The sequence below is a fragment of the Pezoporus occidentalis genome, unplaced genomic scaffold (assembly GCF_034315485.1).
Source record: "Pezoporus occidentalis ecotype Australia unplaced genomic scaffold, CSIRO_AGI_Poc_V1 ctg144, whole genome shotgun sequence".
Classification (NCBI taxonomy): Eukaryota; Metazoa; Chordata; class Aves; order Psittaciformes; family Psittacidae; genus Pezoporus; species Pezoporus occidentalis.
This window is the reverse complement of record NW_026913252.1, coordinates 1,378,493-1,450,581: the sequence shown is the minus strand read 5'-3', so window position 1 is coordinate 1,450,581 and position 72,089 is coordinate 1,378,493. Positions and strand designations below refer to the sequence as shown.

General features: G+C 43.5%; 1 long non-coding RNA gene across 2 annotated transcripts; it reads left to right on the top strand.

Moving 5' to 3' along the window:
* Positions 1–22,941: 22,941 nt before the first annotated feature.
* Positions 22,942–36,975, top strand: LOC134159289 (uncharacterized). Of its 2 annotated transcripts, XR_009963103.1 has the most exons (4): positions 22,942–23,046; positions 31,552–31,716; positions 32,212–32,270; positions 36,676–36,975. It is a non-coding gene; the product is annotated as an uncharacterized LOC134159289 (long non-coding RNA). The 2 variants fall into 2 exon arrangements; XR_009963102.1 differs by lacking the exon at positions 31,552–31,716.
* The last annotated feature ends 35,114 nt before the right edge of the window (positions 36,976–72,089 follow it).

Here is a 72,089-nt window from a genome sequence, read left to right as displayed (position 1 = left end):
GTTGAGATTCATAACGATCACCTAGTGGCCAAGGCCAAGGCTGTAATGAAAGCATCAGTCATCTTGAGACCTGTGATATATATTCACTAGAATTAATAAAATGGTTAGAATTGGCTATGAAGGAGAGGTTGGTTACCTTGTGATCAAGTTGTTCTGGCTGTATGTGATTTTATTGTAATGCTGTTGTTGGCTTCCCAAAGTCTTTAAAGACTGGTACCCAATTCTGATAGGCTTTATATAGTTTTCCTTTTAAAATGTGCTTTCTATAATATATTTGTGTGGTTATTTGCAGACAGATAGCCCAACCATGCCCAAACATGCTCAAGCCCAGTGTTGTTACAGGCTTTTGACAACAACTTCCTCCTGGAGCTGGTTCCCCATAATTGCACTGTCCTGCACCCTGTGACATTTGAGTCCTACTCTTCAATGCAGACAGGGTTCAATCCTCAGTGCAGACAGATTGCCCCAGCTCTGTTGATGGCAAAAATGAGCTTCACTTGATTTCAGGTGTAGTTAGAGAGCTACACCTGAAATATGAAGATACTGATAATGAAGATAATGACGACTTAGCTGGTTTGGGGGCATATGAGCTTCCTGAAGTTCAGTGGAGTTCACAAGAGTTTGCCTGCTCCAAGGATCCATGGCAGTGTTTTTAGGAAGGCTTTTAAAAAGACGTGTATTCCAATTGTTACCCGTCATAGAGAGAATACTGCAAGTCTGTGTAGCTTATTGACCTGTCAGAGTCCAAACACCTTTTTTGGAAGACTCCTGATAGGAAATATTCCAGGTGTTGTATTGTTCTTGTACACAAAGTGCATGGAGAGAATAAGCAATAAAATACCAGATGGATTTCCTTTGAAACATCACTACTATCCAGGTGCAGACCCCTCTTTTCACAATCAAAGATTTCCATCATTTTAATGAGACTCTTTTAAGTTATAGTATCAGCGTCTCCTGACCTGAACTGTTGGTCAGTGTAGCACACGCATGGTACTGGTGGAAAGAGAGAGGGCTTGACCTCTCAGCCTGACTTTTTTTCCCTGATAATGGTAATTAAGGTGCCAGTTGGTGCCCACTCTGGCAGTAACCTACTGCAGGGACACACATGGCGTGAGGGAGCTGTGCTGAAACTCATTTGGTCTTTGCAGAGAGCCAAGCATGAACATTGCTTTCATTTTTTTCCCCTCCTCTTTTCCTTGCAAGGCAGCAGAGCAATAAAATAACAATAATAATAATAAAAAGGCATAATCAGTCTCCCCTCCCGTTCTGACATGTTGAGTTGCCAAAACTCAGATCAAGTCTTTAAGGTCAAGTGAGAACGCAGTGAAAACAGGGGCTTTATTATAAAGGCAGGGCTGTGAACTTTTTAACTCTCGCCATGCTCCCGGATGTGCCTCTTCACACTGTACACAGCTGCTGAAGGCTTCCAGGGCCTGTGGGTGGTGGGTGAGGAAAGGGGAAGAGGTGGTTTAGCTATGCACAATATTTCCCATAAGAAATAAAGCGATTGAGTCTCACCTCACTGCCTGTTTTTCCACATATATTGAGACGGGAATGTATTTATATAACCCTATTAAAAGGGAACACTCAGTAGCAAACTTGGTCTTTAAATAGCTACTGTTCTGCATACTCCAGTCTCCAAACTCCTCAATTTCAACTCACACCCACTTACATTCTTTTGACATATCCCTCAGGTTTTTTGTAACTTTGGGGTCAAATCCAAAACTTATTGAAAGCAGTGGAAAGACATTTAGTGCATTCAGTGGAATTTGGGTAATACTCTTAGAGCTCAGATACCATGGTGATAAATGCAATAAATTACATGGACAAAAGTTGCCCATTTTGGGTTAGCTCTGCCTCGACAGACACAAATTAAACCATTGCTATGGACTGCCACAGGAATCAGTCCTGTCCCTTCCATGGTGGCATTCAAGCAGCTCTCAAAATGTTTTAGGAATAAGGGGAATATGTTTATCTTCCATTTAAAGACAAATCAACTAGGGCACAAACCACAATGAAACCTACAAGTCAAGCCATGCAAAAGAGCTAGAATTAGACCCAGATACCAATCCCTGGACCACCCAGTGGAAAAAGAGAATCTATGAGCTGCTAGCAGCCTTGTAGGCTCTCCTAATGCTTCCCAGGTCCTACTGATGCCAGCAAGAGTGCAGGGCAACCAACATGCTCCCAAAAATCATGGAGTGTTAATAAACTGAGCAGCCCTTCAAGGTTTTGTTTTTACCACCAAGATGCATTATTTCATCCTTTCCACACCCCCACCCACCCCCCCAGTGTTCATATTTTCCCTTTGACTCCTGTTATTTTGGTTCCATTTAGCAAATATATTCTTGTTTTTTTTTCCCCCATGTCCCTGCATCCACCTTAGTTTGCCTTTTCTTTTTTTTTTTCCTTCTTTCCCTTAAAAACTTTTTTCCTCATTCAGTGCACTAAGTGGATTTACGACCCATTTAGGCAGCTTACAGTGGCATTGCTTCTACAGTTCAGAGGCAGAAGGGCCATAAAAAGATTTACAGTTACAGCAAGAGTCGGTTACATGGAAGTTCGAGATCCAAATTAGACAAAGGGAGTGGGACTGTGACAGTGGCCAGTAAAAGAAGCTTGGAAACAAAAACAAATGGAACTGCTGTTAGAGGGTGGGGGCAGAGAAGGAGGAGGAAAAGTTGCCTGTTAAATTCACGTTACTATTGCAACAGCTCTGTTAATTCTGTTATATAAAGCCCTTTTTCCTCCTTTTTTTTCCTCTCTCGATGTTGTTGTTGGACAGATTTCCTTTGCAAACACAAATCTCAAACCAGAGAGCAGCAGCTTCACACAGTAGTTGAGATTCCAAGGCAGATATTCCCAGGATGTTGGCAGCTGTTTTTGCTGCTGCTGCCGGGACTCCAGGATGCAAACCAGAGGCCAAGTGGCTGCACGAGTGGACCTGTCAGAGCTGAAGACTTCAGGTTGCATTGCATGAGGATAGTCTGGTTTTTAGAGGAAGGTAGAGACCAGAAAATAGATTATCTTCTCCCCCAGTTGATTTTTCCTGCTGACTTCAAAAGAAACAAGACTGAGCTTGAGCAAATCTGTAACAAGCTGAGGCAAAAGGGAGATTTGCACTGACATTAAAGGAACATGCCTGGGCACATAGACTGTGGCTGGAGTCTGCAGAAGGTTGCGGGATGCACATTTGTGGCACTCAGGCCACATACCGTTCTGTCAGAGCTGTGGATGTAAATCACTTTAGAAAGCAACGTGTCCTTTATGGACAGCCTGAAAAGACGGCACCTTTCAGTCTAAAAAGCAGGCATGGCTGTCCCCATCCAGGTGGGTACAGTCACCTCTGCTCTGTTGGTGGGCTGAGCGGGTTTGATGCAGGCCAGCTACAGCCTAGGTGCTGTGTAGTCCATAACGTGGCACCACAGCTGTGCTTACAGGCCTCTTTGAGGGATTTCAGCTTCATAGTTCAAGGAATGTTGCCATGCTAATACGGTGACAGGGCTGGAAACTGGTTGGGTCGCAGGTGGAGCAAGCACAAGATGGTCTGCACTTACCCACAGAGGTACACTCTGTCTAAGTGCAGCATGAGAACTGCTCTGATGAGCCTGTGCTTGACTGTTTACTCCACTTGGTTGGGCTTTTATTGTACCTGTTGTGTATATAGTGTGGAAGCAATCAAAATGAGCTGTATCCAGAGAAGAAAGCCAATGCTTCCCAGATTGTTCTAAATGCTCGGGTTTATAGTTAGTTGGAAAGTACACTATAGTTTTGTCTTTCTTCTCTTTCTGTTGCATTTATTGTGCTACTACCATTTCTAACCAACATCCTGTTGAAAATACCACCTTTAGTTTCACATAGATACAGCACGTCATTCCCTGAAGTCTGTCACAGTGATGCTGTCCGACTGCCTTCTGGGCACCACCCAGTCAATGCTTGCAGGTCAGAAGTGGTGATGTGTCTATTAATGACCTTATTCTATTTTCTCTAGGCTATTGTCACATTGCTCAGGGTGCAGCAGCATGGGATTTTCATTTCCTAATTTCTGAGCACGGGTGAAATTGATGAAGTTCTTGGCATTGCTGAGCCCCTTGCATCTTGTTTTCTTGATGTCTTGTCTATCCTTTACTCACCGTGTGTGAAATTAGTGTTATTGGGATCTCTGGATGAAAAAAACCCACCCTATAAACCTTCAATTCTTCTTTGCTCCGACATGTTTGCACATGGATGTCAACACTCAGGTTATCTGTAAGAGGAAAAAGCCAATCAATCACAGTGCTTTCCCCACATCTAGTTAGATGTAGCTGTTCCACCTTCAGAAGAAAAATCTCCTTGTAAGAAGAGTGCTTATTTTAAGAAAGGTGTGGCTGGTGTTTTGCTTTCTAGAGAAAGAAGCAGTCAGCCTCAGAGAGAGGAGCTCGAGTCTAAACCAGAAACAAAGCATAACTCAGACCCTTATTAAAATGTAAAAGCTAATTGACAATAGCCAGACAGACACTCTTACCCCTTTTCCTCCTCCTCCTTATGGCAAACCATATATGCAGTTGGCCTCTTGCAAGCCTGGGGCATGTGAAGTGCGTGGTGCTGTGTTTGCTTCAGTCACACTGATGTTTCATGAGGGGCTGTATAAAGCTCAAGTGACCAGTCACTGGGAGCACTGATGGATTTCTGTGGCTCCCACTGGAGATTTTCAACAGGACACCGAACTGCACCAAATCTGCTGTGTCAGGGATGTTCCCGTCTCCCTTTTTTCATGCTCTTCCCCTTCCCTGCTCTCACTTCAGTGAGTCTCATTCCCCTCTTTCAATAAGGGCCTTGAACTTCTGGTAGAGACTTGACATATGAGAGAAAGCATCGAAAAGGAGAACAGACTATATTTTATAAGAGATGGTTAAAATGTATTCTCAAAGTACTGTTTTGTAAAAAATGGAATGTGCTCATGTGGACAGTGGAGCAATTTCCATGAAAAATTCTTGGAGTAGTAAAAGGATTCAGTTTTTGTTAAGGGGGGGGAAAGATTGCAAATACATAGAGTCATTTTACAGACTCACCAGGTCTGTATTTCCAGCTGATTTTTCCTCTCGTTCCCTCCTTTTGTTCTTTTCTTTTTTCTTCTGGTTTATTCAAGAAACAAATTAAAACACCAAGTACAGTACACCAGTAGCTTTCAGACTTGATTATGATTGTATTAATTTGATAACCAAACCATGTATTTGTTTGGCAAAAAAAAAAAAAGAAAATTTTGAAATATTTCGAGTAAGTTTCTGCTGTTCTTTGCAGAAATTAGTGGGTTTTGTGGGGAAAAGGGAGAGACATATTCTTCTTTCTCTATAAAGAAAATGGGATTTTGAAAGCTAAATTTTAACGGCCATTTATGTCACTGGTCAGTACAGCCTAGCTCCAGCACTGGGTCTGAGATCATCAGAAAAGGTAAGTTAATTTTTCCATTGCTGGAATTGTTTTAACTCCTTCCCCCTTATGTTTTCCCTTTCATTTGTCATCTCCTTAAGAACTGAAAATGGACCATTCTTTGTTGGCAGGGGCTTGGTCACCCTCCCCACCACCCTTCTGCATCCCCACCGGTCCCCCTGTGCTGGAGGTGCTGCCATTCCCTCCAGCCCCATAGTCACACATGACTGCAGCACATCCCACATCTGCAGCAAGGCTCAGGCTGTCCAAGCGAGTTGCACATCAGAAATGACTTCTACTTAACCTAGGAGGCCCCCACATCCCCTTTAAGCTGTTTTTTACTGTGTCTTTGAGTGTGTAATGTGCTCCATAAACAAATAACCTGTGTTTTTTTAACTGGGTCATTATGACTTGAGCTGTACTTCAAGCACAGGACGCAGGGAGGAAGTGGTGAGACCAGGAGCAGAAGGGGAGACAGCAGCAGCCTCAGACCCAGAGGACTGTGAGGAAGCAAAATATGGATGGCTGCCAGAACAAATGAAGAGCCTTTGGGGAAACCATTTCAAGGCCTCATGGAACAGTCAGGGAACAGAGGTTAAGGAAGGCACAAATAATGTCGGACCTCCAGGAGAGCCGTTTGCCTTAGCAGGTAGGGCCAACAAGGCTTCACCCATGCTTCCAGGTGGCCCGTTGCCACCTTGCTTAGTTATCACACCTTTGATGAGGTTGTCTATGAACACCAAGGCCACAGCCTCTGGACTTTCCAGAATATGAAGTGTTGGAAAAATGGGGGAAGGGGAAAAAAGACCTTGGAAATAGCAGTGCCTTTGTAAACCTCCATATGTGGTCTAACTTTTGGGGCCGGAATGAGGATCCTCAAAGGCATTTATGTGTCTGCAAGTCTGTGAGGTCTCATCAAAGCACAATGTTGTGTTATAGAGACCAACATCTGGGAGAATTCCCGTGCCTGTTTCCTCCCAGGTTGATCTGTATGCGTTTATGGCCCTCTGGCTTGTGTATTGAATTTTAGGTCTTGGATTTAAATCATGACAGAAAACTCATTGTGAGAAAAAAATGTGTCTCAGCTTCTGTATGCAGAAAACTGAGTCAAAAAAGCTCATCTTCACACCTTGAGTTCTTCAGGAATTTTAGTGTAATAAGTCCCCGTTTTATTCCACAAATGACGACGTTCAGTGTTGTTGTGGAGCAGCTATTAGTAATCTGCAGGTTCAAAGCCTGCAGGCGGCACCCAAGAGCACTGAATATGAATTCTCCAAGCTGGCCAGATTCTGATCTCAGGCATGTTATGAAGCTTCGCTGGCTGATGGAGATGAGTATCTGATCCCATGTTTTAGGGAAATGAGGCTTCCCCAATTTACAACTGAAAAAAAATCCCAACATATCTGTCACGGCTTCTGTTTCCCTAGAGTTGGTGACTTCAATTTGCTGTTCAGTGGTCCATGGAAGGCTTTTTGGGTGCTGGCTTCAGGATTGGGTATGGTAATAGAGACCACTTGGAATGAGATGGGGACTGCAGGGCCTCGCCCTCATTGACAGCAGCAAGAGAAATGGCTCATGAGCACACCAAAGCAAAATGTGCATTTACAGGGAAACAGTGGGGATACAGTATATAGGATATCCTGCCAAAATGCTGTCTAAGTAGCCATTAATGGACATCTGAGTTTTGCTAAATAATTAATGTGCCTGTTGTATTTTTTTTCTTATAGATCTTTCAAGGAATTTAGTTTCTGTTCCTTTGCATTTAGTTTCTGTTCCCTGAAATGCTGCTTTTGAGCCTATCTTCTCAAGCATTTATAGACAGTGTCTGTAAGGCAGTTTTCTAACAGTAGCTTGCATCTGTTGCAGCCAAAAAGCCTTTAGCCCCAAGTGTGCAATTAGATAGATACCGCACTTTGTTCTCATGGTCTAGTTTGGAAACTGAGGCATAGGCCACTGAAGTGGGCTTCTCCAGGCTGAACATCCCCTTCTGAACTGTCAGACTTCAGCCTTCTGAAGGCTGAACTGGCTCAGCCTTCCCTTACGGCACTGAGTGATCTTTGCTCTGAAAAATAGCAGGTGGGTCACAAACGAAGGTGTGAGCTTAGATCCAAATGGTGGTCAGTTCTCTGGGACGACCCAAACCTTTCAGCATATCCGCTTAGGACAAGGTGTTCTTCCTCTTGTGAAGCACAAAGGAAGGAAATGTATCTTCAGGAAATGTTTATTGTACCCGTGGATTGTCTGGAGCAAGGTTCGACAATACCCGGAAAAAAAAAATCCCACAAAATTAATATCAAAATAGGAGGGGTTCTTGACAAAATGCATGAGTTTGATGGGTTGGAGGAAAGAAAATGTGCTGTCACACTCTGTGCCGGTGGCTCAGGGTGCAGCTGACGGGTGACCTGCCGGCCCTGCTCTCTGCAGGCCAGTGAGGCAGGAGGCACTTCCCTGTCCTCATCTTCTCAGCTTTTAGCGTGTCTCAAAAGAGCCATTAGAAAACAGAACAAGGGAGATACTTATCACTGTTAATGTCTACGTGCTGGAAGGAGAGATGCTACCTAACACCTAACCCAGAGGAGTGCTTTAAACCCCAAACCTGCAGGGAGCCCTCCACCTTTCTTCAGACTTTGGGAGATGTGTTAGACACAATTCTTTCTGAACACTGTAGCTCAGCTCTCCCTCTTGTTCTACTCTTATCTTTCCTAGCCTTGGAGAGCTATAGCAGAAATCTCGAAGGCGGCTGGTCTCTGCAAATGAAACCTGTGAGATTTAATGACTTAACTGAGGCTGAAGGAGTTAAATAGAAAAGAAATATTTAATTCAGTTCTCTGAACCTCTGCCCAAACCTGTCATTGCGTTAGGCACCATCGACACCCCCCCACAGAAACAGCCCCCTGCGTCACTGCAGAATCCCAGCCCAGGCTGTCCCTCACCCTGCCGCAGACCTGTAACCCCCAGCTCCTTCAGGCTGGCTCCAGCACACCAAACTGTGGGTCTGACTGGACTGCGAGGAGCATGGAGAGAGGCTTCCACAGAAACCTCTAAATGGGATTTAATGTCTCCCCACCATAGGATTCCTGGAATTAATTCTGTGTCTGGTTTTTGAGATCAGGGCTTCTGTGTTAAGGAAGATGGATTCCCCTAAGAGGTATTGAAAAGAATGAAGGGATGACAGTGGTGGTTTCTGCAGCGAGCCTGGCTGTGGGTGCAGAGCAGTGAATGTGGTTGGTTGATTGAGATCAGATTTGAAACTTTTTTCCCCAGTGGCAATGCCCCTGTAGTTATTTATTTGTTTTTCCCTTTTGCTTCAAGGCTCCTCACAACAATGCTGCATTTCATGAACCCCTGTGATTATAGAGCTAGAAGGATGGCATTCTTGGTTTCCTCGGAGGCCAGGAGTCTATACCCACAGGAGACACATTGGAGAAGTAACCAGTGAGCTTTCTATATTATTGCACAGGATTGCAGGAACTGGTTTTGGTTTACACCGCACTGGGAGAATGCAAAGTCTGCACAGAGCATCTCCATTTGCTGCTTCCTCTGTGTGCAGCCAAGGCAGGATTGCTTACTTCCTCTGCACACTTACTGAGGAGCGAATAACGTCGTGCCTGCCCTGCAGAAGACGCAGAACCACTGCTTTGCATTAGCTGTGTCCATTATCCTGCTGGTAGGATACAGTCCCAAAAGCTGAGGAGTGCTTCATGTCACCGTGCAAAGCTGGTGCGAAAGTCCAGGCTTGTTTAGTTCCTCTCTCTGCTTCCACTTCTGTGCCTTGTCCCAGAAGAACGGCTCCAATAACCACATGAAAAAAGTTTCCCTTTACTTTCTCTTGCAGGGCAGCAGCGGCTGATGAGACTTTCAGACCCCAAGGTGTGGATAGTAAAGAGAGATCATTGCTGCAAATGAGGCAGGTTGTGCTGCAACGTTAGCAGGTGGTTTTCCATAGTTTAGAAGATGACTTTTAGAAACAGGAGGTTTAGTTTACAATTTTTTCCTGGGCCTCGAGGTCAGTGATGGAGCAAGAGCTGGATTTAGAGCTAGAGTCATCCCTGAGCATTGAAGAAAAAACACACAACAACAGGCGTGTTTGATTTTGGTGCTTTGCTTCCTCATGCTGCCTTGGTAGTGGGGCTGCTTGTGGTATTGTGGGGACCTCTGATCCTTCCCTCCTCTTCCTATCATTCACCTCCTCCCCAGCCCTACCAGAGTCAAATATAAACTTCCTTAAAATGAACACAAGATTCATTCCACTTGACCAAGCCTGACTTCCCAGAAAATAAACAGGGAGGGCAGAGCCAGCCAGCCCCCACTCCAGAGCTGCCGGCCTCCAGGGACGTGACAGATGGATCCAGAGCAGTTCTGGGCCTTGTGCAATGGAGAAGAAGGTGCCAAGGTAATCCCACCTACGGGACATCCCAGGGTCAGTATTGCTAAATGCCTTCATTTTCACTGTTGTGATTTCTTTTTTTAGCCTCAGTTGTATCCTGCGTAACTGGACACAGCAGTTGCCCTTGATAATGGATCAAAAGGAACCAGGTCAGTAGCATGTATGAGTGCTGTTGGTGGAAGAGGACTCTTTAGAGCACAACACTTAACCTAATCTGACCAGGGCAATAGCCGATTCCCTTTTATGATCATCTTTACTGTTGCCCTTTGTCCTTTTTCTATTAAAATTAAAACAAAACAAACAAAAAAAAGGCAACAAAACAAAACACCATCCCAAAACTGTTGATTATTTCATTAGGATAATGGCTAAAATAAAGAATAAAATGTGCTATACAGTTTTCCAGCTCTGTTTTGCCTTCAGAGTGGATTGAACGCTCCCTGGCAGTGTTCAAGGCCAGATTGGACGGGGCTTGGAGCAACCTGCTCTAGATGGAGCAACATCATCTAGGACCTGGATGAGCTTTACGGTCCTTTCAACCCAAACCATTCCATGATTCTATGATTAGATTAATTTCTGCTATGCAGGAGCTGCCCAGTGCCACACTGACTGGGATGTGCCAGTACTGCTCCAGCTGGACAGGGAGGTGGATGAGCGAGTGGACACTGGAAAGGCTTCTGTTCCCGCTCTCCAGGGCAGCTCTCCCAGACATTGGGTGTTCCCAGGCCACTGTGCCAAGTCTCATGTGCTGGGATGCTTTGTCCTTCGGTGTCTGTAGCATGCTTTTAGCTGCCCTAAAACCACAGGACCAGCTGTGACCTTCTGGACTTGAAGTCCACGTTTTCTTACTAGACTCGAGCATTCCCCATGTGATTCCATGGGAGCAGCTCATGTGCGGGTGTTGCCTACGGTGCTAAGATGATTCTCTCTGAAATAACATAGGAAAGAAACAAGTGTAGACAAAATAATAAATACACCTGCATAGGACTCCCTTGCCTTTCAGCTAGTGGATGTTTTGGGACCAAGGCCAGTTACCTGGTATGTCCCAGATCCACACCCTTCCTGTGCTTGTCACCTTCTTTAACTCATGATGTTTATCTGACTTTCCTTTACCAGGACAGGTATCTTTGATCTCAGCTGGCCTCACACTTAAACACTCTCTCTTGCACTGAAAGCATGAGCTTCTGATCCTCTCTAATCTCAAAACATCCTGCAGGTTTGTGTGAGTCTCTCAACTTTCCTCATCCTACCAGCAATACCTGGCTTGTTATTTAAAAACAAGAAAGGGTGGAAGGAAGTGAGAGCACCTTCCCCATGCACCAAACCTGCTCCTTACAGGTAGAGATCTTAAACTAAGATGGCTGAAATGTCCCCTCTTGTGAGCTACCTGCAGTAAGCAGCAGTAGTCGCACAGTGCTGAGCTCAGATGCCTTCTTCAGTGGGTCTTCTTGTTTTGTCTATGCTCATAGTCACAGGCAGCCTTAACAAGGACAAATGTAGTTAGTGAAGACTGGACAGCACTTCTGCACATTATTTATGTGCTGCTAAGAATAACATTAAAAGTTTCAAAAACAAAAACACAGAAAAAGATTTATTTTCATGTGAGGTTTTAATTTGCTGCTGTTTTTTTTTTTTTTACTATCTGCTGTTTTCCACTCTGTGCATTATCTATTCAAGCCAGAACAGATTACAGCTAATTGTTAGGCCCCTCTGCTTTTCGTTCTTACTGTTTTATCTCCTAAGCAACTTTATTTGGTACAAGACAAATAATCTGAATTCCTGAAGTCAGAAACAAGGACTGGGAGTCCGGGAAACTGGCTGCTGATCTAATGCAGTTTTTGGGAGTGTGGTTATGGTTAGAAACTCTAAATATGGCCCTGTATTACTGTACACACGGTAACTGCACCCTGTGTGTCAATGTCTGAGTCACACTAGTGGAGTTTACTGACAAAAACATGTTTTACTACTCTGGGCTGTGAGGAGTTTGATAGAGTTGAGAGTGAACAAGATGAGCTGCTACATCAAGTGTTACCATCCAAATGACCGGCCTCGGAGTGCACCTAGGCTGTGCTATTAGTCAGGGGATAAAGCAGCACAGGGGGATGATTTGGCAAGCAGATGAAGGGAATGGCGTGTTGGTGTCAGGTGAAGATGCCAGCAAGAGAAGATTCCTGCCTGGTACTTCCTGCCAGGAATCTTCTCTTGCTGCCTGGTGCTCCCAGGAGTACCAGGCAGCAAGAGAAGATTCCTGCCTGGTACTCCTGGGAGGGCAGTGGGGAGACCTGGTTCTCCCTCTGTGACAGTGTTTGAAAGGTTTTGTTCCCACCCCGTGCAGAACAGAAGTGCCTTTCCAAGCCCTGATGCTGTGAAACAGGATTTGCACCCTGTGGTTCACTCTCTGTCTGCCACAGGACAGGTTCCTTCCACCAGCAAGTGAACTGCAAGAGCTTCACTTTAGACATTTGAACTGAACTGGTTGATCAGTATGTTACTGGCAAAAATTAAATTAATATAATGTTTTTCTTTTAACAGAGCCCCCCTTTTTTAATCTTTAAATAATATGTATCCACCAAAGAGACCAGCTGGCATTCCCATACTTACATGTTCATCCTAACCTTTATTATTGACTGACTCATGCAGCATGCATCTGCAAGAGTTATTAATGGAAAGTATTAAAAATTCGGTTTAATATTTGGTAAATAGGAGGTGTCTTTGTGCTCAAATTTGTGTTTTAAATGTCTGTGTTTGTGTTATTTATATTAATATATTTCATGGGCTGTTTAATAATAGTAGCAATTAAGATAATAACAATAAATACTAATAATACTGAGCTCTTCTGCTTTTCATCAAAGGAGGTCAGAATTCAAAGGTATACCTCTGGGGCTGCTATAATGTAGATCTGATCTCCTCCTGGTATTTCTTTTTGTGGAAAGTTAGGAGTATCGTGCAAAGCTCAGATCGCCTGTATTTTAGCCTCTGGAATGTCTCTTAGGCATTATAAATGCCAGTAAGAAACATAAAATTGGAAAGAAAACAAGCACCAGGACATCGAAAAATATAACCACAAATACTGACCTATTTGTGCTTTTGTTCTGATTTAGCAGAATGCTATTAATACTATAATTAAGGCTATTTTGTAGCCTGGGGGTTTGAGCACCTGGCTCTTATTAGAGCTGGATCCATAGGGTGTGGTGGAAAAAGCAAAAGAGGACAAGAGAGGAGATGGCCTGAAGGAGAACACAAGAGGGCACAGTGGCACCTGTGGTGCTTTCTTTTTTCCTGGCTTTTTGCAGTGTTGGGGAGCAGGGAGAATTAAGCCCTGTTTTGCCATGACATAAAGAATTAAGGGAATTCGGTTGATCAGTTGGAACCATATAAATATAATTTTGTCAACTTGATGACTGTTTATTAGACTTAGGTTTTGGTTAGCTGTGAGGGTCAAAGGTATAACGTGATGTCTGTATCAGAGGAGGTTACTATGTCAATAAGCCCCGCTACTGACAGGCAGTCAGTAGGAATGGTACCTTTTCTGTGAAATAAGATACAAAATACAAGTTCCAGAAGGTGTCTTCTGCAGTTTTCTTCATCTATTCCACTATTCTACCATATTGTGCCAGTGGAAATTAGTACTGTGATTTCAGAAGCAAGGGATGCTAATACTGCTTTTCACTTCAAGGAGGATGTCTGTTTCTGCAAAGCCTTCTTCGTGTGACGGGTCAGAAATGACCCAAGCAACACCAAGAAGCCTTGGCTGAACCTTAAGGAAACTCGCATTGGAGAAAATGCTGCTGAGTTGAGAGGTCAGTGGTGAATGTTTTCATCTGAAAAACAGTGCTGTGAATGGATATTTGGAAAAGAGATACTTGGAAGGCAGTGACACAGAAATAAGCAGGATCCTATCTCAGATGTTAATTTGAAGTTCAGAGATCACAGTTTCCCTTAGATGTCTCATGCAAGATGCTTACTCATGGGGCAGACAGCCTCCCTGTCCCATGGTCACTTGCCTGTGTTGGCTTTTGTGGAGGGAGAACTGAGCTCAGAACCATTCCACAAGAGCAAGTCCAGTGCAGGGCTGCAAAAAGTCTATTTTGGATTTGTTCAGTCACTGTTTCTGGCTTTCACAGGAGGTTGCAGGAGGGGCCTTTACTGTGGGAATTGTGGCTGAAACTTTTGAATGCTGTAATCCAGGACCATGACATTATCTCACAACTCAAAATGAGCAACCACCTTTTCTTTTTTCTTTTTTTTTTTGCAAGGAATCCCTCATCCTCAGGTGTCCCATCCACACTAGCTCTAAGATACAACTTCTCCTCCCATCCATACCAGCCTCTGGTAGTTTCTTACCCTCCCAGAAGTCAATCACTCTGTTACTGTATGTGGGATGTGAAGGGAAGACGTGACAATACGCTGCATGCAAAAAAGTAAAGAAACAAGATCATTAACATCTTAATATCCTGGCGTGACATCTCACAAATTATTTTAGACTTCATAGCCAATGTAAACAGGTTTGTTTTCAACTCCCCTAATTGCCTGCTAATTGAGAGCAGATGCAGGCCTTAACTTTGGGCAGATAAAGAACAGCCTCTTCTCTGGGGCTTTGCATCTATCATGAAGTCTCTGATGTATGCCTGTGAGCTTCCCTGGTTAGTGATGCTGAGGCAGAGAGGGATTGGAACTGCTCCTCTTGAATCGTGGTGGAAATCTCAGTGAGACAGAAGGGAAGACAGAGCTGTGGGACTCATCAGTAACATCATCATCATTATTGTTTCATTTCGTACTTCAGTGCACTTTCTGCACCAGCGTAGGTCTCCTTCGGGGAGGGGGGGGAGTTCTCCGAATTATAGATGGGTTTCTCGTTATGATAGAAATCACTGGGTTTATGAAAAATGCATTGCTGTCATATTCCATTATCTACTTCCTCCCATGCTGCAATCCTGCAGCTTGCAAGTCATTAGATTCTTTTTCAGAGTTCCTTTGAAATAATCCTTTCAAAAAAACACTATTCATTGGGTATGGCTCTGGAGAGATGCTGTCTGGTACTAAAGCTCTCTTTTAGTTCTGTGAGGGAGACCTGTAACAACAAGATAAGTGCATGGGTATTCCAAGTAATGTTTGGAGTTTGCTGCCTCCCATTAAATGCAATAGGAGCTCACAGTTCAAATGGTAGAATTTTGCTTTGTAAATGTAGGAGAAAATGTAGTGCAGATATATAGGTAAATTTGCATTTGGTAGTGATTTAATGTTCCATGGTCTATTTTTGTTCCAACTTAAATATTACATTAAAACCAGCAATAAAAAAAGAGAGAGAGAAGCAACAGCGTGCTAACTGCTGGGTTCAGAAGGAGTAGATGTGATTTTGTTCTTGCTGTCAGTGCAGCAGTGAGCTGCCTTTTACTTTCTCCTCTTCGTTTAGCAAGTCAGCAGCAGCAGTTAAATGATAGCCCTCTGGTCTTTCTGCAGGACTGTTTTTGCAAATGAAAGCAGGAACTTCAAATCCTTGTGTTTTTCCAATCCCTTCCAAGGTGTTCTGTGAATTTTAACATTTCTGCATCTATCTGCGCAAAGGTGAAGGGCACATGAGCAATTCAGGGTGAGAAGTGCCCTTTGTGCAGGGAGCCTGCTCCGGTTTGTATCACTGGGTTCAGGAGGTCGGAAAGGTGTATTAAAGACAGAAAAAAAACAGCCAAAAATCAAAACCAGTTTGTTGGTTTTTGAATGAGAAATGGGCAAAAAAAAAGAGGAAGGGTTCACATCTAACCAGTGTTATTCAGAAATACCTAAAGCACCTGGCATCTGGTTTATGAAACATGATTCAGTCCCAGAACCACAAAACCTTCAGGGTTTCACTGTGCTTTCTACACAAAGCCCATTTTCTCTCCGAGGGCTGACTCCAGGCCTCCCTGTGAACACAGTCACCCCTCTTGACATTATCCTTCTCTGGAAAGTTGCCATGGACCTTGCAGAATAAAATCCTGATCTAACAGTGATGCAAGAGGTTTAATAGGAGGGCAGGGGGCTTGAAGTCAGTAGCACAAGGCATAACAGACTAAAGCAGCGGTCCATTAAATCAGCGCACTGGGGCCTAGGCATTTACAGTCACACAGTCAGATGTTTCCAGTAATTATTTCCCCATAGCATTTTTATTAGCTGCTCCATAAATAATATTCACTGCCGCACTCTTCTCATGGTCTTCTATAAAAAGAGAGGGAAGAGAGAAGAGAAAGGGAATTCACTTTACCTGCAGCTGGATTTTGAGGTGATTCTGTCTTTCAACCCTATTGGAGTAGATACGAGCTTGGAAAATACAGTCACATTAGTTCCTCACCGACCAAACGTTGTTCCCTAAAACCATCGTAGCACTGACTTAATGCAAGGCAAGTTTCTATTTCCCATTTAGATTTGTCTTCTTGTCATGGGACCCATACAGACCTGGGTTGAACAGCACATCAAACAGCACTGCCTTCTCCTCTCTGGAAAGAACTTCCCAAAGCTCAACACTGTCGCTGTGTGTTTAATCTGGTCTGTGCATGCCGCACCTACTGACAAATGCTGGCTTTTTGGTGGAGGCTGCTGTGGAAAGGCTTTTTCCAGAAAATACCACTGCCGAGTCTGAGTTACAGCATTAATGTTGAACAACGCAGCTTCTTTCCTGGCACTAGGACTTGTGTTTTGCGAAGGGCTTTTGCTCAGGTATTTGATTTTCAACATCAATTTTCTAGCCAGAGTAAGATCCCCCAAATAAACTCAAGGATCTGGGGACATATTATTTTACTTACTGGACTGTGGTACTGGGACCAGCCCCAAGCAGAACTCAGAGAAGCAACAGTAAAAGGAGGTGGAGTAAACTCAGATTTGCTACTAAAAGGGTCACAAACTCTTCCACCTGGGTGTGCAAAACCTCTCAGCCAGTACAATAGTTCTGTCCAAGCTGGAATTCTGTTCATCAGTGTAAACGTGCACAGAAGTTGGTAAGAGTTGGTCAGAAAATAGAGCTTTAAGCAAAAAGGAAGGTTTTGCTGATAGAAAATCGGTGTCTGCTCAGGTTTGGTGGCCTTGCTTCTTGGTTGTCTCCACCTGTGGATATGAGGGTGCAGTGCCACATGGCTGTATTCCAAAGGGGGCAGGGTATTTTTGTGCTGCAAATTGTCAGTGGACTGGAGCGATATCAGCAGCCCTTATGGCTGGATGGATTATGTAGTATGGTCATTTAACCCACAGTCCAAGCCTAGGGTGAGACCTAGCACCTTGTCTCTAGAAGAGCCACGTGAAAGAGCTTCCAGGAGCAGGTTGCTGAAGCTGGAAGATGCTCTGCTGCTGCCATCCCTTTTGCAATGCCAGGGGACGTTGTGTCAGTAGGAAAAGACAAATTATCTGTTTCTCAGAAAATACCATCCCCAGATATTTTTTTGGTTCCTTTTGTTCTCTGTTTCGTTTCTGGACTGCTCAAGCTGGGGAAGCTGCAGCCTGAGTTTAAATCTGAACCCCTTCAATATAACCGCGTGTATCTATTTTGTGATGTAGGAAGACTCAGTTCAGTGAACCCAGGCCATTGGCATTTTATAATTTCCTCTTGCTCCAGCAGGTAAGGTATTAACCCATTGTTATTCCTTGCTAAAGGAACAGAGAAAAAGATACACTGTGCAAAGACCCTGATTTCTTAAAGCAATAATAATCCATTGAGTTTTTAAAGAAATATTTGATTGGAACCATAAGGTTTCTCTTTTTTTGAGGGAGAGAAAATTTGAAATCCGGAGTTTATTTTTCCTTCAGCGTCTCTCCGAAGAACCAACAGGAATTGAGCTATTTTTTTTCTCTCTCCCGTGTTTGTGCCTACTTATTAAACCCACATGTGGTGGCCTCGATTCCTCGCGTAGGTGCAGAGAGCTTGGAGAAAAAGAAAAAGCAAAAAAGGTGTAATCCAGTCCATTGACCTGTCTCTTTGCCCTCAGGACTCCTTCGAACAGCTGTGAGAAAAAGAAAAAGGGGGAGGGGGGAGAGAAAAAAAAAGAGGCAGTTTAACAAGCCAGATCCAGATGTTCATTTCATACACACACCCTGAACAGCTTTTGCATGGTTTATTTCAGTTTCTGAAGCCATTTTTCACCAGCCTGTTTTCTCAGCTGGGAAACTTCTGGTGTAGTGTTTTCAACAAAATATTGCATTTGGCATTACAAGAATACCGAGCCTTTAAGACATTAAAAGGACAATCTCCGTGTTTGCCTTGGCCCAGGGAAGCAGGGCCAGAGGAATTTTAGATTTCTGTACCACCCAAAGAATAGGTAAAAGAAATTTTCCACTCCTCAACCCCATTTACGTGGGAATTCAAGAGTTGATTTAGCTTCGGGTTTTTTCCCCCCTTTTAAAGACTTCTCTGAGGACTTGGTTTGAGTGTAGATGGACTTCATTAGCGTGAAGGAATAAGCAAAGTGATAGCAATTCTCATCTAAATTCTGATGGACCAAAACTCAAACTGATTCTGAATGAATCTTAATTTTTCTTTGCAAGGCCCAGATCCTGATGTGTTTTTTCACACCAACATCTCCATCACGCAGACAGACAAATTTGGAATTATTTAATGCTGGCGCAGTCTCTCTTTATTTACAGCAGAGGTAAGCCACATAGTTCATAGTGGCACCAGGAACAGCCCTGGTAGCAGTGAGGATGGTGATGAGCTGACAGGACAGTGTCTACACTGAGTTTAGAGGTACCCAATAGCTGGCAGGTAATAAATTAGCGATGATTAAGTGCAAGTAAGAACTCTACTGTTATCACTTGGCTAATCAAAGGATACAGTGCCCTTCAAAGTAAAACCCCAACTCCACTGGAGCCAGAGGGTGGTGGTCAGTTTGCTGTCCTTCACAATTTATGTACAAAACCCCCATGTTTTCTACCTGTGAGATCCTACAAGTGTCATTCACTTTTATATATTAGAGAGAGACTTGATCCAAATTCCTCCATGTAAAGAAGGGTCTATAACTAAGGAATGCTTTGGTGCTTTTTTGTTTGCCTGTCCTAAAAGGAGAGAACTTTGCAGATAGTCTTATTAGAAATGTCACCATCCTGTACAGATCTCAGTCTCCCTCAGCTATGCAACAAAAGCAGATGATAAGAATTGTTAATGAGTATTTGAAGGCATATAATGTGCTTAAATGAAATAGATGATGAGAAAATGGTAGTGTGTACCTATAGGTGTGCACATCCTTAAGCCTTGGCAGTGCCAGGTAGTGGGAATGTTGGCAGTCTGGTGTCAGAACACCACAAAGTGGGCTGGAAATACTTGGTCCTTGAACTTATATTCTCTTCAGACCAAATAAAAAAAAAAAAAGTAAGAAAAATCTAATTAAGGTTTAAAGTGCATTAGGCAGATTATTTGGCCAGTACAGAAGTGGAGTGAAGAGCTGCCAAGTGGTACTAGTAAGTTCTGTTGAGCAAACTGGTAGTCTTTTTAAAGCCTCTGATTTGGTGCAGAGATTGAAAACTCCTGTAGAAAACATATATTGTCTGTCCATTTCAGGGCACTGCAGATCTGCAATGTGCCTTGGTGAGTTTTGTCCTCTCCTCTTTATCTGGTACTATGCAGTACATGTATGTGTATGCCTCTATTTGCATGCATATTTACACATACATTATTATACACATCTCTACAAAAGCATCTATGAAATGCTTGATGAAAAAGAACTGTCTGTTTGTGTGAATATCAAACCTAGAATCCAGGCAGCTTCTCCTCTGACTTTGGGTAATCAGACCTCCTAATATCTAACCTCAGAGATAGATAAATCCAGTAATTTCTGCATAGATACTGATAAGACTCTATATTTGGAAATATTCTGTCAGTCAATGTATATACAATACACTTAGGTATTTGCCTTTGGAAGTGTAATTTTAGAGATATCATTGTGCAAAATACTATATATATTTCCCCTTGAAGGACAGGCTTTAAGGCACTACACTAAGGCACTACCGGATGTCAGGGTTTCATTCTGTGCTTGTACAACACATGGGAGCCTTGGCGTTTGGATGGGGCAATTACATGTTGCTGTAAGACAAAGTGAATAATGATTCAGAAGGTAAGAAGGAAGTGAGGAGGTAATGACAGTGTGTGGGGAATCTGCAACAGTGCTGCCTTGTACTGTCAGGCTGGACCCTTACAGTCATTTGAAGGGGAAAGAGTAAGTCTAATGAAGTGTGAGGGCTCTTATCTCATTCTGTCTTTCAGACAAAAGAAGGACCCTTGCCACATGGCTTCCCAAAAATGTCTTTGTTTACCCTGTAAATGTTCCCAGTCCCTGCACTGAAATGCTTGCATTTATTATAACAGCCTGCCATAAACTTGCTTTGATAGTTGTTCTGAGAGGGGTTAAATACGTGCTCTGGGAACAGCATTGTCAGTGGTGAGGGTTCCTGGTAGTGGTCTCTATGGTCTCATTCGGTGCGATGCAACAGAGAAGCTTAGCGTTGCCCACAGCACTCCGTACTCCATCTCCCTTGGGTTTCCCTACGACTTCAACCCAGGTTTGCCTAATACTTTACAAAGTATGAGGAAATAGTTCCCATCAGAAAGATTGAGGTCAAGGGGAAATCATGATATTCCTCATTGTCACACCCTGGCAAATTCATTTTGATAACACTGATTGTCACTGCAGGAGACTTGTGTGTCATCCTTAATTGTCTTCTCTATAGTCTTTATACCATTAGGACTCTGCCAGTGAGAACAGATACATTACGTTTAAAGGGAATTCTTTTGTCAATAAGTGGTGCACTCTTTTCTGGACACATGTGAACTAAGCTAACAAAGCTGTGTTTTGTCCACAGAACGCATCCATGCCACTGGCTTAGTGACAGTGAGGAAGGGAATGAAATCCAGTCACTTCTTGAGATGGCAGAGCATGGGACATTGCAGAACTGGTCCTGGTCACCCATAAATGGTGCCATGTGTTTGTGTAACTGCCTCCTTCCACAATAGGAGAGCATGCCCTCTTTGTCATAGATGGTGATGATGATGATGATGATCCTCACAGAGAGTCAAAAGCCCTGCTGTGAAGGCACAAATTGCAGGAATTGCTGCAAATTGTGGTCTTTGCCTCACATCCTTTCATTATGTGTATCTGAGAAAACTTGGACTCTATCTTCTTTGTAGCCATATATCAGTTTGTAGAAGCTACAGATTAGATCCTCTTCTTTAACCTTTTCTTCAGGCTGAAGAGCTTCACCTCCCTTAGCCTCTCCTCCCATGTTCTACTGGCTTGATACTGGATACTGTCACACTGCTGGACTAGTTTGTTGATCTGCTTCTTGCCCTGAGAGAAAGGAAGATGGTCCAAAAGTGGAACTGGGTTTTAGTTGTGGTTAATATTTTGCATTACCTGTCTACTTTGTTGAGTAGATGCTCAAGCCTTGACCATAACTGTAATATAATGGCTCTCATTCAAAAATCAGGGTGTACCTGCACTACCTTCTTGGAAGATGCTATTTCCTGAAAATGCACTGTACCCAGGTCATCCTGTCCCATTCATGTGGCTCTCTGTGACAGCAATACAATTAATTGCCTTTTTTTCCTCATTGCTGAACTGACTGGATCATCCTGGAGATGCTGAATTTGTTTTCTTGTTTGCAAAGTGCACACACTCCTATGGATTTTCACAAAGGAAACAGAAACATCTAGGAAAAAGCAGGAGTGGAAAGCCCTCAATTTCTTTTTCTATGAATAATTTAGTGCCAAGTTAACTGAAACATTTGAAAAAGAGATTTTTGGTGCCTAGCTTCATTAAGCCCTCTATCCCCAAATGTATTCTCTATCAGTGTCAGCATCCAACACTTCATCTTGTCCCAGTCACAGCAAAGACCTCATGGAAATGAAATGCAGGGGAAGGGAGAGGAAAAGCAGATTATTGTTGCCATTATTCATGTCTGTGTGTGCATATGGGCTCTATAAACTTAAAGTGAGGGAAAAAAACAAGAATCTGTATGAAAAGATGGAATGAAGCCCCAAGCCACATCAAACTTCCATTGCATGCACTCCTTTCGGGGGTAGGAGCCACACACTCTGTCACATTAAAGAGTGTTGTGCCACATGCCAACCCCCTTCTCTGGAGCACGTGTTTTCATCAGAGTATTATGTTCTCGTCCACTAAGCCTTTACCAGCACAAGGAGGACCTCCTTCTCTTGGCAGTGGTTTCTGTCAGCGATCTGTCTTCTGCAGCTATTTCCGTGGGAAGGCCCTCCATCTGGTGCTTGGCAGGGAAGGGATCTTTCCTCTCAACTGTTTTTCTCTCTCTCGCGCACCCTGTTTAAGGTATACCCTTTGGAAATCTTCAACTTCCAAGATTTGTTTTTGCACAAGGCATGTACTTTGTTTTACGTGCTCCAGCTTTCTTTTCTTTTAACAAAACACTACACCCGTGCCCTGCTTATCCTGGCAGAGGGAGAAGAATGCTGTTTGCTTTAACATTACCTTCAGTCTCAGTATGCAACAGGTCAAAAGATGTGACAAGTACACATGCTAATCCCTTTCCCTTTCAGTTAATAGAATAACACAGATGGGAAAGTTTACATTGGGATCTGACACTCGCTCCAAGCTGAAGTTAAGAAGGAGACAGGGTTGAACATTGCCTTTCAGATCAGAGTGGTTACTACACAAACTCACCTTCCCACTCAGCATCAAGTGGCTCCTGTCATCCTAAACTCTATTTGCTCTGCTAAGAATGTTCCCCTTGCCCTTCTACTCTCCTTTTGAGAGTAATAGATAGAATTGGATAAGACTTAGAAAGCTTTTGTAGAATGAAATATTCCCCAAGAATCAGTGATGTTCAAGTGAAAAAGTGTCAACATTTTCCACTGGAACACCCACCATTTGTTTTGAAGTGGTGATTTTTAAAACCTTTGACATTTTCTGAGCATAGAAATACCACCTAAGAAAATAATTCCCACTAAACCCAGATACTTTCTTAGAAATATTAATTTCATTTCGGTAAACCTCCATATTGCCAGTTTTGTCTTGTATAATCAGGCTGGTTACATTTCATTTGATTCTGTTTTCTGTTTCTTTGTAACCTCCAAAATATGTCCTCTGACATTCTGCCTGACAGAGCCCATTTGTAAGTTTGCATGCCTGAAGGTTTGCCACCTACGTTATTTCTGCAGGACACGCACAGAATTAAGACCTAGAATCATGCATGTGGTGAGAAAAGCTGCAGCAGTGACTGACTGAAAGGGCTGACCCATCACACACAAAACACCACTTTCTTCCCACCAGGTGTGTACCACTTCACAATGCCTTTCATGAGACCCTTCTTCCAGCTCCCCATGAGGGAGCAAGTTTCTGGTTACCAGGAGCCCCTTAAAATTAAGGTTATGAGGTTATCTCTGTAATGAGATGAATATCTAGGATCTATTCTTAGATAGACATGGGCCTCAGAGTGCAAGTCTAAACACGGAGAAAATACATTTGCTACAATTATTCTTTTAACAATCCCAGTTCAATAAACAAAGCTATATGCTAATTAATGAAAATAAGATTAGAAATACAATTTATACATAAAAATTTTACTGAAAAACACATATTTGCACTGAACTTACTAGCAATGAAAATATTTGTAATAGAAGGTTTGCCTTATATAATAAGAAGGTGCCTATAAGGTTTGAATAGTCACCAGTGTCTTGTTTGTGGGAGGCACTCAGTGACCTGTGTTCTGATTAGAGAACTAAGATTTGTGTTTGAGAATCACTGCATATCTTTTTCATCTAGTTTATTTTAAAATGATTCTATGATTCTATGAAAATGTGCTGGTTTAGAACTGCTTTTCACATGGCTTTAGACACTTCTGCGTGAATTTTGCAGCAACTAGGTAGAGTGTGTACGTCTTTCAGGCTGCTACCTACTGATAACCATGATAATTCACTAATGCTTGATTCAAAACTCAAGGTCTCAATGCAGAATTCAAGATCTCAGTCTCCAACCTGGCAGCAGCTGTGAGGCTCATTCATGCTGCCCAGACCATGCAGAGCAGAGAAAAGAGCTCAGTTTCAGAAGTTCAGAGCTTCATATATAAGCAAAGGGTCCACCTACATCACTGGAGAGATGCTTCCCCAGAGGGAGTATGAGATGCTTTTATTTTAGTGATGAGGGTGAGGTGAGAAGGGTCAGCATTCATCCAAAGGGAGGCCACGTGGGCCAAGACTCTGGTCCTCTCAGATTGGGCAGTTTTCTGAGGTTTTGGCATTGGGCTGATCTTTATTTCTGGTTGATGCATAAGGTGGGGACCTTCAGCGGAGCCGAGTGTCCCCCAAAAGCTCTGATCTGACTTCTGGATGTGCCTGTATCTTCCTCCTTTGTAGGAAAACCCAGGATAGCCACATTTTGACTATCACTGTAGTGATTAAATGTGAGTCAGGTGATTCCTCTTAGAGACCAGCATTCCTATTAGTTCTGGTGGAAGTTTCTGAACTTCCACTTCTGGTGGAAGACTTCTGAACTATCCATTTGGGGCGAAGCATCTGCATGCTTTTGTCATCCTGACCTTTACTCTCTGTTGTTGTTTCACTTCTGACTTCTTAACTAAGAGCTTTAGCAAGGGGGAGCAGTTTGTGCCCATCACAGGGAAAGCTTTTGCAACATGGGTGACTGCCCACAAGAAACACAGCTGAGACCACCAACGATTTTATTTATTTTTGTTCTAATTTCTGCTGGCTGAGAAGCTCATGAGATGCATCTCATTTCCTTGGAGGTCCCCAGGGAAGCAGCGGTCAGGCAATCCTTTTCTAGCCTGCTTTGGGCAACGCTGGTCCTATAACACTGCTAGCACTGCATTTAGGTCATTGTGCTGGTAGGTCCCTTAGCACCAGCAGATACATAGGTTATTGAAGCCTGCTTAAATGAGGTCTGATTCAATGCAACAGGCAGCTTATTTCAGCCACCAAACTCGGGTGTTAGTAAACACTAATTTGCCGTTATTCAAGCCACATTTGAACAAGGTACTTGGAGAAAAATGTCTTCATGTCCTGAGCTACAGGTTGTGCAGAATTAAACAAAAATGTCTCATAATGGGGATGGTAATAGAGAGGCTCCACTATGGGTGTGAGGCACTGTCCTGCCTGTATTAAAAATAGCCCCCTCTCCATGGTGCCAGATGGAGGGTTTCAGAGCTGTATCTGTCTTTTAGACCTAAGTTTTAAAACTCAACCTGTCTTTGCATTTCTCTGCACCAGGTCATGCCCCCAGGTATCACACACTGCAGTGGTAGCATCTAAGCTACATCATGCTTTGGCTAATTTGAGCAGGAATTTTGGTATCCCTGGGAATCATGCTCCCCCCCTGCTCCTTCCAGTTTGAGGGAGGCCAGTAATTTGCTGGTGGCTGTTTAACCTCAGGAGGCATACCGTCTCCTACCCCACACAGCCTAAGATGCTCTTGCCAGCAAGCTGAGCTGAGGCTTGCCTCATTTCCTTCCCTGTAATTCCAGTCTTTACTTGGAAGAGAAAAGGGGTGCATAGATCATACTTACCTCTTCCTCTGACCAAGTCTACCAGTCCTTCCTGTGTATGGGAACACAGACCAAGTCACACTGATTTCTAGTAGTAATTCAGATGGAGCCTTGACTTTAACTGGACCTTGCATATGAATGTCTCAAAGAATTCAAAGATTACAGTTCTGCCATGTAAATTAAAATATGCCAACACATCCATGTAACGAGCCATCCCTGCTGTACTTAGGACTTGCCTCTACTGATGTTATTTGGAGTATTTCAGCCAAGTTTAATTTGAGCTGGATGATCTTCTTAGAAAGCATTTTTTGACAGTGACATTTATGGTTGTCGATTTCTTTAATTCAACCTATTTCCATATAAGAAAGATCTTTGCTTCCTAATGCAGTAGGTGCAATACAGACCTGATCCCTGTAAACTGACACACCAGGAATATTTACAGCATCATGTCCACAACAAGTCCTGTGTCATAAAAACGTCTCATCTACCCAGAAAATGTGTTTTTCTAATGTGCTAAAGCATGGCATGTATGCACAGCTCATTTAAAACATGCAATTAAATATTAGTACATCTGTAGATTATAGAACTGTTTGGGAAAACCAGCTAGAAGCTAAATATCCAAGGAGTTATTTGTATGTTAAGATAACCTATGTTTATTCTAATTCCAGAGATTGTGTGACTGATCAAACCAAATTTATAACAAAACATTCGAAATATAGGTTATTTTTGGACCAAAAGAGTAAAGCTTCCCTCTGCCATGATACTGAAATAGGGGCTGGCAATGCCAGGGAACATGGTGTGCTGAGACTATTGCGTGTCATAGTTGTCACACAGATCTCTTATTTCTTGTTTGTTTGTCTCCATCTCTCTCTTGTTATACATCTCGATATTCAGCTCCTTGGGCAGAGCATGATTTGGCATTCATTGCTAGAATAGTCATTATCCCAAAGGAGCTTATGGTTTGGTACTGAATGATGATAATGGATATTTAATAGAAGTCACAAAAGAAAGCTTCACAGCTGAGCTTGAATTTACAAATGTAACATTATAAAAGGCTTTTGAGAAAGCACAAATTTTGCAGACTCGTGTTGAGTTCATCTTTCAGTCCTTGATGGATTCCAGGGAAGAGGTGACCACACGCATCTAGCAGAGCTTCCTCCTGGTGATGCCTCTGTGAGTGCTTATCCGTGCCCAGACATGACAGAGAACACTGGGCCACATGTGAGTTTCCTATGAATCACATCTCCTTTTGTCCATCTCATCAACTCCCTTTCTGAGAATTCAGTTGATTTACAACTCCTGGTTTCTCTTTCCTTGGCTCTTCTCTTGCTTTTTACCCGATGCCTGTCCTGCCTTGTTCCTTGGCACCATTGTGACACATACATGCATTTAAATGCCATTTGCAGAACCTGAGTGTGCCATTTGAACACAGTCGTAGGCAAAGGGGAGAATGAGGTAGGTTAGAGTGGTACCATTCCTGGAAGATCAGCAGGAGATGGAAAATGTCCATGAATTCAAGGCTGTTTCTACCTATGTTTTTGTGCCTAATGTTATCCACAAGATACTCTGAACCTTCATCATTGCCAAACCAATAGGAATCCAAAGCTGAACTAGGAGAATTAGATGGAATACAGCTGTTGGAGGCCACATGAGCCTGTGTCCTTTGCAGTTATGGAGCTTTCTGGCAAAGCTATGTGAATAATGGACTATTTTTGTTTTCTGACAATTCTGGAAACACGAAGCAAAAATATTTGTAAAGAGCTTTTGAGTGTGTTCAAAACAATCTGTCTCTGAAAAGTGCGAACTGAGAAGCTGTCAGGCTCCTTCTTGGGTCCAAGTTTCATTTCATTTTTGTTCATTTAATTGTTGGGTTTTTTTTTTAATTTAATTTGCTTTAAGCTTTAAATAAAACCCCACAAAAGTTGAAATAAGTTTCAAATTTTTAACAAAAAATGAAGATTTTTCTTTTGGAAAATTTGCAAATAACCATTTAAATGTTTTTGAACAGTTTTTACTGTTTGAGATGGGCATTTTAAACCACTGCATTTTGGAGAAGCTAGGACAGAGCTGAGGAATATTTTGATTGATCAGAAATGAGATTTTGGTGAAATCTTTACTATAGCACTTTGTCCAGCTGTAGGCATCAGTCTTGCTTTTTTTTCCCTCTCTGTATAAACTCTTTAAGACACTACCAAAAACAGTGTGTGGCTTCACTCAGGGTAACGGCTGTGATATTGTTTGCTCCTAACGTTACCCATACAAGTATAAGAAAGGTATCATCATCTGGTTGCTTGGACTTTCTGACTTTCTAAGGGTTTATAATGTGAAACCCTTTGTAAAATTCTATTAACAGAAAAGCAGAAAGTCTGAGGAAAACACAGATGTAATTGAAATGACATAGGACAGTGTGTTTTGTACTTCTGCATGGGTTGGTTTTGTCTCATGCAGCATTGGCCAAATTGCTGAGCTGTGGGTTTATCCTGACATAGGTGCTCTCTGCAGTAAGGTGCACATGTTTGCATCCAATGGAAAAAGGTATCTGCCCATCCATTCCCAAAGAAAGAAAAGCCACTCTCGCTTGCAGAACATATATTCATCTGTTGATCCTCCGTGTAAATGGGGAGAGGCAGTTAAAGTGATGGAAGCAAGGTTAATGCTTGGACCGTTCTGGAAATAGGCCAACAAAAAAGAAATAAATGACCACAGAAAGTGGAAGACGAGCAGCTAACTTTTCTGTAGAGCAAGGAGGCTGCTGGTACCTCTTCAGGAACTCAGAGTCAAGTCCAGGTTCACACTCACTGTGAGGTTGTACTTCACTGTGTAAGTCACAAACTCATCGGGAGAAGTGATTCAGTGAAATAACTTGTCGCTTGCCTGGGATCACCCACAGATGTGCCAGGATATCCAAGAATGCTAAGTTATTTCTTTAATCGGAGGGCACTGGCACTGAATCAGCAGGAGGACGTGTTTGGTTTGTGTGATTCTCATGTGCGATTTCCTTGCTACCTCCTGAAACTATGAAATACGGTAAAAATGGACCCATGTGTGTGGAAAACAGAGCCGGTATCTAACAGATCTCAGTTGTGACTTTCATATCAGAGCTTCAGTGATTGTGGTGCATCTCAGGTGCATCTCAACGCCCAATGCACTACTTATTTTTCTTTGCCACTTCACACAGAACTGTAGGGTTATTTGCCTTTACCAGACAGGAAAACTTCTCTTGGAAAACATGGTTCAAAGTAATTGAAGAAAAGAACTTCTTTAACACTTTTTGCACCCTTTTTTCCTGCTTAACACATTTTATCTTACCTTGGTATCCTAAGGATGCTGTGGCTATGATCTTTTTGCTTATACTTACCATCGGTTGTAAAGTCTACTATTATGTGATAGATATGATAGTGATAGTATTTGTGTGTGTGACAGTATTTGGCAAGTGGGAGCTGGTAAGGTTGCAGTTTTGAGTACATAAAAAACATTCTGGGCCAGACTGAGCCCTTAGGAGAGCAGAGCTGTCTCTCTGCAGTGGTTATAGTGACAAATATAAAACATTCGTACAAAGGGAATATATTAGTCACCAGCTGTTATTATAAGCCTTTCACATTATTTAATGACCAGAGTAGGCTTTAGGCAGCCAAGCAGGAGACTGTATGGCCCCTAAGTGCCTCTTACTGCCTTGTAAAACCAGGGCATGATCTTACCCTCTCTTATCTCTAATGCTACATGTGAAACAAGACATACTGGTATTTGGCTTGCTAACCATCAATGCAAGCCACTGCAGGGCTTAAGGGTGTTTCATTAGAACTCCATTAAAAATGAACAATCAAGGTTTTAAAAAAATAATCAGAATCCAAAGAGCAAAGCCTCACAGTATAAAACCTACCCAGTCTCCTTTGCCTTTCCCATGAATAGAAGCATGTGTTGCTTTTAATTTGCAACTCTTGCAAGTATCAGGGGTGGCATAATGCTTTTATTTAGTTATCTATTTATTTAAAAAGAGTTTTAAGACGCTGCACAAATCTGGGCACAGGCTTGTGAAAGAGAACTAGCAAAGGCTCAGTGTGGTTGTGTTTTGTTCTGCTTTTAGATGCAATTTTATCCATTGCTGCAGCTGGCCGTTCCTGTTTTAACAGCCAGGCTCTTCAGACCATGTGCTTAGTTAGGTTAGCTTCTGAATTGCCAGGCTATATACAGATGATTGTGTCTGGCAGAATGTCTTTATGGTGTTGGTGTTATAGGAAAAGCATATGTCAGGCTATTGAATGCTGCTGGAAATATGATACCTGGCTGGTGTCTTGTGCCATCTATGATCGAAGTGATGGTGGTTCTGCAGTGACAGTCTGCTTAGTACTGTTTTTAAACTATTTTCCCTTAGAAGTGGCAAGCCTGATGGATGTCTAAAACAAAGTTTAAGACAATTTAAGACAGATGAACTCTGGAGGGTTTTTTTGACTTGAGATTATTAGAGCACAGAGTAATTAAATCTGAAAGCACCTCTGATCTGTGTTTGCACTGGTTGCTAGTGAGAAATCTACAGGAAGAAAAGTCAATCAATGAAAATAGTTGCCTTGGTATATTGGAAGATCAACACAGTTTTGAGTGTCTGCTCTCATCAGGAAGAAGATAAAATGCAAGTGAGTGTTACCCTCTCAGGGAAGCAAGTGATGGTAAACTGGAGTTGTCAGGGGACCAAGCTCAAAGCAGTGGTTTGGTACAGCATCCATGTTCAGCGTGGGCAACCTCATCCTGGTTCATTCAGCATCCTCAAGGTAATAAAAAGTTTCTTGGTTCAATAGCCAGCTCTTTCACATGCCCCTGTCTCTGCCCCACAGCAAATCATAGTCAGACAGAAAGGACACTATTCTGAACATTTTTACCATTAACTTTGCTCACCCAAGCTGTCTCTATAAAGCAGGTAGCTAAAAAAGTTCATAAGCATTTGCGGTGTTAGGAACTTGGCATAAAGTATCTGAAACCATTTGCTTTTTAGCCATCTTTCTTTGACCAAGATGAGTTGAGAGTTCAAGATCTCTTGTCAAACAGACAACTTCAGCATCCTTTGGCATATTCTAACAATCACGTTGAAAAACTTTGTTTGAACTTTAGTCTCTAAGGTGTTACTTGTTTATATGTAAACAAATTCAAGTTATGAAATGAAAAGTATCAAGCTTTCACAAGGGGATGTAGTGATAGGACAAGGGGGATTGGTTTTAAACTCAAAGAGGGTAGATTTAGATTAAACCTTCTGCAGAAGCTCTTCCCTGTGAGGGTGCTGAGGCGCTGGCACAGGGTGCCCAGAGAAGCTGTGGCTGCCCCATCCCTGGCAGTGCTCAAGGCCAGGTTGGACACAGGGGCTTGGAGCAAGCTGCTCGAGTGGAAGGGGTCGCTGCCCGTGGCAGGAGTTGGAACTGGTCCCTGCCAACCCAAACCTCTGGGATTCTGTGAAGTCTGTTGTCCTAGGAAAAAAACGTAGGGAAGACAGTGCCTGTTATCCCTCTGTGTATCTCCACTTGGCCTTTTTAATTACTGCTTCCCTCTGTTAGAAAGCCTGTTGCTGGGGGAAGATGCAGAATGTGCTGTAACCTGTCCACCAGCAGTGGCACAGGGGGTTATGCTGGTTTTGTAGGGCATTGCTGATGAAGTGAAGGGATCGTGCACTGCTGGCTCTGAAGTGAAAACAATCGCTCTGAAATCTCAGAGCTTCCTTAGAAATGTAAAAAAATGGGGTGGGAGCATAAGTTAATTGTGCTTTTACACACTGTTATACTTGTCACTGTGCCAGGCTCTACATTTCTTCCAAGAGTGAAATGAAAACTCCAAATTCATGTGGTTATGAAACAATTTCAGTATGAGCACTCAGTGAAGAATTATAAAGTGGGAAGGACTCAGTCCTGTTTCACAGCTGGTTGAGAAGGGTCTGAATTGATCAAGGCTTCTTCCAGTTTGGAGGAGCCTTTTGGAGTGTATTGAAACCATTCTGCAGCTGTATGTTGAATGTATATAAGGTACTACAGAAAAGCTGATTTGTTATGACATTTCTTTGATTAGGAGATGGGGCAGCTGGCAGAAGGCATCACCATCATTCCAGGAAATCTCATTTCTCTGCAACTGGAGATTTAGGAAATTAATCTGGTTTGCCCTGATTTACACCAGAATAAATTCATACATTGGAAACTGGGCATGGCAAGAAATCACTGGCACTGCAGGGGCCTTGAGAGAAATAATGGTTGCAGTGAGAGACCTTGATGAACAAGGACCAAACACCATTTTCTCCCCTGCAGGAATGGAGCTGAGGTACCTGAAGGGCTTTGTAAACTAAGCTGGACTCAGCTCCATTTTGTTTGGTCCTGAGGCTGAGAGGGTGCAACACTATGAAAAAGTCACTTTATCAACCCTTGTGATTTCATCCTGGACCGTGTGTGCTTCATAGAGACTATAATTGCAAGGTTAGTCTCGATTTGCATCACCACAAAAGGACAACTGTCTGAAGTATCTCATTGGACAAATGGCTTATTTTTGTTATTAGAGATGAATCAAAGGGGAAAAAAATGAAGAAGGAGGAGGTGAAAATACCTTGAGGCTAAATCTAAACTGGAGCAGATCTACTCTTTTAGGTACATAAACTCAAACCCTTACGTATGTGTCATGGTGTGTTAGCTTGGGTGCTTAACTCCCATTGATAACACCATGTGCTAACTCAGGCACCCAGGTTTCCCTGTAATGCTCTTACTATGAAGAACAGTTGGTCTTGGGGGAAAACATTTACATAGATGACAGCTATTTTCAGGAAAATGAAAAGTACTGGGTGAAAAAGGAGGTTTTGACATTGTGTGAAATATGGGGTTTACACACAGTAGTTTTTGCTGTGTGTATACAAATGGGTGATTTACCATATATTGATTCACACACCATTTGTAAGTGTCTAATTTATTTATTTATAGAGATGTATGGAAGCCATGGTTTGAAAAGCAGTTTGCAGAACATCTGGTATGTCAACAAGGTAACCTTTTCATTTACTTGTTGGCAAAAATGTCAATATAATGAACCTGAACTCCACATTGGTTTACACAGATTTCCTGGCAGACAAAGCAGTAAGGATTTGCATGTCACTCTTAAGTGACATGTGCCCTCCAGTTTTGAGTAGTTCACACAGCTAAGAGGGATAAAGAGAGTTGAGCACGTGGCTGGCTCTGTATGTGCTCACACTGGCAGTTCAAGCTGTGTGGTGTGAAACATCTCATCTTGCTTTGACTTCCAGTTTTTCAAAAGTGGCCTTTGGTTTTTCACTGAAAATGAGGTTGCCCAGAGAGGTGGTGAATGCACCATCCCTGGAGACATTCAAGTCCAGGCTGGATGTGGTTCTGAGCAACCTGATCTAGTTGAAGATGGCCTTACTCATTGCAGGGAACCTGGACTAGATGGGCTTTGAAGGTCCCTTTTAGCACAAACCATTCTGTGATTCTGTGGTTCTATTCCGTGTTGTTGATACTGAATAGCAAAAAACCTCACTTCAACATAGAGAGAGTTAAAGCTCACCCAGCTCCAGCCCCTGCCACGGGCAGGGACCCCTTCCACTAGAGCAGCTTGCTCCAAGCCCCTGTGTCCAACCTGGCCTTGAACACTGCCAGGGATGGGGCAGCCACAGCTTCTCTGGGCACCCTGTGCCAGCGCCTCAGCACCCTCACAGGGAAGAGCTTCTGCCTAAGAGCTCATCTCAGTCTCCCCTCTGGCAGGTTCAAGCCATTCCCCTTGGCCTGTCCCTACATCCCTTGTCCCAAGCCCCTCTCCAGCTTTCCTGCAGCCCCTTTAGGCACTGGAGCTGCTCTCAGGTCTCCCCTTCAGGAGCCTTCTTTTGTCCAGGCTGACCCAGCCCAGCTCTCTCAGCCTTTAATGTTTCCTTAAAAGTTCCAGTTAAAAGAACAGTTGTAACGTGATTATTTTCTTATTCATCCCTTTGGCCAAACTCCATCAGGTGAGGTGCCTGGCCCAGCCCTCAGCACTTCCTGTGGGTTGTTGCTGGTCAGAGCTCTCCCACAGCTCCCTCAAACCCAGTTTCCACTTCAGGGAAATACAGGATAGCAAGGATCTGCCGTGGCACCCAGCAGGTATCCTGACTGGGGTGCCCAGCATGCAGGACGTGCAGTGGAGCTCCCTTTCTCTGCAGTCTCAGCAGATCCTGAGATACTTTCATAGTTCCCAGAATTTGATGATGTGATTTTATTTTTAAATGTCTTCAAAAATCACAGTGACTGTTAATTAATTAATTAATTCATTAATTAACGCAACACTTCTGATTCTGACCCTATTCAAGCAAACTTTTTATTATACATTTCATGCTTTAAGCCTTTCCTTTCATTTTTACATTTAATGTTTTAGCCTGGGCCTTTTTACCAGAATACTGAACTTCAGTGTCCTCTCTGGCAGATAAGATGCACATGAAACCAGCTATAAGGGAACTTCTATAAAGGTTATGGGGGAAAGAAGGAAGTTCTGGAGGATATTGGGCAAGACAAAGGATAAGACTGGTGAGAAATAAACATACTTATGAAGAAGCAATACATAGAAGTCACTAGTTGGGACCTTATTGGCTGATATTAGTTGGGTTTGGCATTTTTTAATGGACCTAAACAGTAAAAACAAAACCCCTATAAATACCTGCATGGCTCTGAAGTTTATTTATTTATTTACTGCCTAGTGTGTGACTCCTGATGAGTTTTCCCTCCAGCTGTGTAGATCAGGACCCCATCAAACCAGGGCTCTGTGTAACATTACATACAATCAGAGCATTATTTAGAGTGCTGGGCATGCTTCCCACTGCATTAAAATCAGATGGAGTTCCCACAGGCTGTGTTGCCGGTACAGTCCTCTAAAGGTCTTTCCCCTTTCCCCTTCTGTTGGGCATTCATTCTTTTTCTTCATCTGGATCGGAAAATGGCACAAGTGAGTTGCAGCCCTAATCCCATCAAGTTTCTTTCCTGTGTAGCCAAAATCTGCTCAACTCTTTCCCTCTACTGTATTTTTGCTGTAATGTTAACTTTCTCTGCTGCTTATTTACACAGATGGAGGCAACACGTTTGACTGTGAAAACAAAGGTCCACAACTGCATCTACAAAACCTCCGCACACACAAGCTGCTTCTTTTCTGTGACCTCTTGTTTCTCAGCTTTAGATTCAATTGTAAGTTTCAGCTCTCAGCTTCAGACTCCTGGAAAGATCTGACTCCTTGATTCACTCTTCTTGAGTGTGAATCACTTGACCACTCCTCTTCATTTTAATGCTTGTTTCTCTTTCCTACTTTTTCCTGCTCTGGACTAGTAGCAAAACAAGAAACCACCATATCAGCTAAGCCTCCTTCTAATGCACAGACAGCAGTCATCTGTGTGTGCACGCAAGTTGGCTTCTTGGTGGATGCTGAGCCCCGTATTCAGAGGCTGCAGGGAGCCTGGCAGCACATGCTCATTCCTGGAGAACAGAGCTCCTTGCTTTTGTATTGCTTTTGTGTAAATGCGAGAGGGCTGAAAGCAAAATCACTGTTGAATGTGGATCGGGAGGGAAAAGCTAGCAGACACCTCCAAATGTCCTGGAAGCTTTGATCACTTGTGCTATGAGGGAAAGAGCAGTGACTAGAGGAGAGTTTGACTGGACTAGAAATGAGGTGGGGAAGAGAATAACCAAAACAAAAAGGCACAGGGTAACAGTTAGTTGAGAGGAGAGGCTCATATGGGGTTGAGTTTCATTTTAAGGTTCTGATTTATCTGAGCTGAGCATGGCATCAGCTGAAATTCAGAACGAAACTGGGACACAAACTTAATTGCAAAACCAGCTGAAACCACAGGACGCAGTCACAGAAAATTCTCACTCATTTGAGGCTGGCATAGGGTTTCTCTCTGAGCTTCAGGAGGAGGTTTTGGGGGCCCCAGAACAGATTCAGGGAGTTAAAATTCAGTTGCTTTCCTAAGCTCAATCCTGAGGTAGCAAAAGTATTGAGGGAGATGATTAGAGGGCACCCACAGAAGTAGGAGTGACACAAGCAGTAAGTGGCAGGCTGGCACATTGCTTTTCCACCAAACAGCAAGATTTGTAGGGAGATATGTTGTAAATGTTGGTGTAAACAGATCTGGTCACCCTAAAATGCCTCTGCTCAATGCCATAGCAGTGAGGAACACAGAAAAGTTGAAGGTTAATGGCTGTTTCTCTTGCAAAAGAAGGGACCGAGAACCTCAGACACGCTGAGACCAGGCAGCCGCAGCTCCTCCGCTGCTCTAATTGTCAACTGTGGGTGCCTGATTCCTGGAAATCAGGGAGAGAGGGAGGTCTGTGCCTGACATGAACAGGCTTGTGGTTGCATTGAAAAAACCAAAACAACAGCTTAAAGCAAGTCATTCCCGCAGTGTCACTCCCTTGCCTGTCACTGTCTCACTGCCACTTCCTAAGGGAGTATCTCCTGCTCCAGACATTTATCCTGCTTTGAGTTTTGCTCCTCCTGCCACTGTACTTTCTTGGCTATAAAGGCAGACTTGGAATCTCAGTAGCCTGAATCTTTGTATCTCAGTAGCCTGAAGTGTACTTTCTCTATACTAGATGTAGATGGAGATCCTGAGGGATGGGTTCAGGCTCAGGGAGGTGTTGCACAGAGAGAGTTTCTTGCACAAGCACTCACCCTGAGCTATTGGTTGTCCCTTCACCTTGCTGTGACTCCCTTGTTGTGATAAGGGTGGAGGTAAGCAGGGAGGAAGCTGCAGAGGTTTTACTTCTTTGTGGTGTTCCAAAAAGCCAGGAATTTCTGAGGCTGGGAGACGTGTTGCTTTCAGCTTTAAACTGTGCTCTCCTTGGGTGACCTGAAGGGCATGGGATTTTCAGGAGGTTGTGGGGGAAGCTGAGCGTCTGATGCAAAACCTGTTTATATCAGGAAAAGTGGGGGACTGGGTAGCAGGGAAGTGAATGCTTCTGGGATAGGCACCCGTTGAAACATGCGGGTTTTTCTCATGCCTTTTGGCATTTAGAGTTAATGGGTGTGAAGTCAGGGTATTCACTTCTGCTTTTCATGTGCATGTTCAGTGTGATGCATGTATGGTGTGGAATTTTGCAATTGCTAGATTTCCCCATCAGTTGTGGTTTGTTTCTCAGAGTTTTACAAGGGATGAATGGGATATCACTTGAGGGTAAAACATAAGGTAGTGTATCGGGGAAGGGAATTACAAGAAAAATAGTATCTGAATGCTGTTTGTCTTACAAGCAAGCACATGTCAGTGTTTATTATTTCTGAAGGCTCTCGTTAGTTGGACATTGACCAATCATGACATCTGGTGCAAGTTATTGTCCCCCAGAGTTGTTTCACACAGTTTGGAGTTTGCTTTTTTAAATCCACCACAAATAAAGCCCAGAATTATCTCCCTGTCCCCGCAGAAGCAAGCGGGAAGCTCCTGGGAAGACAATGCATTCTCCAAGGAGGTGGAAGAGGGTGTTTGGGTCCTCTCTGCCCTACCGTGGGTTGAGCAGTGAAGCCCCCAGTTCACACTGTGAAAGAGAACCCCACTGAGGTCCATGGGAGGTGAGACAATGGTCATTTCATTAAAAGAGAAACAAAGACTGAGTCCAGACAACTCCAAACCTTCTGAACTACCATTCTGAGCTAATGCACAAGTGTGATGGGAATGGCTGAGGGACCTGGGGGCTTCAGTCTGGAGAGGAGAAGGCTCAGGGGGGACCTGATTGCTCCCTACAACTGCCTGACAGGAGGATGGAGCCAGGAGGGGCTGGGCTCTGCTCCCAAGGAACAAGGGATGGGACAAGAGGAAACGGCCTCAAGCTGCACCAGGGCAGGTTTAGGTGGAGCTGAGGAACAATTCCTGCCCCAGAGGGTGCTCAGGCATTGGAACAGGCTGCCCAGGGCAGGGCTGGAGTCACCGTCCCTGCAAGTGTTCACACAGCGTGGAGACGAGGCCTCAGTGCCATGGGTTAGTGGTGGCCTTGGCAGGGATGGGGAACGGTTGGACTGGATGAACTTAAAGGTCTTTTCCAGCCTCACTGATTCTGTGACTCCGTGATCATCCCGGGCTGCATCAGGGATCCTTGTGTTGGTGTTCGCAGGTTTGCGCGTTGTCGACACCTCCTGTGATGCTGTAGGAGCCAGGAAGGCCGCAGCCAAGTGACTTTCCCTTTCAGCCCGTTCCCCTTTATCAGGGAAGAAATAGTGTCTGTTTGTTTAGGTGAGATATTAGTCTGCCCCTGGAGCTCCAGGTCACTGTAAATGTAACACAAGCCCTATTTCCTGTTAGGAAAGGGGAAAAAATATGCCTGTGAATTGTCTCTGATGTGCTGCCAATTGTCAGAGGAGATTCAATTTGGTGCAGAATTACTGTGCTCTTAAAGAGCTGCACTGGTGACAGAGATTTAGGGCAGCTTCTACTGCCAGAAATGGGAGATTTGTCTTTGATTTCCCTAAAACCAGGATTGCAGCTGGTACCAAGTTGTCCTTCTGTGTTGCTCAAGGCAAAGTGGCTGCTTTGGAAGGGAGGCTGAAGCAATGGTTCAGGTTAATGGGACTGTTGTGGGATGCCCTTCGACCACCTGCACGTGGTTGAAGGGCAGAGACTGCGAGGAGGCTGGGCAAGTGTTTGGGGTGAGTCTGGGAGGTGCCGGGGCAGCTTTCTAACAGTGCATTGCTATGAGAAAGAAGAAATGGCATTTTTCTTGCCACTGAGCCAAAAGACCAGACCAAAAAAGATAAGAATTTACTCTGTGTGTGTGTGATGCACACATGTGTTCACTGTTAATCCAATAAAGCAAATATGTGACCTGTGAAATGACCCACAGCTGCTACAATAAATAGTGCTATAGATCACTCATGTATTTTGCTTTCTTTTGCATTTCCTATATCAAGGTCAGTTTCAGCTGTCATCTAAGCAGGGTACGCCTTCCACAAACACAGCAACATGAGGACAACTGAACTAGGTTCATCTATTTTGTCTCTCTTATAATAGAAAAAAAAACACATATTCCCCCCCCCCCAACTGTCAATGACGTATTTTTCCCTTCTTTTTTATTGTATTTATTGCAAGGAGTAGTATTTCAACTGGGTAAAGGTCCAGTGCTCTTAAGTGAAGCTGATGTTGACAGGGTAGACCAAGCAACATCCTTGTCTTCAGAAATATTCGTAGAATCGCAGACTGGTTTGAGCTGGGAGGTGTTGACGCGGGAGTCACAGACAACGCAGAGACGATCAATGTGATCAAGCGATTGCCAAATTTATGACAAAGCCTTAACCCCTTATATACTATTTCTTACATGCACTCACAGTGATTTGGCATATTATGATTGGATACATGTCTTGAAGACCCTTAGTGACTAACATATAATTGGTTAAGCACAGGTGTGAGAACTTGACCTCGAAAGCTTGCCAACAGTCCACAGTTCTCGTTAACTCAGTGAACTCCAGCTTCTTCTTATCTTGCTTGCTTGAGCTTCCTTGGGCCTCTCATGGCCTTGCTGCATCTTTCAGGATTATTCAGAGTTTATGTACCAATTATCCATTCTCCCGTGAGAACACTGTCTCCACATCTCCCCCTTTTTGTTTTATATATGTTTTGGGTGACTCTACTTGAGCAGGGGATTTGGGCTAGATCATATCTCCAACGTATGCCAACTACAGGCTGCTGGGCCTGCCCCTTTTTTCTTCTGTATGGCTCTCTGACAACAGGGGAGGCCATCCTTCAGGTCAAGGTCTGGCATGGCATGTGTCCCCACCGCTCCACGCCTGCTGGGTTGCAGCCAACAGTGGAGCTAAAGGTTCTTCTTGGTGGCAAACACAGAGGCCAACCCAGTCTTGCCCTTGACTGTGGTAGCAGGCATTTTGTCAGCCTCAGTCCTTGCACCTTGTTGTCAATGCAGTTTCACCTGCTTCATCGAGTAACAAGTGGCTACTACAGCAAGGCACACACAAATTTACATTAGCAGAGTATTGCAGGGTGCAGCAGCATGTTGAAGATGCTGATGGCAGCGAGGGACAAGACAGAAATTTCTTACCACTGGAATTCTCCCACCCTCTTAATTTGTTCCATCACCTGCTTTATAACACTACCATTGTATTAGAATCTTTCCAGCTTTTACCTTAGCATTTTCTAGCAGCTACTGCAAATTTCCATACTCTAGCATCTCTTTTACAAGTGACAAATCTGTACAATACAAGGTATAGTTCCTCATTAGGAACTGGCTAGTAAATACAGGTGGTTTTATAGACAAAATCACAGCCTCTAATAATAGCTACTCTACAAGCACACATATTCAGGATGTTACTTTTTAGTTGCCCCCAAGTGATGTTTTACAATCATTTGTTTTTCTCTTCCTCTGTCTCATTCTGCTTGGCGTATTCATGTCAGCTCCTGTAGCTGAGGCATCAGGTTTTTCCATTTGTCTGTCCAGCTCATGGCAAGGCTTCACAAACTTTGCAGGCAGTCGCCATGGACCTGTAGGCAGGAGGACACAAACATAGCCCCTCCTCCAGGTTATCAGTTCTTGAGAAGCTGACAGGTTAAACTGCACGTTGTTGACAGTCATGGAGTTTGCTGCATCATTGCCTCTTTTCTTTTTTTTTTTTTTTTCTTCCTGCCACCCTGATGCTGCTTAGGTGATGGTTCATAAAGCTTGTGGTTGCACTACCCCTCTCGCTTTTTCAGTTAGCAGTTCTTATTTCAACCGATCTACCTGTTCCTCCAAGTCTTGGGTTCACCCCCAGGTTACTTGAAACGTACTAAGCAAGGCTCCTACCACGCACCCACTGTGTTGCAGGTGCTCTTTAGGCTTTGTTTGTGGTGTCTCTACAAACTGCCTCAATACCTCAATAGACTGAGAGGTTGGGGCCTTTTTTTTGGGGGGGGGGGATGGGTGTTGGTTTTTTTTTTTTGTTTTTTTTTTTTTTTCCACTCCTCGGCTCTGGCTTCCATCCTGGCCGTTCCGCCAGTGGAGCACCGGGAGCTGAATCGGAGGGCAGCTTTTTTTTTTCTTTTTTTTGAACATGTGTACCGAACTCTTATCAAATAACTTTTTTTTTTTTTCCCCAAATCACTCACCCTGCTTTGCACGGCTACAAACGCCGGCCTGCTCGGCAGCAGCTACAGCTGCCTGCCTGCTTCAGCAGCAACCATAAATACCTGCTGCAGCCGCACTTTTGCATTAACCCTTTCTTGCCCGACATGTTAAACTGCTACCGGTTAAAAACTTTTACATGAACCCAACAACAAAAATACACAGAACACCGTCTGCCCTCAACACACACACACACACACACACACACACACACACACACACACACACACACACTTATGGGATCCCACAAGCATGCTCCACACAACTACAATATTTGAAGCACAAAATCCAGACAAGCATTGCTCCCACTACAGTCCCACGTACAGACCGTGGCGCAAGGACCCTGTGGGGACTAACAGCAAACCAGCTCCGAGAAGCATCATTGCAGTGCGAGGTGGCAGGCTCAACCTTAGCTGGTGTCCCCACAGAGGCTCTGCCTCCCCCACATCCCATGAGGCTTGGGCTTTTATACTGACCAAAATGCACACTCATTCCGACACAGGCGGCCAGCCTATGTTGGAAGAAGTGACCAGCAATATCTATAAAGGTCTCCAAAGGTCGATAGAAACCTGGACGTACTTATTTTTACCAACTTCTAGTACATGAGTGTCACAGAGAAACTGTATTAAATGAGTTGTACATGGGCTCCCAAGTCCACGGTCCGTCACAGTATGCCTAATACCCCTGATAAGAGCATATGAGAGACCTTCCCACCACCAGAAAATCACACAACACGTCTGTATCCCGCGCTGATCTCGCTTCCCTGGAGGTTTGGGGGAGGGGGGCGTGGAGGTGGGTGGTGGGGATTTTTTTTGTTTGTTTTTTTGTTTGTTTACTTTAACGTAAAAAAGGTTGCTCCCTTCACTTTAAGAAGGACTGAAAGCATGCATAAAACGGATGTCCTAAGCTCAGATTTCAATTCATTCCATCACTGACAAGGGGGGTGTCCTGGAGCGGTGCTGACTCTTTCCAGGGTTTCACCCATCGAGCTGGCACCCACTGCAAACCGGAATCTGTAATTTACACACATATAACCTCAACCTGTTAGTTTTACTTCCACAGGACCTTTCCAAATGCCGGTTTCCAAATCCTTGTACTGGACCAGAATACCCGGAGTTTTAGTCATATAACCTGAACCTAATGCCTGACCATGTATTATAGCAGGGGAGTCATTAAAGTCTCCTGTCAATAGCACAAAAAATCATAACATATACAGCTTGAGTATAAGAGGATTTTAACCCATATGTGGTCACTTGTTTGTCAGGCCTCCTTAACTATTTTGAGATCAAAAGCTTCCCCCTGCTGTGTAGTAAACACAGGATATGCAGAGAGGCCCATTGCAAAAAATTCACCTGTAATAATTGCATCTTTGATTAACCCATGCCAACAGTGCGCAGGATTTGTGCCCCCCGATACCTCTCCCCCCCCCTCCCCCCGTTTGCCTTCTTTAAGGAAGGGGTTTTATGGAGGATAAGGTGGAGGCGCTGATGGAGATGTGTCAATCCCAGTCTCAAGGACTTCAAGCTTTTTCATCAATTGCTGCAGCTGAACGTCTCCAAGGCCAGTGAGTAGCTGCTGATGAGCTGAGCAGACCGACCTGGGAGACAAAGAGTCAGAGTCTGGAAGCAGAGGATATAAATCTGGCTCGGATTCGGGGGACTCAGAGTCCGATTCTGGGTCGAACTCAGGGTCTCCGTTGTTCGCAGATGTGTCTTTCTTGTCAGGTGTCTTGTTCGGTACGTGGCCATCTGCGGACCTGGCTCTTACTTTCATTGGTTCAGGGCGTTGATTTTTTCGGCACTGTTCCAGGTACCACAGGAGGTGCAAAAGTCGTAACCGCAGCACTGTGATGGGGGTTAGGGGAGACAGCCCTTCTGGAGCTGTGGTGGCAAATACAGAAGCTACCGCCGCCCTTTCCGATTTCATCTCTTTCAAAGTCTCGAACACCAATCTCCAAAGTGTAGAGTGTTTCTGTGCATCTTTGGTCTCTTTACTAACCTCGCGATCACGGGACCACTTCAACAGCCTCTGTAAGGCGGCACTATCATATTGCAGTCCTGTCTTAGAGAGAATGTGTTGGAGGAGCTTCACCACCGCCTGTTCCTCTTTGGATAGCGTGGGCCCCATCTCCTTCCCAGCCGCTCACCTGATCAGGGCGAGATTCCCCAAGTTTTGCAGATGTCTGACTTCCCAGCGCCAGGGCAGTGCTGAATTTCGGCCGGCTCTCCGCCCCCTCCTTTTCCTCAGACCTTCAAACTCATCTTCGTCGAGTTACCGATCGGAGGGTCCCTGTTCGGGCGCCACTTGACGCGGGAGTCACAGACAACGCAGAGACGATCAATGTGATCAAGTGATTGCCAAATTTGTTACAAAGCCTTAACTATATAGCCTACTATTTCTTACATGCACTTACAGTGATTTGGCATATTATGATTGGATACATGTCTTGAAGACCCTTAATGACTAACATATAATTGGTTAAGCACAGGTGTGAGAACTTGACCTCGAAAGCTTGCCAACAGTCCACAGTTCTCATTAACTCAATGAATTCCAGCTTCTTCTCATCTTGCTTGCTTGAGCTTCCTTGGGCCTCTCATGGCCTCGCTGTTTCTTTCAGGATTATTCAGAGTTTATGTACTAATTATGCATTCTCCCGTGAGAATACTGTCTCCACAGGGAGGGACCTTAGATCTCCTCCAGTTCCACCCCCTGCCACAGGCAGTGACACCTTCCGCTAGAGCAGTTTGCTCCAAGCCCTGTCCAACCTGGCCTTAATTCATCCTCCAACATTTTCTGTGACAAAGAAATAAAAAACAAAGTCTATGGCGTATGTCCCATGAAATTGGCCATATGTTGACTGGATGTCAAACAGGCAGTTCTCAATGTGTCCATGTGTCAGTGAAGAACCTTCCACAAAAGAGATCTTTCTCCTGGTAGCCTCTGTGTCAGAGTTAATTCTTAAATAAAGGCTGTATAATCCATAAAAACAACCTTAACAAGACTTAATTTTTATTTAGCTTACCACTGCAACAAACAATAGCTTGCTCAATGGCTGGAAGGAGCGCAGAAGAAATGCCAAAAGCACTTCTTTTGGAAGAAGGCAAAGGGTATAAGGGATGGGTTTTGGCCATTTGGTCCCTTCTCATGGTTGTTATTACAGAGCTGGTAGGGTGATTGGGTGTGATTGAACCAGTGCCCAACACTCTTTTCTCTCCCCAGTGCTTTCAGGTGGAAGGCACACATTAAACACTATCTCTCAGTCTCTGGGCACTCACACTCGTAATGTCTGAGTATCTCTGAATCAAGGCACTCCTCGCATCATCAAAAGCCATCCTCCCTGAAGTCCTTTGAAACAGAGTGACTCTTCCTGTGCCGTGGTCCAGGCTCCCAGGCGATGATGCCGATGTTTAACGTGTTCTCTCCAGCTGTTTCTAGAGTTATCCAAGTTTTCCCTGGAGCGCTGGGTCTCGGCGGGGGTGGGGAGGGGGTGAACCCGAGCCCAATGGCTGCAGGATGGGATGGCAGCGCAGGGGTCGGAAGCGCCTGTGCACGCTCCTGTGGCTGCCCATGGGGACTTTCCTGGCCCTTTGACTTTCCCAGAAGTGCCTCGTTCTGTGGGAAGCACAGAAACTGCTCCGAGTAGGAACACGCATTCCTGTCCTTCTGCTGTGCCCTTGTGTCTCTGAGCAATGCTGCTGCAGGCAGGGGAGAAAACAATCCAGATGCATCATCTTATTCCATCAAATGCTGCTTCACAGAGATGTGGGGTCAGAAGTCAGCTCTGCAGCCTGAGCCATGTGGCTGCAAGGCTTGTGGCTTCCCCAGGAGCCACTGCAGTCTCTGTGCTGTGCAGGTCTCCCTCCCTTCCTGCCCCTGTCCCACTCTCCAGCGTTTGTTATCCCCATCCTTGGCTTTTGGTATAGCTGATTAAATGATGATTTCTGCCTTGTTTCTTCAGCCTTTTGCTGGCTGCCTCCTGAGCACGTGCCTGAATTAGGCTCATTGTTGCAGCTCTGATGCACTAAAACATATGTATGTATATATAATACACACCTACGTATTTGATATAGTTATATTGAGGGAAACAAGTGGTTGGGCATTAATTTTGCACTAAATGAAGGTGAGAGATTATTAATAAGAAAAAGATGTTGGGAAAAGCTCCTCTTTCCATCTCCCTTCGCCTGTGTTCTGAAATCTCCTTTAGAGGTGGCTCCTTTTTCCAGTCACCCTAAATCCTGTTAAGCCCTTTTCTTTCTATTTTAGTCAATTGAAAAATATCCTATTATTGCTTGAGGAAGTTTGAGATCTGCTTTGAAAGGGTAAAATGGACTTAATCTGTTTCTTGTGCGATAAATACATTTTAAGCTTCTTGGTCTGTCTGCACTGAAGATGTCAAAATTTAATGCTTTAAGATCAATGTAAGTGGTAGGCCTCTTAATACACTTTCTAGCGTAACACTCTAAAATACTTCCCACATTTACAGACATATATCCACGGAAGACAAGTACTGTTTCAGATGTACGTGGACATATCTGAAATAGCCAGGGAAAAAGTGTCTCTACTACAGTGTCATGAACTGTTGGGAAAAATAACTGTTACTCACCAAAGGTAGGATCCAGCTCCTGAGGAAAAGATAATTTCTCCTGAAAACACCTGCAGGGTGAAGTTTATTCCCCTTCTGTCAGTCTGAGTAACAGAGTAAGGATGCAGTAATAAATGATGGCATGGGCTGAAAAAGATGTAAGAGGCTGGAAAAGAAATCATTAATCCACTGCACCAACTCTGCTGCATCTGACACCAGCCAGAGATACTGGACTGCCACACATCACTTTTACCCACAGGTTTCTCTCCTCATGTGCACTGTTTTGCCTGGGGGGTTTTGTTTCAGCAGCCCTGAATCTTGTCCCCTCTGTGAGCAGGTTGAGGTACACAGGAGTGCCCATCTTTGGCTCTGATTGTATCATCTGCATCACCTGCAAAAGGAAATATTGCCTGAAAATCTGCCTCTGCTCCTTCCCTGGCTGCAATCTGCTGCAGCTCCATGGGTAGCCCATAGAAAACAGCGTAAAAAGGTTACCACAAAGTTACAGGGAGAGTAGCCAGCAACAGTTTTCAGGTTATTATTCATGCTGTTAAATATGACCTGAAATTTGTATCGTTGTATAACGACATGTCAAGTCCCCCAGTTCCTGCAAGGCCACTCTCTTCCTCCCCTTCACCTTCCATTGCTGGCTATCCAGAGAAATGAAAATCCAATGTGAGTTTCTGCTCCTGACACGACGACTGTCAGGAATACAGAAAATGGGGGTTTTCCTTTCTGCATCCTGAAAGTGAAGAAAAAAGACCTTTGATGTATCCAAAGTTCTGCTATTCTCTTTTCTTCTTTGAGCTAATAAAAGGTATCATTATATTATCACACTTGTGTCCCTTCCATGTTTACCCTGGCCCATATTTTGCTCTGGAACAACAAGATCATAAAGCATCCCATGAGAAACCCTAGGTTAAGTTTATTTGACTTTTTTTTTTACCCTACGTTGTAATCAGGATTGTTTTGCTAACTTAGTTCACTGAGGTAGCTTTTGGTAAAGGCTAAGATTTGTTTAAGTGGCCAGAAAGAAAACACATCAGACTGGTTTATGCCTTGCCACCCTGAATTGTAATGTTTTGTTTATTATGACTCTGGGCATGTTTTATTGGTGAGTGGAGAGGTCACAGCCTCCCATTTAGAACCTGTGTTTGTGCTTTACAGGTTCTGGGATTTGAAACCACAAGCAGCCGCTGAACTTTTTGGCTGCCTTAGGTAACCGTGACCAAGTGGCCAGACCAGGTCCTGTCCCCTGTGGTCAGCCTGCCAGGGGCAGTGAGTGTGACATTGGCCTGTGACTGGAGCTCTCCAAAAGAGCTGGAAAGAAAGCTGAGGCTGAAATCATCCCACCACAGCACACTCTGCTCTCTTTCCAACATTCCCAGCCTCTTGCCTTTTTAATGATCTTAAGTTTGGAGCTTTCTAGTAAATCCTTTCTTTTGGAAATGAATATGTGTTCATGCCCCACCTAGACAATATGTCAAAGATACACTCAACTTCTGTAACAGCAGATCACAGGATAACAACTCAGTAGAAAGGCTCCACAGATGGAAAACTGGGTTAGGGATGTATCCAGTGCTTTGTATTTCCAAAGAAGTCAGTGGTGGAACAAAGGTGCCTTCACTTCAAGAGGGTTTTCCAGCCTCAGACTGCTCAGTGAGAGCAGTAACATTGCCAGGCAATAGGAGATGGGGCGAGCTTGGAAAAAAATTGAGGCAGATTTGCTTTAACTCTACTCAAACAGAGGGGTAAAATTTCTTGCATAAAGCCATCAAGCAAGGGATGTTAAGGTGTGTGAAGAGCAGCCATGCACTAGTTGAGCTGTTTGATTTAAAAGCTGAGTAACACAAACACGTGGGCTCAATGATCTTATAGGTCTTTTTCAATCTAAATGATTCTATGATTCTGTGTATTTACTGCAGTCAGTGGAATTGCAACATTCCACCCTGGATGCTCAATGTTCAGGTGTTTTACTGCCATGTGTTTCATGTGCAGCCTGCCTCAGGGGTATTCAAAATGAGCTTGGTCTGATGTTCCTCACATACGTTGTGTGTCCATGGCGGATGCCAAATTCAGAGCAGGTTCTAAGAATAATGAATTCTCATTAACCTAATGGGTTGTACCTATTTTACAGTGGGGAAAACTGAGGCCTAGAGAATTTATTGGCCACATTATGCCACTCAACCCACAGCAATCTCCCGGCTTATGATTGTCTACCACTCACCCCTGAGTTCTATTTATCTGATGATATTTTATGTCACTAATGCAAACAGTAATAATGCTGCTGCAGCCATTCTCTCCCAAAACAAATATCACAGTAAAGCTACTATAACAAGCAATCTCTGTTGACCAGCATTAACTGGTAAATCGCCTTTAAATGTTTATAAATTCAGCACATTTGCTTTCATCCCTCTGTTGGAAGACACCTTCTCTTAAATACGTGTTTTTCCTGGTGAAATTGTTCTGCCTAAACCAAATTATCTATTCAAATGTGGAACTAATAAATCATCAATACAATGAAAATACACTATCTTCTTGGCAAAATGTTTTTTTTTCCTTCCATTCTCTGTGTTTTCTGGTATTATTTTTGTCATGGCCATTTACTGAACATAATAGGTTCTTCTTATCTACTTCAGTATCCAGCTTCAAGATTTCTTGTGCTTTCCCCAGAATTACACGAATAATTCATAGCTCAGACCTCAGAGGAAAACTTTAGCTGAAAGCAAGCCTACATCTCTTCTCTAGGGAAGAGATCACCCCACTGACTCCTTGAGGACAGGTATTGACAGGCTGTCACTGCTGGACTAACAGCAGAGGTGTGGGGATTGATGAGGAGAATGATGAGTCCTCCAAAAGGGATTCAGAGATTTTTGGTGCTAATAACTACTTCCGGTTTCACAAGCACATTAGAATGAATACCAGTCTATAGTCATATGGAAAAGAAAGCAGCACGAATGAAATGAATATGGATAAATGCATGACACTGTCCCAGGGCATGGGCATCAGAGGAAGGATGAGACTAACTAGAGGGGAACAGGCATAAAAGCTTTTATCTCCTGAGAAGATATTTGGGAACTTGGGATGCAAAGGGAACGCGGAGTAAGAACAAAACCTTTTATTGTACAGATTGGAATATTTTTACATTTGCTCCAGTTCTCTGTGCCTGATAATGGTCGTTTGCCCATCAGCCCGCAATGGGAAAACTCTTCCCACCAGTCAGTGTACATTGGCAATGATTCTGCTTTCCGCTCTGAGAACATCCCACTCTGCTACCAGCAGAAGCGGTAAGAGTCTAGCTTTGTTTGTTTGCCTTACCCCCCTGAGAGGAGCTTGTTCCCGAAAATGCTTATAAGTGATTCTTACTTCAGGTATATGTTCCTCCTGTGGGTTCTCAAGCTGTGGTCTGTAGGGTATGAATAGCACATGAAGTTGTTCCTGCTGATACCCACAACGAAACACTGGAAAACTGTGCAGTGATTGGCATCTCAGTGATGGGCAAACACACAGCATTAGCCTTTCTTTACCAAACCAAGTCGCTGAGTTCAGCTCTGGGAATTGTGTATTTGCAGATCAGTCATCACTTGGATTTTCTCCCCCTCTTGCTTGTCCATTCTTATTTATTCCATCTTTTTTTAATTCCATTTTGAACCTGATCCTGCAAGCACCAGCTGGCACGGTTGTGCAAGCAGTGTCCTACTGTCCAAAAGTGCATGTGCTTCATGGCAAAGAAACCCATGAATCTGCTCACAGCTAAGTTCTCTTGTTTCATCTTGCTGCAAGGCAGTGCTTTTGGATGTGTGTGTGGGGGGGGAATGCAAGGGTTGACAGTTTGCTGGCCTGGAAAGGGACCAGGCAGTAGTCCCCTGGGTAAGCTGACTTGCACGTTAAGTGGAAACTTTCATTATTTACCAACCAGTCAAAATGATTTTGCTATTGACAGAGGCTTCATTATGTCAGCCATTCCATTCTTTGAAAACATGGGCAAAACAGAGAAAAAGTGGTGGCAGGGAGGGGGAAATTCCATTTCTTCCTAAATTGAATGGAAACATCTTCAGGAAAATTAAAGAAAAACAGGAGAGATGGAGAAGAGCAAAAGAAATGACTGTAGCCAAAGCCACTTTCCTCTTTCTTTTTCAATCTCCCTTCCAACATGCTCCTGGTAAAATCATTACAAAGGCCGTTTATTTTTAAAATTGAAAGATTGGGGAGAGTCATAATGAGATATTATGTGTAAAAGTTGCACATAAATTTCCTTCTGTCATATTTTGGGCTCAACTAACGCATCCCCTTGGCAGGCCTGAGGGAAGCTGATCTCTTTAGTATAGATTGTGTGTGCTTCAATAATATTGCCCAAGGACAGAGCTACTGGGTGGCTGAGTTGGCTACATGCTGATTTAAAAATTAGCTGGGTTTTTATTGGCCACACTAAATTGCTCTCAAAGAAAAGGAAAGAAAAGTTTTACACCAGAGCGAAGCAGCATGTTTGGAGCAAGGCTCCTCTCCTTTGTCTTTTGGAGAATGTAATTTTGTTACTCACTGGAGAGTTTTGTTCTTTCTCACCTTTATGGAAGAAAGGTGAAGTGAAAGAAAGTGTGTAATATAGAGAAAAAGTCTTGAGTGTTTGGTCTCTGCAGTCTTTCCTTATAGGTTGTCCTGCACAGATCTCAAGGATATGGGGTTGGACAGTAGAATGTTATGCTACGTCGTGGTCTCAGGTCAAAGGGGTCTGTCTTCCCTTTCGAAGTGTAAGGACACAAGATGCCATAAGACTATTGCAGAAGTGTCCTAAAACATTTTTGTTACTGTGTTTGTGATGAGGTGGGTCTGAATTTTACTGCCACATCTGCAGTCTGTGGGCTGTGTCCCTTCTCTGAGTCATGGGCTTGTCCTGAAGGCTGTGGGAGTCATGCTTGGTTTTTCCTCTGAGTTTGGTGGGCCCTGATGAAGACTTTATTTCTTTCTTCATTTTGTCTTCATTGTCCCCATTGCTCTCTTTCTGAGGTTTTAGTGCTTCCAGGATCTCAGCTGAGGGATCTCCAAAGCTGCCAAGAGCTGTGACATTTCCTTTTCCTTTCCTTTCTTGGTCTAAACCAAAAACTAGTCTTCAAGGAATTGAAACCCATCAAAGAGCGGAAGAATAAATAATCATTCATAACAGTCTTTGCTAACCCGCCTTATTTAGAGCTCTGGAGTCCAAGTCCCAGCCACATCTCCTCTGTAGTCCATTTTTTCTGAAACACTTGACCTCCTGACTCACTTTTTGACCCAGCAGGCTACAAAATACCAAATGGAAAAAGGCATGGCCAAAATGAGAGGTTTAAAATGCTAGCTTTTAATGTGGGGAACGCCTAATTCATTGTAACTGTAAACAAGGTTTTTCGGCATGAGCCAAATCTGAGTACCCTTATGCTTGTGGCAAACCTGACTGAATCTGAGCTTCACATCTAGTCTGTGTCTCAGTCTTGTGCTAAACAAAAGCTTGAACTGGAGCTTGGAAAGCAAACAATTTAGCTCCATAGGTTCAGGTAATCACACTCCGAACTAAACCTCCCAAGCTTGTCCTATTGGGAGTTATAGTTAATTAAATTAATATTTCAGTCTTCTTCAGTGGTATCTCCATCTCTGGGCTGCAGCCTTGGGTGAGGTTGAAAGTCATACTTGCTTCCTTCGCTTCAAGGCAGCTTTGTCCAAAATCAGCTCGAGAATCAAAAGCACCATGTGCACCTATTAAAGCTCCCTCACCACAAGCTGCTCTGCCAGCACAGGCAGGTAATCCAGTGCGCTTTCATCTTGTGAATGTGAAAGAAGGCATCAGGGTTTATTAAAGAGTTTGTGTTGCTAACGTGTCATGCATCACGCCATTAATTAAGAGAAATTCCTTCTTCCCCATTTGGGTGACTACATAATGCTGCCAGCATGTATATATTATCCGTGTCTCCCCACCCTGGCCTAACCCAAATGCTGCCTGATGGATTGTACCCCAGAGAAGCTCCAGCCTCTTCAGGTAATTCAATTGCTGAGTCTCCAAAACCAAGGAATTAAAGAAACCTTTGCACTGGGCTCTGCTCCCTTTGTAATTAGTAGCAGAGCGAGCAGAGTGAAGTGGGGTACGGTGCATACATGTGTTCCCAATCACAGCCCACACAATGAAAATGTTTTCTTTCTGGGACAATCTGAAGAAACCTCATGGGGATCTGGGCTCTTATATATATATGCATGTAATAATAATAATAATTATCCTCATTAGAAAGTTAACTCAAGCTCTGTGACGTGCTTTCGAAATTGGTGGGCGAGCTGGGTGATGGGCCAAAGAATCCCAGCACGGCCATGCAGGACCTCTCGTGAGGCTGATGCTGGCCTGCCTTCAGCTGGGGCTGGGCAGTTCAGACGGGTACATCCTGTGTCCATCTGTTTTCCCACTGTGTGCACCACACAGAAACTGGTTGGTTTTGTAAAGTTTTCCCACCCAGCTTGGATCCCACAGCAGTCACAGAGGGGTTTAACAATCCAGGGTGGTCAGAGAAGCAGCAGACACTCACCTAACAGCCCCCCAGATTTATGGGCTTCTCACCAATCCTCCCCCTCCAAGTTCCTGAAGATCAGGGACACATAATGGGATGCTGGACCGTTATTTTACAGAGGGTAACAATATTATCCCTCAGACTCAGCCATAGGGTATAATTAGAGCTGTTCAGGAATTCTGTCATTAAAAGTCTTTTGGTTGGAAAATACCATTTCTTTGAAACTGAACTTTTGGGAGTGACTGGAGGGATTTAGGTCTCTCCCTGACAGGCAGACCTGAACACCAAAACTGTCTTTAAGTCATTAATTAACAGCCTGGCACAGTCACTGCATTACTAATTCAGTAATGACATTAACACAAATGCCACACACCACTAAATAACAATTCACTTCATCATGAAGATAAAATTGTTCAGTTGGAGGTGGGATGCCTGACCTAATAAGCCATCAGCCTACATCCCACAAATAATAACTTGCAGGCGAACATCACTTTGGTACCCAGCACTCATGGTAGTTATCTAATCCTGCCTGAACATGGCACTCCCAAGAGTAGCTTCAGCATGCCAGTCAATCCTAACAGCAGGACCAGCAGACCTGCAGGTATCCTATGGAAGTAGTACTCTCCAGATTCCATTATGTCCTGCGCTGGGTAGGGAAGGAAGGTGCTAGGAAAGCTGTTTGGAAGACAGGTGAGGTTTCCAACCCTTGTAAATGATAAAATATAACAACACCAGTAGACAACCATACAACTTCATTGCGTTCATTGAGCACCTCCTGACCTAAATATGAAAAGAAGAGAGTTTTCTAATAAAGGAATTTGCTACTGCTCAAGGACTTTGGTTTCTCACATGACTACTGTTTCAGTGAAATCTAACCAGTTCTCTGGGACAGGTTGGCTTTGAGGAATATTCAGATTCGAAGGATTCTGGAAGAAATTACATTCTTCTCAACATTTTGTAAAGAAAGCTGTGCTTTTCCTTTGAAGGTGACCTTATGATTTGAAATTTGAGAGTGGGGTTTTTTAGATAGGAAATAGCCAAATTTTGAAAGAGCAATGTGAATTTCTTAATATTTCTATTGACCTGATCTCATTCTGGTGTGTGTCAGTTAGAGTTAATAGAGGAAAGAGAAAATAGTTGAGACAATTCCTTAGAAACAGAAAAATCTACTGAGACAAGTGATTCAGGAATTTCAAGAAGTCTTGAATGTAATAAAACCTTTTCCCCCCTCTTTCAAGTACCATTTGCTTGAATGCCATTGAATGTCGGGTTTACATTTGGCTGAATTTCCTCCGTTTTACAGATTTTTAGTTTGCATTTAGGAAAAAAAAAAGCTTGGAAATCTATGTGGTGGCTCATGAGGATGTGCTCCTGGCAAATGTTCCTACAAGCTACAGATCCCAGAAAGCAAACACGGGAAATTTACTCCTAGAAAGTCAGTTTCAGGGAAAATCCAGACATTGTAAGAGAGCGAGAAGATCCTTGAGTCACTGTTGGTGTGGCCTGGGCATTGGTTGTGATGGTGATCGGGAAATGAACGTCACGGTTTAGGACACTGCAGCAGAGAAGTCAGCCACTAGTGGTTACCAAGACAGAGAGAAGATGATTGGTTTTAAACTGATACGAGTTTGTGTCAGTGCTGTATTTCCAAGGGGATGGGGAGCCTGAGTTAAACCACCTTGAGATCAAGCAGCAGTGCCTGCTTTAATGCTTTTCCCACCTCCACCCCCCAAAGTCTGTTTATTATGAACTCATTTGAAATAATGAAATATGGGATGTCAGTTTATTCAGGCTAAATTTTAGCACAGACTTCTGTGTATAGGGAAAATTGATTCTGAGCTAAAATCACTTATGCATTCTGCAAACCCTTTGGCTTCTCTTTGTAAATTATCCCAGATAAAAATGGGTTCATTTTTAGGAATGGCCTCTTCTTTCTCAGTTCCATTTTCAGGTACTTTCTGTGATCTGTTGCCAGGTCATCGGATCACTACTGTAGGTGTTTCCTTTTGATGTTTAGAAAGCAAAGGACAGACCATCTGAAAAGACACCAGTAATCAAATCAGCTGCCCATACTTCAGCTTTCAGGGATGTTTTCACATTAAGCCTAGTTTCACACTAAACATAGTTTTTTGCCCTAGATTTTAGTTAGAAACAGAACTCAGTAAACTTGAGTCTAGCCTGAAATGAACGTCTGAAGCAACAGACAGGCTCTGACTCTGAATCTCAGTCTGCAGCCGAGATCTGTGGGTGTGTCCACTGCATCTCAACACCAAATTGTTATTCTTACATGAATACCATCTGAGAATGCATAAAGTTAGTACACGTTTTGCAGTAAACCCTCAGTGCTTGGTTTAGTCTGATATTTTTAAACTTGAAAACAAAATTATCTGAGTTGCGTTTTCACAGATACAAAAAATGAGGCATTTCACATACACAGCTATATTATCAGAAGCGTTTGTGCATTTGACCACCCTATTTTGTGAAGGCTGTTGCCGGAAGGGCTGTGAGATGGACAGATCTACAGTGCATAGGCACTTTGGGAGCATATTAACTGCTATTGAGCATGTAGATGGGTACACTTTTTTTGTGTGCGCAATTAACCACTCCAAAATTTTGACAACAAAGGAATTATTATGTTCCTGAAAATGTTTATTATATAAATATTGTCCTTTCTGGTTCAGTAGTGTATTTTTCTCATTCCTTTTGTACAGCCATAAAACTATCCCTGCTCTTGCTTTTCCGAACTGGTGTAACTGGCATGTGGAATGCAACAGCTGGTTAACTCTGCAATGATCCAAGAGCAGCAGAAGACAAGGAGTGCAGAGGGGGCTGCCTTCTTCTGCCAAGTATGGAACTAAGCAGCTGCTTTGTATTTTCACATGAACAAAACTGTTTTGTTAACTGTTTCTTTGCCAAGGTACAGGATTTATGCCATGGGATATGGTTGCTGGCCCACAGGATTACTCACCTTCAAAAGTCTTAGTGATTCTCCTTTTGTTTGAAGTAGTGGCTGACAGCATCTAGCACAAATGCGTCTGTCACAGGAGGAGTAACTGTAGGATTCAATCAATCAGCTTTATTTCCTCTTCTTGCATTAAGCATGCCAATCTGTGAAAAAATACCCCTTAAAAGAACATTCTTAAGTTTGCAAATGCTCAAAAGCTCAAAAATGGAGAAATAAGTTTTCTGGTCATGTTTAATTGTATAAAATAATAGACTTATTAAAGGTCTAGTTCTGCCTGGCACAAGGCAGGGTTGGCTCCATCATCTAAATGTTGTCAAACCTGTTCTTTAAACTCAGTTTTTTTCAAAAGAAGTGTGGCTTTTTGGTATCACAGGGAGGTTACATTAAATCTGCCCAGAACTGAAGATCTGCATCTTATTATGAAGATGGGACGGTGAATGAGGAAACTACTGTTAATTAAAAGAAAAGTGAGATTCCTGTTTTTGAAGTGATACTGAGAAGAGAGCATTTTCCTGTTCAAAGGAAAGAGCCTGGAGAAACTGAGATAAGAATTACAGGGGCAGAAGCTGAGCCCTGTGTTGTATATTTGCATCCAAAGTTGCTCCTACTTTGTGGCAAGGATAATTAGGAAGAGGCTAATCAAGAATCTTAAGGTGGTGTGTCTCGTGTACTCATGTACAAATAAAAGAGGTGGTGTAGGGGAGGTGCAGTTGCAATCTCAGAAAGAGGTTCTGAAGGAAGTGGAAAAGATGCACTACAAATATTCAAGCTCCAGGCTCCAACCAGGAAAGGAGCAAAGTTCATGAGACTGTGAAGTGCCAGAAACCAGCCTATGGGCAAGCTGCTGGAGAGCCACTTGTGTGGCCTGTGGGTGCAATAGAAATGCTGACCTGCTGGCAACTCTCCTCCTTAGAGGAGAAGCTGGAACATAAGTCCCTGTTGGGGCACAGCACTGGAGCCTTGAATAGTGTGGAGCACGAGCCTGTCTGTGGTCACTGTACTCACAATGTTCAGTAGTAAATTAAGTGAGTCTAATTGGGCTGTGAAGTATGTTGTCTGTAACTTAGGGCATCTGTGAGGGTGGGTGCTCACAGCAAGCTCTACAAAGTCATAGTATTGCAGATGGGAAGGAAACATTTGCTTACAACATGATAGGAGGAAATGGGACAACATTCACCCCCATCGGGCATGGGACAGGGAGTCATGAAACACCAGTTTTCAAGCTGAGTATTTGCATTTGCCTCCCAAACATTGCCATGTGCACTCTGATGTGCAGGGCAGGACCTGCTGAATTCTAGACAAAGACAAGGCAATTAGAGAGTGATCCAATTGCAATGCTGAATGCCTGTTCTCTGTCTTCTGTTTATTCATAACCTTCTGTTTAAAGTCATCTTTGAGTTTAACTTGCTAAACAAAGCATTCTTATTCATAAGTCTTCCTGTTTTGAAGGGTGGAGGGGGAGTGAAGCAAGTCAAGATGGATAAACAAGGTGAACTGTTTTGGGGAAGACAGTGACTCTCCTTCTAGAGATAGCATCTTTCTGAGGAATACAGACCCAGGAATATTTTTAGAGAAAGCAGGAGATGGAGAGTGTTTTCAGCGAGACTGGAATGGGTCGGTGTGAGTGCTAGCAAGGCCAAGTGCCAACTCTGGGAAACAGTGCCTTCCATCAGGCGTACACCTGAAGAAAGCAGATAGGAGAGGAATGCTCTGAGTGGACCAAAGCTTCACACCAGTGCTCAGTGAGTGGGGCTGCAGCTAAAAGAGTTGCCAGTAGCAACAGGGAGGACAAGACTGTGAGACCCCAGGCTCCTCTGCATTCTGAGGTTGAAAAGCACTGTGTGAATGAAGCTGTGAACTGCAGGAGGTAGGAAGTGGGTCTGCAGCAGGATGCACTTCTGGACCTAACTGTGCCATGGAGCCCTGGAGCAGGGATGAGAAAAGGGGCTAATCACAGCTCTCCTGCTGCGTCAGGCTGCAGGCTTCTAGTTTTCCTGCAGGTCTAATAGGTTCACTATGGTCTGTGTCACAGGGATGCTGGAGATGGTGGAGCAGGGCCTTGAACCTAAGAACTGCCATCTAACTTCAACTCTGAAAACAGAGTGTCTCTGTTACCTTATCTTCGGCACACCAAACTCATGGTGACTTATGTCTATCTTTGTGCCTCAGGATCTCATCTTTTCCCATCCTTACCAGACCACTCTAAAGAAACATCCATGAGTATTTGAGAAGCATTTGGATGCTGTCATGATCAGCCTATTGAAAAACCTATGAGGAAATTGATAATTCTGTACTTGATGAAAGGTTTGAAAGATGTGTCATATATAGTGCAGGGGAACTTGTTTAAGCAGAAGAAAAATACATTAGTCTTCACTGGCAAATGCTCTGACCACACCACCCAAGTCTTGGAAGGCAGACGCAGGGACTGTGAGAATGAAGACCTTAGGACCAATGTAGGAGAGGATCTGGTTCGAGATCATCTTAAGAACCTGAACGTACACAAGTCCATGGGACCTGATGAAATCCATCCGCGGGTCCTGAAGGAGCTGGTGAATGAAGTTGCTAAGCCACTGTCCATCATATTTGATAGATCATGGCAGTCAGGTGAAGTTCCCGACGACTGGAAGAAGGGAAATATAACCCCCATTTTCAAGAAGGGGAAAATGGATGACCCGGGGAATTACAGAGCAGTCAGTCTCACCTCTGTGCCTGGCAAAATCCTGGAGCAGATTCTCCTGGAAGACATGCTAAGGCACATGAAAATCAACAAGGTGCTTGGTGACAGCCAACATGGCTTCACTAAGGGGAAATCCTGCCTGAGCAATTTGGTGGCCTTCTATGATGGGGCTACAGAACTGATGGACAGGGGTAGAGCAGTTGATGGTATCTACCTGGACTTGTGTAAAGCGTTCGACACTGTCCCACATGACATCCTTGTCTCTAAATTGGAGAGACATCAATTTGATGGATGGACCACTCGGTGGATAAAGAACTGGCTGGATGGCCGCACACAAAGAGCTTTGGTCAATGGCTCAATGTCTGGCTGGAGACCAGTAATGAGTGGTGTCCCTCAGGGATCGGTGTTGGGACCGGTCTTGTTCAACATCTTTGTTGCTGACATGGACAGTGGGATTGAGTGCACCCTCAGCAAGTTTGCCGAAGACACCAAGCTGTGTGGTTCGGTTGATATCCTGGAGGGAAGGAATGCCATCCAGAGGGACCTCGACACGCTTGTGAGGTGGGCTGATGCCAACCTCATGGAGTTTAACCATGCCAAGTGCAAGGTCCTACACGTGAGTCAGAGCAATCCCAGGCACAGCTACAGGTTGGGCAGAGAAGAGATTCAGAGCAGCCCAAGGAGAAGGACTTGGGGGTGTTGGTTGATGAGAAAATGAACATGAGCCGGCTTCAGTGTGCGCTCACAGCCCAGAAAGCAACCGTATCCTGGGCTGCATCAAAAGGAGCGTGACCAGCAGGTCCAAGGAGGTGATCCTGCCCCTCTGCTCTGCTTTTCTGAGACCTCACCTGGAGCATTGTGTGCAGTTCTGGTGTCCTCAACATAAAAAGGACATGGAACTGTTGGAACCAGTCCAGAGGAGGCCACGAGGATGATGAGGGGACTGGAGCACCTCCTGTATGGAGACAGGCTGAGAAAGTTGGGGCTGTTCAGCCTGGAGAAGAGAAGCTGCGTGGAGACCTCATAGCAGCCTTCCAGTATCTGAAGGGGGCCTATGGGGATGCTGGGGAGGGACTCTTCATTAGGGACTGCAGTGACAGGACAAGGGGAAACGGGTTCAAACTGAAACAGGGGAAGTTTAGATTGGATATAAGGAAGAAGTTCTTTACTGTGAGGGTGGTGAGGCACTGGAGTAGGTTGCCCAGGGAAGTTGTGAATGCTCCATCCCCGGTGGTGTTCAAGGCCAGGTTGGACAGAGCCTTGGGTGATATGGTTTAGTGTGAGGTGTCCCTGCCCATGGCAGGGGGGTTGGAACTTGATGATCTTAAGGTCCTTTCCAACCCTAACTATTCTATGATTCTATTATGGAGTAGGTGCTCCTTCAGAGAACAGCATCTAACCTGCATCCTTGAAAAGTTGTGAGGGCTTTGGAGAAAGCATGCAGCACCAGGGATTTAGAGACAGTAGCAGCTTGTGTCAAGTCAAAGGGATTACCAGTAGAGCAAAAACTAAGGCAATCTTGCCTTAATCTGGAAAAATGAAATTTAGAAAGGAAGTTATTTTCATAACGTTTAGTAAAAATTCCTAATGCAGGGCCTGCTTGCCCTCTCATATTCACTTCTTGCTCTGTGTTAAATATGGAAACGTAACTCCAAAAGAACCGGATATTACAAATGTTTGGAAATCCTGGGTAATGTGATTTCCAGAAGTTGGTGCAGGGGTTTCTGTTGAAAACTGCAGAGCTGTGTGTTCAAACACACCAGTCCTGGATCAGTCTGCTCTTGCAGCTCTGTTACACTCTGAGGAACACAAAAATCTTCTCTTTTTTTTGTATAACCTGGAGAAGCTGAACTGCTTCCTCATCTCCTGATGTGCCAAAATACTCAGAAAATGGTAAAGTATCTGTTCAGCTTTAGAATCATAGAATGGTTTGGATTAGAAAGGTCCTTAAAGGTCATCTATTTCCAACCCGCCATGGGTAAAGACACCTTCCACGAGACTATGTTCCTGATATATAACTTTTTTACGTATACATAACTAGTTTGCTTTTCATTCATACTCAATATACATAGTTTACATGTACTGAGAAGCTTCTCTGAGGACTTCACTGCCATATACATAAGGTTAAGCACAAACGGAGCATCACCAAACGAGGGGAGTCAGCACGGGTTTGGGCAGATTTAAACAATTAGCTTTGGTGAATCTTCAGATGTTTGTTTGTTAGAACTTGGCTTTCAAATTAAATGGCAGCTCCAAACACCCCCACAGTAGGGAGGATTTACCACATCCACATCGGGTTCTGACTCAATTAGAATCACAGAATGGTTTGGATTGGAAAGGACCTTAAGATCATCTATTTCCAATCCCCTGTCATAGGGAGGGACACTTCACACTAGACCATTTTTCCAAGGCTCTGTCCAGCCTGGCATGGAACACTGCCAGGGATGGGGCAGCCACAGCTTCTCTGGGCACCCTGTGCCAGCGCCTCAGCACCCTCACAGGGAAGAGCTTCTTCCTTATACCCAGCCTAAACTTCCCCTGTTTCAGTTTGAACCCATCACCCCTTGTCCTATCACTCCAGTCCCTGATGAAGAGTCCCTTTCCAGCATTCTTGTAGCCCCTCTTCAGACACTGGAAGCCTGCTCTGAGGTCTCCATGCAGTTTTTCTTCTCCAGGCTGAACAGCCCCAATGTTCTCAGCCTGTCTTCATATGGGAGGTGCTCCAGCCCCTGATCATCCCCATGGCCTCCTGTGGACTTGCTCCAACAACTCCATGTCCTTCTTATGTTGTGACCAGAACTGCACACAGTGCTGCAAGTGGGGTCTCACAAGAGCAGGTTATGGTATATGAATATGAATATGGTATAGAATATGGTATAAATCTTATTTTTTCTAAATCTGATGAGTGGATGAGATAGCTTTTTAGGCAGAGTTTTGGGTACTCAGTACAAATGAATCTCAGTTATGTATCACTGACTTATTTATGACATGGCTTCAGGAACAGGAAGGAGGAAATTATACTTGAAACACATTTTTTAAAACAAATTTAAGTTTTAAGAAAATCCTAGATAGATTATGAATCCATTCTCCTTTAGCCATTATTTACTAGACATTTTTAGATTATTTATTTATTGCCCTCTGAGACCATTACAGAAGGAAAATGCAGTTAGTCCATCACTTCCCTGGATAAAGAGAGATGCAACCTCTTAATAAAGTATCTGTGGCACCCCAAGGGGACAAAAAGAGGTTTGCATCCCAGTGGCCCAGCTGACAGATGACATAAGTTACTGCAGCAGCAGCAAGGTCCTGTCAGACAAAGGAGCATGGTGAGAGAAGTGGGAGCAAAACATGATTTGTACTGGCATGTAGTGAACAAGCTAAGCTGTGTAAAATGAATACATGAAATTAAAAGGATTAATGGGACAAGTTAGTGCAGGGCAGCAGGGAAAGTCCCCTGTCTTGGCACTTCTGCCCGGTTCCACCCAGACAGGTTATTTTTATAAAACCTTCTTTCTTTTGTAAGTGAAATTTCATCTGGAGAGCACCTCATGAACAAAACTCAGCTCCTCCTTCAGCACCCCCTGGATCAGCCCTTTGAGCTTTTGCATTTTTCTTTTATTTAAAAAGTCCTGGTGGTTTTCACAGAAGCCTGAAGTGTTGGATTGGTCTGAGGAAGGCTGATGGCACGTTAGCTATCAGAAATCATCCAGTGAGTTCATTTGCATCGAATGCTCCTCTTAACCTCATGTTGTAAATCACTTTTAAATAGCCATGCCGCTCACCCCAGGGCTGGCCGCTGTTCAGGACTTAGCTTGTGCTGCAAAGGCCTTTGAAATCACTTGTGATAAAGATGTAGAGATGGAAGGTTTTTACTATTTAAATCACAAAGCAGGGCCTAAATACTTTTTTTTTTTCTGCAGCAGCTTTTTGCTGTAGAGAACAGTTCGTTCATTTCAAGCCCGTCCACTTCCACCTCTTAAGTCAAACAAGGGTATGTGCATATCTATCTGCAGCGTTTGCCCCATTAGGTGGTTAGGGTTTTTTTTTGGTACTCTACCTGGTTTTCATCTTGCAGAAGTCAATTACAATGTTCACAAGATGACAGTCACTTCATGCAACAGAAGGCTGACTAATTGAGGGAAAGGGATGATATTTGGGAATGAAAAACAAAGCTGTGACATGTAAAATTATATATAAAGTGAGATTATTATTTTTTTTTCTCCTCATAAAATTCTCAACAAGTGAACTCCAGATGTCAGCATTTAAACACTGTCAGGTATTGCTTGTGTGAGTGTAGCATCTGCAGACCCACAGTTGTTGAACGCTCCTAACCTGAGAGGTATGATGTCCATATCCTTATGGCTTTATGTAGGCAAGAAGAAGTGAAGACCAGGAAATGGTGGCACTATTTTGGTTCTTTTTTTTTCTCCATTTAAAAATAACTGCAACAAGTTGCAGCTGACACAGATTAGTCAGAATTTAAGATGACGTGGAGATTGGCCAGGAAAAAAAGAAATAAAAGAGACAAAAGAGAAACCTTGAAGTCTACAGGTACAGCGACAATCCACTCATATAGACCCAGGCCTTCTACTGAGTAGGTAGGTGGGGATCAGAATAACCCTGGGCAGCCTCAGTCATTAACTGTTGTCACTGCTTCTTAGTAGACTGATGCTATGTGGACATGTCTGCATTTTGGTTCTGCTGCTGTTGCGCTGGTGGCTTCTTACGGGAGAAACACCATTGTCCTCCAGGTCACTTCTTCAATCGTATCAGTTGTATTTCCTCAGTGAGTTGTTGCTGACTGTGTGTAGCTGTAATAGTTTGGGCTACATCATCTTGAAAAGTGAAGTGGCTTCTCTGCTTGACTGGGAAGAGGTGGAAAGAGGAGTTTGAAAGGGCTGCTGCCACACTGGGAATGTTAGCTTTTTTTCTACTTCATCTGACAAGGCTTTACTCAGTAATGCAAGGCCTTTGTCCCCTTCTCATCACTGCCTTTCTCCATGCCTCTATGTTCTGTTGGGAGCACGTGCAGGCAATGCTCTACATTGCACCAGTGAAAGCAGGGTAGCCAATGCTAATCCGTCGCTTTTGTCAGAAAGGAATGCTTTAGCTGAATGCAGAAATATACTGTAAGAGCAGCAAGTTCTCAAATGTAGCAAATGCTAGCACCAGAACCTTGCTGCTAAGGAGAATTAAAGCTAAGTTGGACTTTGCCAAAAGGGTAATGAGAGTCAGAGCTAGAAGAGAAAAAGAAGTATTCTTAAAAAATAATGTTTTGCTTAGATTGTTGAATTGTGGTGAAGGAAAGAAAAGAGGGACAAGGCTGCTGCTAGGAGTTCAGCTGCAAGAGAGAATATATGTGCAGGAACATCTGGTATGTTTGGTCCTAACACTCCAGGTCTTTTACCATATCCTGCCCAGCACTGCTGAAGTAAACCAGGTGTAAGTGGTTTGAAAGGAACAGCCAAAACCACATCTTACTCAAAGAAATCGTGTCTTGAACATGAAGGCTTTGTTCTCTAGGGCCAGAGCTCCTCTCTCCCCACTGGTCGTCCATGAAAGTGTTTACAGAGGCCAGCAGCCCAAAGGAATTGAATTCAGGATTTTGAAAGCTTCGGCCTTCGCAAAATAAACCTTCAAAGGAGATTCAGAACTATCAGCAACAAAATACGTTCTATTCTCATCCACGGCAGCCCCCTCCATTCCTGCCTTCTGTTTATTTAGCAATTTAAAAAATAAATCCATTGCTTTGAGCTCAGGGGATTGATGTTTTTAAGGGCTGTGGGGTTTTTTCCATGTACACTTCCCATAATATTCTGTATTTTCTTTTTTCCTTTTTGTTATTTTTCTTTAACCATCATTTACTCTTGTTGGCAATTACAGCTCTTGCTTTTGCCTTATGTTAGTAACACGATAGGTAATGTGAGGAAATGCTGATGACAAAGGCTCCTACACTCCTCCTCTTTACCTGAGTGCTCCAAATTGATGCCTCTTCTCCACATGGGAGGTTTGGCTTAAAATAGATCCAAAAGGCTATATTTTCAAATATCAGCACTTCCACTGTTTCTGCAGTGTCTGTCCCTGTGCTGTTAGCACTGAATTGATGTAAACCTCACAAAGAACGTAGTCAGAAGATTGGTTAAGTTTCGTTAAAAAATAAATAAAACCTAAATCCCTGGGATCTACTTAATTGCCCCCAAAACTGGACAAATACCAGAGCTAATTTGAACTATTTGCTCCAAATTACTCTTGTGAATTTAGCTCCTTGCTTACTGGGTTGCTTAGAAATGAAACCAAATGTATGGAGCAGACCTCCAATTCTGGAAAAAATCGAGAGGATTTTTTGCTCCATCTAAGTAGAGGATTTTGTTACTAATGTCTTATGAGACCGATTGCTAATATCACATTATGTTGCTTCTGTCCCTTCCTTGTGTGACTGAAGCATTTCAAATGGGGGAAAAAGCAAAACCCAAAAGCAATTAAAAACAAAACAAATAATCCATAGTGAACTTATCACACACATTTTGTATGTTCAAGCTTGCTGTTTTAACTGTATCTCTTAACGTACTGTATTAGTTCTACTAGAGGCATTTTTTCTTCTTTCCAATAATAGCAAGTTCCTTGCCTCACTTGGGTTTTCTTCTGTGCCCATAAATGCTCACAGACATTCATAAACACCAGACCTGACCACCTTACAAGTGGAAACCAAGAGAAAATCAAAAAGATATATTCATATATTATCTAACTGCTTCTCATGTTCAGATGCCAGTCAAGCCATACTGGAGATAGTTCCTAGCAGCTTCTCAAATACATGTAAAAGGAGAATGAAGTTTTAGCCACCCTATCTTCAGGGCTTAACCCACTTTTCTCATTCAAGAGCAGCTATGAGGTGATCATGCGTTAATAATCCAGCTCTGTGCATGAGCTATGCAGGTTTTCAATCTATAACAGTCCCAGCAGGAAAAGCTTCTCTACTTGAGAGGGTCTTCTGTAACTGGGAGCATCTTCTCCTGCCATTTCTCAGTGCAGATGCTGATGCCTTTACCAAGGCAGCAGGCTTCACATGAAGACAAGACAATGGTGGAAGACCACCAACTAATGGTGGAAGACTACCAACTACTTCTATTGGATGAGAACACAAAGGCCTCCAGTGGAGAATTAGAAAATCCCCAACAATCAGAGGCAGAGAATTATTTGAGGGAGATAATGTCCATCAGGTCAGCTGGGAGGAGACTAGTAACGCTTGAAGCACTGGTGCACAAGGAGACATGGGGACACATCAAGAGACTAACCAAGATCCCTCGGCATAAGGCAATACTGTAGCCTGAATACTTGCCTGGCACACGTGCACATTTAAAAGGCTGGTGACTCCTGCAAGACTGAGCATGGCATGCCTGAACTGTACCAGAATTTATCCCTGCTTACCAGCCAGGAGAGGAAGCCCATGCCACAGAGGTCCTATTTTTTGAGCTCCCTCCATTTTTAATGGTCGGACAGCAGGAAGACCCACACGAAAGAAGAAGGAAAAGAAAAATCTGCATGGATTAGCTTTACTTTTTTCAGCACAAACGCTTCATCAGGACTGCAAGAGAAGACTGACTGACAAGAAAACAGTGTTAGAAATGCATGAAGGGAAAAAAGAAAGATGTTCTACTCATCAGTGTTGTTCTTACTGCTTCTTCAACTCCTTGAAACTAACTTTACATGGAGACTGTGCAAGTTTTCCCTGTGAGGAGAAGACAACATGCCCCTTGAACGTGTGGTTGGGAGGCTCCTCACTAGAGAACGTTTGGCGGTCTCCTGAAGGGCTAAACGTATCACACTGGGCAGCTGATTTTCAAACCCATTCAGCATGCCATTGCTTGTGCAAAACACGTGTCCAGCCACCAGGCTTGCATAAATTTGGCTGTAAATAGTTAATTAAATGCATTTGTACCCCACTACCTGATTTGCATGTGGAATTGTCAAAACAGCGTGCTAAGATTAGACACAATGTACTCCCCGAACACAATTGTACGAGGGAAACAGTCTGAAAATCTGGCGCATTGAGTTAAATTTTCACATTGTGCCTTCTTGTGTAATAACAATAATCTCCTCTGCCTTGGAGTATAATCGCAATAAAGAGCTTTTTGTGATTCATTCAGTGTTTATTCACTCAGTAAACAGCCCTTTATTGCTTTTTATACTACAAAGCAAATGATATTATTGCTTAAATTGTCCAGTAGCGACTAGCTTCTGTCCTCTGGCTTGCTTGTTCAGTTTGTTTTTGTGTTGTGGTTTTGGAAAAGAAAACTTGTTTAAAATTAGCTCCCCAATAAATCACAGTAACAATGAAGTGAGAGTTTCTGCAGTGTGACAGATTTGTAGCTTTTTATGCTTGTAATGATGATGATATATTTTCTAGCTTATTTATTTCCTTCTGCCTTTATTCTCCCAAACCCTGAAGTCTGATGGAGTGAAGAAAACCCTAAGATGCTGGAGTTTGGAAAGGAGGAACTTGTAGTTCTTGGACTGCACAGCTACCTCTGTGGTATTCAAGGATGGGAGGGTGCAGGAAAGAAGCAGAAAGGTAAACAGGCAGGAGTCTGATGCTCAGAGTCAAGGGGCATCAACTCTAGTCCACGTCCTACCCTGCTCCTAAGAGCTTGAGTGATTTCCTTCAGTCACATATGCCTATACAATAAGGTTGGTGATGTTATCTCCTTTGCAAAGTGCCTCAAGATCTTTGGATGGTTAGCAATAAACGTTTTTGTTATTCAATGACTCTCCAGTAGTTTGCAAGAGCAGCTGTTTTTTAACGCACCATCTCTCCATGAAGATGTGTGGTGGAGCAGCTCTGTAGGCTTCAAAATTTGAGGACTACGAACATTGTAGTGTTCATCATGGAAAAGAACAAATCAGCTGTAGCCAACATTTGTTCATGTGTTCCTTTCCTGAGTGTGCAAATGCAGTGGTCCATAATTATTCCTCATTGCAAGGCCAAGGGGTGTATTTGCGAAGAGAATGGGAAAGACTATTTCTCTCTTTCAGGCAGTAACACATAAATGACATATCTTATTTCAGTCCTGCCAGCTTTCAGACGTTAGCAAAGCATTTCACTGATAATTATTGATCTTCTGTATTTATAGAAAGGTAAGGCCTAGCACAATTCAATATTCAGGAGATGCCAATTTTCTATGAATACCTGAGAATGGCTTGGTCATTTTCCATTTCTGTAATTGCTGCTGTATTGCTGGGTCATAAATTGCATTCTTTAAAATCCACCTATAAATGGAACATGGGTGAGGAAGCCATGCCTGAGTTTCTTTCTTCTTCTGAAGCCAGCCAGGCATGTTTTTTTCAATTAGGGTACTTCAGGTATTAACAACCTACTTCATTTAGTCACATCTAGTGTCAGCTTCCATACTTAAATGGATCAAGAATTGCAAATTAGGGCTCTCAACCTGTTAAATATGCAGTTGGGTCTGTATTTTCTCTAATGGACTCTATATTTTTTACAGGAGTTTTCTCATTTAGCTAGTCTTGACACTCAAAGAGTGACCATATTTCTTCTTTGGGTAAGTGTTTCCTAGATTTATCTCTTTTTCCTCTTCTGTGTTGTTACGTCCAGTTGTCTACTTAGTTTATAGGACCTGTTTTCGTACCCTAACCCAGGAAGTGACACAGTTCTTGAACAGAGTGGGTTAAGTCCCAGTTCTGCTGAAGTCCCCAGCAAAACCTCAGCCCATTGGCACAACAAGTAAGGTGGTACATCCCTGTGGCCTTGAGTTTTCAATATGGTTTGACATCTCAGAGCCAAAGGACATGATCTAGTTGTTCCCAGGATGGATCTGACATGTGAACTAGTACCTACTGCATGCCCGACCCTATGCAGTGTGCTAGCTGAGTAGCTTACGTGCTGCAGAGATTAAGCTCACTGATCATATGGGTATCACCTGGTGCTTGAAAAGCAGAGCAAGGACCATAGTACCATGATATTATGGTTTTGACAGTAGAATCTCCAGAGGTTCCTCCTTGGGATGCTACAGTATAAAAGCTATCCTGACCCTGGGCTAAATAAATAAATAAATCTTTAAACAACACATATTTCTTTGATGCTAAAATAGTCATTAATTGTCAACCACTGCACAACATCATCTGCATGTATATTAAAGGGAAGATTTCAGAGTCAGTGTCCTCCCTTTGGGAGTGAGACGCGGGCAGACATCAAACCATCAGGGAGGCGTTGAACATCTTCCTCTCGGTTCATCTCATGCCGGTGGCTCTTGCAGAGGTGGTGGCTCAGAGCAATGCTGTCTGCTTGCCAGGTCTGTGTTGAAAGTGCGCTGGAAATAACGTGTTCCTTTGCAGCGGTGTGCGCATCACCCCTGCCCCCTCTGCCTGCAGCAAGAAGTTTCCCTGTGAGACTTCTGCTAGTTCTGGCACTGTCTCCAGTATGGATATGACATGCTTGGTTTCACCAGGTTGGAACACACCCTGCTTCATAGTTTCCATGCATAAGAAACTTGCTAAGAAGTGCATGGCCTCATCCATTATTAGCTTTTCATTCCACAGGGCTACAGTGATTTATGAAGCACATTTTCATGTGGTAACCAGAAAATGTCTCCATTTAATGATTGGACAGTGTACTTTTCCTTATCAAACCTGCTTGAAAACCTTTTATTGTTTTAAGAACACATTCTCACAAGAGATTTGCTGCTTTAACCACATTTCATTTTAAAGGGGCTCTTCTCTGCATTGCTAAATCTTTCAGGCTGCTGGATGAAGCATGTGGTTTGTTGGAGCAAGATGAGGAAACATGAGCTTATGGTCAATATGCCAAGCAGGAACTTACAAGGGTTTCTTCTATTACCAGTCCTGATGCTGGGCTTTTGGGTGCCCTTGAGCAAGTCTCTTTGCCTCCATGGGTGTCAGTCCCCATCTGAAAAGCACAACAGCCCTGTTCATTTCCATTGCAGTCCCTCATCTCTTCAGGTGCTTCATCTCGTTGACACTGGGGCTTGCTGAGTGCCCAGCATGGTGAAGCTATGCGGTCCTGGCAGCCACAGAATTAATTAATCATTCAAATAAATCATGTCAAAGGAATCTTAATTAATCATTGCTCCAGAAAAGAGCTTGTCACAGACACTCTCTGTGGGCCCTCGGTGCAGCCTTGGAGCTGCTGAAAATGCACTGTCTTTTCAAACACGGCCCATGGATGTGATTTAAAGAACTGCCTCAGATCATCCCAACTTTCTCACTATTAAACAGTAGCTCCAGCTCCTTCCCTTTTTGATTTTCTTTTCTTATTCCTTTTTTTTTTCCTGAACCTGGCAGCCTTAGTCAATAAGCCATAAGCGCCTAGCTAAGAAGAACTGCTGTCATCAGACAAAAAGGCCTCCAAGTCCACATCCCTAACAACCTATTTTAATAACAAGAGCAATAACGGGATTTATTATGCATGCGGCTTTCTGCAATCATTTCTGAAGAGAAAATTAGTCTGAAGCCTCAGGCGACAGTTGAACTCTCAGAGGCGCCTAAAATAAAATAAGGGGGGGGGGGGTGGTGTTGAAAAAATAATAATGGGGGAAAAAAGTGCGATGGGAAAAAGTTATTGGAGAAAGCCTGCTGGTAAACTTCATCTGTGACTTGCTCTTGTCCTCCGGAGGGAGCACGTGGTGGCTGGAGCATGGTAATGGTTTTAAACTAAAGAAGGAGATTCAGGCTGAATGTGAGGAAGAAATTTTGATCAGTGAGGGTGGTAAAACACTGGCACAGGGTGCCCAGAGAGGTGGTGGATGTCCCGTCCCTGCAGACATTCCAGGCCAGGCTGGATGTGTTTCTGAGTGACCTGATGTAGTTGAAGATGTCCCTGCTCGTTGCAGGGGTTTGGACTTGATGAATTTTGAAGGTCCCTTCCAACCCAAATTATTCTGTGATTCCATGATTCTATGGTCCAGCATGGGCTTTACTGCTTTACTGCATGGGTGGAGTGGTGAGAAGTTCCAGAGGGGCTCTGTGCTGAGGAGCAAATCTCAGCTCTGTCAGGGGGTTAACAGGAAAAAAAAAAAAGTATATCATAAAGAAAAGAAGAAAGAAGAGGCCAAAGGCTGGGTGAGCTGCTGGAGCAGGAGGGGTGAGAGCTGCTGCCTGCAGGTTAGGGGCAGGAGCAAATCCAGCACTCATGTCATGTCCTGACCTGTACAACCATCTGCCCCAGGGATCTGCTAGCACCCCATCCATGCCTGCCCCTTCACAACCACCAGAAAATTGCCTCTCTTCCCAACCAGCCTCAGGTCCACCTTGGAACAGAGGGTTAGGTACTGGCACCAGCCTGCCCTGAGAGACCAGTGGCATCCTCTGCTGAATGTCAGGAGAGGCTATGAAGTCCAGGAATGGGAGCAAGACACTATTCCAACTCATGACAATGACCCTGTGCTTTTCTCTTACCAAGACTCGGATGCTGCAGCCAGCCAAGGCCATGTGCCATGAAACCATCCCCTCTCCACCCTACCCCCAGGGTAGGTTTGCTTTCCTCTGCCCTTTGCTCTACATTCCCATTTGAGACATGCTCTTGACAGGGGAGTTGGACTGGACCCTGGTCAGTGCACAGCTGTTCCTTCTAAAATAAAAGCAACATCAGGGGAAAGAGTGTGTTTGTGTATATGTATGTGTGTGTGTGTGGTGTGTGTCCCCATCGAAGATAGACAAAGGCAGATACTTTTGTGCATGTAGGACTGAGTGCTGTCCTTTTCATTCTTGGGGATTTTTTTCCTCCTTTTGAGGGAATGCATGAACAGAACTGCTGGAAATAGTGTGGACCCAGCTGACTGAGACCAAGAATCTCAAACCTGCTATTAGACACTCCTCACTTTCTGGGCTATGGTTTGAGGACACATTGCTTTACTTCAACTCTGGAGTTTGAGGCCGCCCCTTTTGAACTGTAAGAAGTGGCCAAAGAAAATAATGTGTGGTTATTGTTTAAAAAGTCATCGTACCAGAAAAGTATATGATCACTTAAAGGCAACGTCAGAGAGGAGGGTCTTCTGCTGGCTTCAGCCAGGGCCTTGGCTAACCAAGTAATTTTATAGTGATATTTATGGCTTGTATATAAAAGAGAAAAGAGTCTGAAATCCTGTGGCTGTTTGGTACCCACGTCTTTAACTTCTAACTGCTTATTCATTCTAAAAAGTGCGATTTAATAAGACAGTTATTGTATGTTACTTAAATACCAATTGATTATTAAAAATATATTTATTTATAACTACAAATTATAAAGTACTTGGGGAAGTGCAGCCAGTCAAATCAGTGGACTGCTTGATGAATATCCTTTTCTAACCTCATCATTTTATATATAGAAAACAGGTTGACTTATGCAGAGGGAATAAAACTAACTTAACTGCCTTTATGGGTCATTTCTTTCTTTGATGAATACTTGTAACTCCCTTTAACAGTAATAGGACCTTTGCTTTCCAACTGAGCAGAAAATAAACAGACGTCACTGTAGGGGCTCTATTGCCTTTTGGGGGGCTCTGAGCAAGGTTAAGCAGAGGCAGATGAAATGCTCTCTGCTTTAATAAAACACACCTAAAATATTCCTGGATAAGATCCTTTTTCCATGTTTCCTGACAAATGCTGTCCAGAGGGTCCTGCCGGTCATGCTGATACCTGACAGCAAAGCAAAGCCCCATTTTGGAATGACAGAGTCCCACTCCTTGGCTGTCCCACCAGGAGGCTGCACAGACCATGAACACATCTTCTCTGGACTTTTTTCATAGCAGTCTTTTAAGACTTTTCTCTCTCTCACACACATTCCTGATCTTACTTTGTGGGTTTACACCTGAGAGAAGACATGTTGGAAGCTGGAAGAAATGGATGTGCTCACCCCATCTTTCCCCTTCCCTTCCCTTTTTTTTTTTTCCCCAGTTTAACTTCTTTTCTTTTTTTTTCCCAATTAAAATCCGTGACTAATGGAAAAATAATAATAATAAAAAAAGGTATCTCTTTCCTGACTCCTTTTCCAACGCAAGTGCAGCTGCTGCTGTAGATACAGGTTCTGCAGCCCCAACAAGCTCTCAAAGCACAGCAGGCCTGACTTGCAGCCAAGGAAAAGAAAATCTGATATGGCATTTATGTCTCTGTTTAGGGAGATTAACCCAAAGCAAGGTGGTAGCTGAGAAGGGAGGCAATGAGAGATGGAAGAGGAAACTTGTTCTTTCAGAAAAAAAAAAGGAAGCAAGAGGAAGCCTATTAAGGTGGGTTCCCAAATAAATGACAAACACCTTGAAATCCTGTATCCTGGAGCTTTAGGAATTACCTTTGCAAAGAAGATGGCTTGCTTTTCCTTTGTGAGTCTCATTAACATCTGAGGGTTGCACACTGAGGTGTCACATCACCAGCAGGTATCAACCAGCACGACTCTCCTGAAAGCTACAGGGGAGTTACAGATGTGTAACTGCATCTACTGACACAGGAGCCAGGAAAAGCAGCCCCATCCCCAGGCAGTGTGTTAAAGCCTGGGAAGCACCAGGCCCTCCTGCACCGAAAGGCCTATCTTTCCACAGGTCTCTTTCTAAGTTACTTACATCTTCTTTCAACTTGTTGATATTATTTTCCAAAACGCATTTCTTTTCACTATTGCAAATTATTTTCAATCAACAGATGTGTTCATTCAGTTGTTGTTTCATTTCATCTTTTTCCCTTTAAGTGTGTGTGGGGGGGAAATCCCTTCCTAAACAAGACAAGATCTTTAAAAAATCCTCATTCTGTTTCGATAACAATCTTGCTATGGTTGAAAGAAAAAACTTCTATTTCTTAATTAAGAGGAATTTGCTTCAGTTAGTTCCATTGAACAAACACTGTTTTGCCACAGGAAGCCAAATACTTCAAATTTTTGTTTGCTGCCGGGTGCAGCCCTGCTGTTGCTGAACTGAATGCTGTATAATGCAGAGCAAAAGCAATAGTGGGCCAAGTCTTGCAGTTTTACAGGCACCTCTGTAACCCTCCAAG